We start from the raw sequence: 72,089 nt of genomic DNA on the forward strand, positions 1-72,089 counted from the left end.
ATCCAAAGTTAGTCTCACCAATGACCCACTAGGGGCATAATGTTTCGAAATAGAAACAAACAACGCAATTCTTTAAATTTGGGTGAAAACGTTGTAATATATATGTATATATATATACCTATTAATGTTTATTAACAACTGAATGATATTGTTGTCTGATAATTTTATATTTGTTCATCATGTAATAATATTATTTTCGCTTGTAAGTAGGTGAGGCCCGCAAACTATCTCTCTTTACATTCTCTTGAGTATTATACACTAGTTCCATTTATTATTTCCAATAAATTGTTCAGACGGAACATGTCAACTAAGTATAGGAACTGAGGACTTAAAGACCAGTTTTCACAAACCTTTGATCAAGATTTGCAGATGAAAACTATTTTTTAATTTGTACCCAAACCAACATTGTTTTAAAACTTCAGAAAAGCGAGTTAAAGTCAAACCCTCTCTAAGAACTAGTAAAACTAACTAACTCTGTTTTGTTTATGTTCTTTACCGTTACTGTAAACACACACACATATTATTAAATTTATCAGAGATACATTTATTAATAGCGAATCAAAGAAACCACAAAAGGGAAAAGAATGTGTTGGAAATGTTTGTTGTTCAGTGCAAAAGTGTGTAACTGGCTATCTGTAATATGCCTAACACTGGCAATGTGACCCCGAACTTTACTGTCATAGAGGTGTACGCTTACCGCTGAGTTATAACACTTAGTGTTGTTGTTGTTCAATACAGAGCTACAAAATGAGCTATATTTCTGCGTTCAATACATGGATCAAATCCAGAATTTTAGTATTATTAGTCCATTAATTTACTGCTGATTCACCAGGGCGCAATGTTGGGACTATTCAATACAGGTTGTATACTTCTACAGTTTTAGAGATGTCCCTTCCTCCGTCAATATGATTCTTGATTCTCAGATAAACAATAACCTTGCAGCTCAAAGCTTCTGCCTCCACACGTATCCTAATGATGTCTCAAAGAAACAACAACATTAACTCTTCCATAGTTAATCACTATGGCACAATAGGGCAATATCCGAGATGTTTATCTTCTAAAAGGAATATGTTTCTAACTTTTATTTATTATTTTTTAAAATCTACTTAAAAATGTTTTCACTCATTAAATAAAGTAGATCACATTTTACGAGAGTTTTAGTAAATAAATGTACAAAAACCTTCGGCAAACTATTAAATATAACACCTTTGGTGCTTTGTGTCACAACTAACACGTAACGACACCTAATCTATACTATTGGTGCCTTGTGTGAAAATATAATGTGTAACGAAAGCTAATGTACACCATTAGTGCATTGTGTCACACTAACTTGTAACGACAGCTAATCTATACTATTGGTGCCTTGTGTCACAAACGACATGAAACTACAGCTAATATACATCATTGGTGTATTGTGTCAGAAATTAGGATGTAACGACAGCTTATACAACTGATGCCTTGTGCCACAAATTCAGTTTTATAACTGAAATGTAACGACAACTGACGTACATCATTAGTACCTCAATGTCAGTTCTGAAACATTTATAAGTTACATGTAACAACAACTACACATCATCAATACTTTCGTACAGATTGTTATGTGGTTATGTAACGTCATTTATAATCAAAATAAGGCATTTTATATGTCTTGTTCTTTAATACAACACCAGGTGGACACGCTTTGAAGACTACAGTTTTATTTTCTGTTAGCTACATTAGAGTAAGCGCCCACCGTGGCTAACTAGAAGTGTCTAATTTGTATTTTGATAATTCACACATGATATAAACGTCTGTGTACGACGACAGGATACGAATCTCTATTTCTGCCAGGCAGTGAGAAACTGCAAAGAATAGTTAAGAGAGAAGTAGGTAGGTGGTGTTCCAAGACTGAATGATTGTTAGAAAGTAATTGTCCAGCCCGGCATTACCAGATGATTAGGGCATTTGACTCCCACTCTGAGGGTTTTTTGTTCTAATCCACATTCCACCAAACGTGCTCACATTTACAGCCGTGGAGTGTTATAATGTGACGGCCAATGACACTATTCATTGATAAATGAGTAGCCCAAGATTTGGCGGTGGGTAATGATGGCTAGCTGCTTTCCCTCTTTTCTCACGCTGCTAAATTAGGGACAGTTAACGCAGATAGCCTTCTTGTATGTTTGTGCAAAATTCAAAACAAACTAAAGAAGTAAATATCCCACCGAAATTTCATTTTACTCACGTTTCCTCTCTTAAGTGCTTTTAGAGTTTACTGTTGCTAATAACCTTAAAAGGACGTTTCTATTAACACCCTAATAGGAATTAGCAACACATAGGATATGTGGAAAAAATCAATGACATCTATATCTTTAAAATATGAAACAAGGATCGAGGAATGTTCCTTTAGCAACTGAAAAGAAAATCTCGTTATGAGCTCATTCTGTATAGATCGTTCTGGTTACTTTGGTCGTGTTGATATATTGGAAAGGACTAACAAAGCTGTTGAGTTCTAAGTGAAATCAGTTGAATTTCAAACCGAAACAATATCTCAGTGGATCAGTAATACGTTTATCAATTTACAGCTCTCTAAACCGGGATTCAATTCTCCACGGTGAACAGAGAGAAATGGTTTATTGTGTAACTGAAGACGTCACTTACTGTCCTGAGAGAGTCGCCACCGTCTGGCTGATCAGAAACCAGGTTAAGAAAATCTTGTTGTATGAACCTAGACTTGAGAAGCTAGAAATGGCTGAGAAGAGCTGATCTGTTCTCTCGTGAGGTCCTGTCTAAATGGTTAATCATGGCTGTCACATTATCACCGACAGCCTTCAAAGAGCCTTTGAATCGAGAGTGACTTCCTCAGTATTGAGAAGTTCTGGTTGACCAGAGAAAATGGAGATCAGAAGATTGGGTGCTAGGCCTTAACCAAATTCCTGATAGATATGACAAACGTTATTCAACGTTTAAGGTTATTTTAGTTAGACTGAGATGTAATACGAACATATTCACTGATTTAAACATTGGAATTTTTTCTTATGCAAGATCCATGACTGAAATGAAAATGAATTTATTAACCAACAGGTGCGGAACCAGGGTTCTTATTTTAATTAAGGATGTCACAAATTGTCAAGTTTTATACCGTAATAGTAATAATAAAGCTCCCACTGTCTCAGTGGTAAGTCAGAAGGCTTATATATAAAAAACCAGGTTTTAATACCCATGGTGGGCATAATACAGATAGCCCATTATATAGTTCTGTGCTTAACTACATAAAAATCCATAAACAAGATAACAAATTAGCATATGTTCATATTATATGTTAAATACTTTTAGTTTCAATACTTATTGTGTGATATAATATTGTATTTTTTCATTCTATCACTATTTTTTATAATTATTTATAATTTCTCCTCAAGGTAGTTATCCGTTACATAAAATATAATTTATATATATATATACATATACAGGTACATAACATACATCATAGTGGTTGTGCTTTACTAACTTAATTATAAGTAGATAAGATAATATTAAATATGTTTTTACTCTGATTGCTCACAGAGGGTCAATGTATTCTCACAATAAGCCCAGCATGGCCAGGTGTTTAAGGCACTTGACTCGATATTCGAGTGTCATGGGTTCGAATCCCCGTTACACCAAACATGCTCGCCCTTTCAGTTTTGGGAGCGTTATAATGTGACAGCCAACCTCACGATTGGTTGTTTCTGATGTGCCGTTCTTGTGATAAAGCCCTAAATTTTAGCAATATGAGACCTGAAGCTTACGGCTGAGCTTAGAAGTGTGTGTGTACTGTATGTTGCAACTGGATTTCACTTTGAATTCTATTAACGTATACCTATCAGGGAGTCCCAAGCATCACAGGGAAACACAAAACATTAATATAATGATATTACGTGTATTGACGTAATAAGAGCCATGTGCACGTGAGACATTCATATACCGGTGCGTATCTTATGCTGTAAAATTAAAGCCATTTTGTAACAGACTTTCAAGCCCTGCGGGTCTACTTTATACAAAGAGCGAGGTACCGTAAGTTGATACTTGACTTAAAATCAAAAGCGAAGTACCGTAAGTTGATACCTCAGTTTATACCATGGGAGAAGTACCGTAAGTTAATACCATATGTTGATACTTTACGTTATACTAAAAACAGGTACCATAGGTTGAGACCTCACTTTATACCATGGGAGAAGTACCGTAAGTTGATACCTCAGTTTATACTAAAGACAAGGTACCATAGGTTGATGCCTCACTTTATAATATGAGAGAAGTACCGTAAGTTGATACCATATGTTGATACCTTACTTTATACTAAAGGCAGGTACCAAGTTGAGATCTCACTTTATACCATGGGACAAGTACCGTAAGTTGATATCATATGTTGATACCTTCTTTATACTAAAGGCTGGTACCATAGGTTGAGAACTCACTTTATACCATGGGAGAAGTACCGTAAGTTGATACCTCAGTTTATACTAAAGGCAAAGTACCATAGGTTCATACCTCAATTTATACTGAAAACAAAGTACCATAGGTTGATGCCTCACTTTATAATATCAGAGAAGTACCGTAAGTTGATACCATATGTTGATACCTCAGTTTATAGTAAAGGCAAAGTACCATAGGTTAATATCTCAGTTTATACCATGGGAGAAGTACCGTAAGTTGATACCTCAGTTTATAGTAAAGCCAAAGTACCATAGGTTAAAACCTCAGTTTATACCATGGGAGAAGTACCGTAAGTTGATACCTCAGTTTATAGTAAAGGCAAAGTACCATAGGTTAATACCTCAGTTTATACCATGGGAGAAGTACCGTAAGTTGATACCTCAGTTTATAGTAAAGGCAAAGTACCATAGGTTAACACCTCAGTTTATACCTTGGGAGAAGTACCGTAAGTTGATACCTCAGTTTATAGTAAAGGCAAAGTCCCATAGGTTAATACCTCACTTTATACCATGGGAGAAGTAAGTAAGTTGATATCTTAGTTTATACCATGGGAGAAGTACCGTAAGTTGATACCTCAGTTTATACCATGGGAGAAGTACCGTAAGTTGATACCTCAGTTTATACTAAAGACAAAGTACCATAGGTTGATGCCTCACTTTATAATATGAGAGAAGTACCGTAAGTTGATACCATATGTTGATACCTTACTTTATACTAAAGGCAGGTACCATAGGTTGAGACCTCACTTTATACCATGGGAGAAGTACCGTAAGTTGATACCTTAGTTTATACTAAAGGCAAAGTACCATAGGTTCATACCTCAATTTATACTGAAAACAAAGTACCATAGGTTGATGCCTCACTTTATAATACCAGAGAAGTACCGTAAGTTGATACCATATGTTGATACCTCAGTTTATAGTAAAGGCAAAGTACCATAGGTTAATATCTCAGTTTATACCATGGGAGAAGTACCGTAAGTTGATACCTCAGTTTATAGTAAAGCCAAAGTACCATAGGTTAAAACCTCAGTTTATACCATGGGAGAAGTACCGTAAGTTGATACCTCAGTTTATAGTAAAGGCAAAGTACCATAGGTTAATACCTCAGTTTATACCATGGGAGAAGTACCGTAAGTTGATACCTCAGTTTATAGTAAAGGCAAAGTACCATAGGTTAACACCTCAGTTTATACCTTGGGAGAAGTATCGTAAGTTGATACCTCAGTTTATAGTAAAGGCAAAGTTTCATAGGTTAATACCTCACTTTATAATATGAGAGAAGTACCGTAAGTTGATACCATATGTTGATACCTTACTTTATACTAAAGGCAGGTACCATAGGTTGAGACCTCACTTTATACCATGGGAGAAGTACCGTAAGTTGATACCTCAGTTTATACTAAAGGCAAAGTACCATAGGTTGATACCTCAATTTATACTAAAGACAAAGTACCATAGGTTGATGCCTCACTTTATAATATGAGAGAAGTACCGTAAGTTGATACCATATGTTGATACCTTACTTTATACTAAAGGCAGGTACCATAGGTTGAGACCTCACTTTATACCATGGGAGAAGTACCGTAAGTTGATACCTCAGTTTATACTAAAGCAAAGTACCATAGGTTGATACCTCAATTTATACTAAAGACAAAGTACCATAGGTTGATGCCTCACTTTATAATATGAGAGAAGTACCGTAAGTTGATACCATATGTTGATACCTTACTTTATACTAAATGCAGGTACAATAGGTTGAGATCTAACTTTATACCATGGGAAAAGTACCGTAAGTTGATACCTCAGTTTATACTAAAGGCAAAGTACCATAGGTTGATGCCTCACTTTATAATATGAGAGAAGTACCGTAAGTTGATACCATATGTTGATACCTTACTTTATACTAAAGGCAGGTACCATAGGTTGAGACCTCACTTTATACCATGGAGATTGTTATTGTTATTTTGAAATTTCGCACAAAGCTACTCGAGGGCTATCTGTGCTAGCCATCCCTAATTTAGCAGTGTAAGACTAAAGGGAAGGCAGCTAGTCATCACCACCCACCGCCAACTCTTGGGCTACTCTTTTACCAACGAATAGTGGGATTGACCGACATATTATAACGCCCCCACGGCTGAGAGGGCGAGCATCTTTGGCGCTACGCTGGCGTGAACCCGCGACCCTCGGATTACGAGTCGCACGCCTTACGCACTTGGCCATGCCAGGCCCAACCATGGGCGAAGTACCGTAAGTTGATTCTCCACTTTATACCAAGGGTGAAATACTGTAGGATGATATATGTTAAATGTGACACCTTCTCCTCTTTATTCAGAGTATTTTTGTTTTGTTTTATTCTGTTTTGAACATGTAGCATCTTTGCTTGTTAAAACGTAATAAATTAGAAGATAAACATAAGAAGTTCTTTCCGTAATTTTTTATGCTGCAGAATAATAAATATAATAAATATATGTATATATAAATAATAAATATATCATTAAAATATAAATATAAATGCAATCTAACAGTTTAGCAACTAGTACACATACGAAGAGAAACACTTGTTGAACATAAGGTACGCATTAAGAGAACAGTGGAATAAGCTTTGTTTTCTATCACATGATTCAAATTCATACATCGGTAGAACGTTTTTCAGGCTCTAACTGAATAGTGAGAAATCTCTCCTCTTTATTGGTTGTAAGCATGTTATTCAACTTCAAACTGTCATTTAAAAACACAGCTTTATTTCACTTTGCATGTGGGCACGACCTACCATAAGCTTAGAAATATTTGAATCCAAAACCCATTTAGAATTTATTGAAAAGTTTCCATACGCTACTGAAAGACAGGTGGAACCTCAATTTAACCTTGTATGCCAGCAGTCCTTGTTCTATTATTACAGTATCATACGTAACGGCTCGTAAAGTTTATACTTGTAACAACAAGCGGATCACGTGAATGCGAAACGTGCAGTTTTAAATGTTTCAAATCTTTCCTTTTAAAATTAAGGAACAAAAGTTACGTCATTGTGAAAGATAATTTGTTATAATTATTTTATTTTACACGAACAAAATGTCTTGTACATAAATACATCTTAAACAACGGTTACCCGAATAATTTTATAAAGAATATTATACGAAGTTTCCCAAACAACAAATTTCAAGCATCAGCCAATGTTCACACTGTCCCCAAATGTTCCCTTATCATCTCCCTTCCTTTAATTAAAAAAACAACTCGTCTCTAACAAAACCTTCTACCCTCAAATTCAGTTTAGAGTAAAATACAGAACTAACCTCCGTATCAAACACCTATTCCAGTACAATAATATACAGACTTAATCTCCGTATCAAACATCCATTTCAGTACAATAATATACAGACCTAGCCTCCGTATCAAAAACACCTATTTCAGTACAATAAAATACAGACCTAACCTCCTTATCAAACCTCTATTTCAGTACAATAATATACAGACCTAGCCTCCGTATCAAACATCTATTTCAGTACAATAATATACAGACCTAACCTCCGTATCAAACATCTATTTCAGTATAATAAAATACAGACCTAACCTCCGTATCAAACACCTATTTCAGTACAACAATATACAGACCTAACCTCTGTATCAAACACCTATTTCAGTACAATAATATACAGACTTAACCTCCGTATCAAACACATCTATTAGTACAATAATATACAGACTAACTCCTATCAAACACCTATTTTAGTACAATACTAACCTCCGTATCAAACACATCTATTTCAGTACAATAATATACAGACCTAACCTCCGTATCAAACACCTATTTCAGTACAATACTATACAGAGCTAGACTCTGTATCAAACACCTATTTCAGTACAATATACAATATATAGACCTAACACTCCTTATCAAACACCTATTTCAGTACAATACTATACAAATCTAGCCTCTGTATGAAACACCTATTTCAGTACAAAGATCAAGTACCTAAACCCATACGTTCATGGTTCATGTATAAATGAACGAGTGGCGACTGTACGATCACGTACATTGGCAAAACTAAACGCCACTTAAAAACTAGTGTCTGTGGACATTTTGGAGTATATAACAGAACCAACCATCCACTACATAAACCCACCCACTCAACCATTCGTACACATTCTGAAAACACAGGTCACAATATTTCATTTAACAGTTTATCTATCATCACCATAGGATCTTCAGAACTTAACCTTTACATTAAATAAGTATATTCATATCTAAAGACCGCCTGACCCAAATGATTCACAAAGTTCTTTAGATCCATAATTATTCTCAAATTTCACACGTAACTCAGTCACAGTGTAATATATACATACAATGTTTTATTTATCCATTTTCTATTTTCCTAATAACTAAATAAACTTATGATTATGTTATATAGTATTATAATCATGGTAGCAAACATCACTGTAACACAACTGTCAGTTTTCGCTAATCATGGAATAAGTTGTTCCGAAACGTTAGAACCTTATAAATAAAATGTTTTGTTAAACGTCTTCATTATTAGACTCCGGTTTCTTCACGATGAATCAGTTACTAGTGTTATAACTTACTTGATAATAGTACTTCATTAAAATAAGTTCATATTAAAGTGATTTATTTATATTTGGAGTGTAACTCAATAGACATGTACAGAAGGGGTTTTTAAATGGGGACATTGACATCGCGTTAATTTACAGATACAGAGAACCTGTTCTTGTTGAATAAACTTGTTACGACCCCACAATTAGGGAACTCCTGTTTTGAACTCTCGGTATAAAGCTAAAAATAATGTAGTTTTCTATTATATTTCTATGTTTTTCTATTATGCTTCTCCTCTCTTATGTCCACGATGTTGGCGTAACGTTAAAAAAACCCGTAAGAAGCAGATCAAAAAGTTCTAAGTCTGGCGCATTGAGTGGGTTATTCTCCTGAGTTAAGTTCTTTCTAAAAACGTTATTTGTACATATATTCAAGACACCACAAGACCATTCATTTTAATATTCTTCAGATAGAATAGTTTCTCTGTCTGCACTTTGTTTAATGTTCATTAATGTTTTGAGTTGTTAGTATTGTATAAGTATTTAAATAATCTATGTTTTCTTCTCTGGCCGAATTTCGTGAAGTGATATTTGGATTATGACCAAAAGTGTCGTTTATAGCGAGGACACCCAACTGGGAATCAATACATCCTAAATTATAAGTTTTAATTTTGTGACGTTGCATAATCCAAGTTAGATCAAGTTATCCACATTATATACTTGGCCAAAGTATTAATGCTAGCCTATGTATGTATGTTGCTTTGATATTGAATTATGGGTAATTAATTTAGGGTCTAGTTTTAGTATTTACAGGCCATCGTCGTGTATTTCAAACGTTATGTATATTACGTAAATCACAAAACGTATTTTAGGATTATTTCACATGTTGTTTATGTTTAAGAAACGCACCTAATAGATTAGATTTATTTAAGATACAGTAAAATTGTAGAGGGTGCTGAGCTATGCCATCCACAAACCATAAATTTTCAACATTCTAACCTCTCATTCTTTTCATTTCTTTATAACAGAAATATCAAACAATTTTAAATGAAATAGTTAATCCGAAATAACTGAAGGCACGAAACAGATTCCTCTTACCTCAGTAAACCTAGCCACCATTATTGTTACAAATAACTGAAGGCACGAAACAGATTCCTCTTACCTCAGTAAACCCAGCCACTATTATTGTTACAAATAACTGAAGGCGCGAAACAGATTCCTCTTACTTCAGTAAACCTAGCCACTATTATTGTTACAAATAACTGAAGGCACGAAACAGATTCCTCTTACCTCAGTAAACCTAGCCACCATTATTGTTACAAATAACTGAAGGCACGAAACAGATTACTCTTACCTCAGTAAACCTAGCCACTATTATTGTTACATGAATAACTGAAGGCACGAAACAGACTCCTCTTACCACAGTAAACCTAGCCACCATTATTGTTACAAATAACTGAAGGCACGAAACAGATTCCTCTTACCTCAGTAAACCTAGCCACCATTATTGTTACAAATAACTGAAGGCACGAAACAGATTATTCTTACCTCAGTAAAATTAGCCACCATTATTGTTACAAATAACTGAAGGCACGAAACAGGTTTCTCTTACCTCAGTAAACCTAGCCACTATTATTGTTATAAATAACTGAAGGCACGAAACAGGTTCCTCTAACCTCAGTAAACCTAGCCACTATTATTAATACAAAGTACGTTTAACCTCTGATACTAAATAAATATATATATATATATATATTGCTCTTACGTTTAGATTTATAATTACAAACCACATGTAAAACAGTATTTCTGAGTAATGTAATATAATAATATCTACCACACAGTGTACATAACATCCCGTCACACCTGAGAAGCCTTATACGTACTGTTTGGTAAATACACTAATACATCATGTATTACATACACTTTTTTCTCAGTTTCAGTGAATAATCAACCGATTACTTAAATAATACATCAAACAAAATGTCCCTAGTCATGTGTATTGCAGAACATTGCAAAATTAAAGTGGTCGCCAATCCAAGTTGTATAAAATTCAAAATTCCGTATCATATATCAGTATAAAACAAATAAATTGATCTGGCGTGGCCTAGTGGGCAACAAATCAGATTTCCAATTCGTATTAGACATACGTCATATGGTATTCACTTGGATATATACCTATGTATTACAGTTCCCACGTGTTTCTGTGTAGTTCTATTTTCATCTAAACATATGTATTGAACTATGTTTTGTTTGACGTTAACAAACACTTTTCCTTCTTTCTTTATGTTTTTAAAAAACAGCTATACGTACTGGAAACAGGTCTAGAACAGCTTCTTTATTTTCAGTTTTTCTTCAGCTAGAAACTTGTGGAAGATAATTACTGTAGTAAATGATTCTATTTTAGCAACAGATATTAGTGTGGAAGATAATTACTGTGGTAAATGATTCTATTTTAGCAACAGATATTATTGTGGAAGATAATTACTGTAGTAAATATTTCTATTTTTACAACAAATTTTATTGTGGAAGATATTTACAACCAGTAGAAATGTTTCTATTTTAACAAAGATATATTATTGTGGAAGATAATTACTGTAGTAAATGTTTCTATTTTAACAACAGATTTTATTGTAGAAGATAATTACTGTAGTAAATGTTTCTATTCTAACAACAGATATTATTGTAGAAGATAATTACTGTAGTAAATATTTCTATTTTAACAAGAGATTTTATTGTAGAAGATAATTACTGTAGTAAATGTTTCTATTTTAACAACAGATTTTATTGTTGAAGACTGTAGTAAAATTACTATAGTAAATGTTTCTATTTTAACAACAGATTTTATTGTAGAAGATAATAACTACAGTTATTGTTTCTATTCTAACAACAGTTTTTATTGTAGAAGATAATTACTGTTTTAAATGTTTCTATTTTAACAACAGATTTTATAGTAAAAGATAATTACTGTAGTAAATGTCTCTATCTTAACAACAGATTTTATTGTAAAAGATGATTACTGTAGTAAATGTTTCTATTTTAACAAGAGATTTTATTTTCTATTTTAACAAGAGATTTTATAGTAAAAGATAATTACTGTAGTAAATGTCTCTATTTTAACAACAGATTTTATTGTGGAAGTTTGTTTGTTTGTTTGTTTTGGAATTCAGCACAAAGCTACTCGAGGGCTATCTGTGCTAGCCGTCCCTAATTTAGCAGTGTAAGACTAGAGGGAAGACAGCTAGTCATCACCACCCACCGCAAACTCTTGGGTTACTCTTTTACCAACGAAAAGTGAGATTGACCGTCACATTATAACGCCCCACGGCTTGGAGGGCGAGCATGTTTGGCGCGACTCGAGCGCGAACCCGCGACCCTCAGATGACGAAGCACACGCCTTAACGCGCTAGGCCATGCCAGGCCCCATTTAATTTTTTTTGGGGGAGGGGGGTATTGTGGAAGATAATTACTCTAGTAAACGTTTCTATTTTAACAAGAAATTTTATTGTCCATGCTTGTCATGGCCAAATGGTTAAGTCACTCGATTCGTAATCTGAGAGTTAGGTTTCGAATCCCGACCACACCAAACATTCTCCTCCTTTCAGTCGTAGAGACTTTATAAAGTGACGGTCAATTCCACTATTCTTAGGTAAAAAAGTAATACAATGGTTGACGGTGGTTAGTGATGACTAGCTGTCTTCCCTCTAGTCTTACAGTGCTAAATTTAAAACGTCTAGGGAAGATAGCCTTCGTGTAGCTTTGTGCATAATTGAAACCAACTTTATTTTCCAGAATTATCACGTGTGATAATATTGCGCGGAAGAAAATATTCCCAGAACTTATCAAAGTTAATAAACACAATAAGACGAATAGAGATTCAGGGGCTGACTCGTTTGTCACATTAGGAACAGTAACAAGAATGGAGGAAGAAGAATCTTCACATAATGTTTCCGTGATAAATAAGACCCCAAAGGATGAAGTGGACAATAATTTAAACTCGACAATCAAGAATTCCGCAACTAAGATGTCTTCAGGAGCCGAACTGACAGAGCCTACGTCAGTAGCCATCGAAAATGGTGTTTGGGATGTATGTAAATACCTATTCGGGCAGTCTTCACTCTCAGGGTTTCTCAAATTGCCAAGTCACCGACTGTTTGTCGTCGTTGCATCTGGGTCTTCGTTTTCTGCTTGTGTATTGATTTTGCATCTATCATAGCGTCAGCTTCGTGACGTCATATTTGGAGTATCCCGTCATTGTCAATTTGGACGTGGAAAACAATTTGGAGTTGGAGTTTCCTGCTGTCACTGTGTGCAACCTGAACGGGTAAGTTGAAAAGAAACGATTTATAAGGCTTTGAGATATCTTTAAATGAGCAAATACATATTGTAAAGGTTATAGGCTTAACATTAATGTGTATAGAGAGAGTAGAACTTTTTCGTGTGTAACCTTACGCGAATGTCTGCAATTCTCCCTCCGCTGTTCAACCTGAATATGAAGATAATTATATAAAAAAAAAAACTACAATAGTGTACGAAAAACATTAAAACATACATGACATTTTAATCATTCAGTTTCATTCCTATTTTTTTAACTTTCCCTTCGAGAAGGTGTATAAAAGTAGTTCTTCAGAAAAGACTGAGATAATAATGAACGTATTTGAGTTATATATAACACTGTTTGGCAATATAATTCTTTAAAACAGGGTTTGTGTCTTTAAAAAAGTCACTTTGGGTCATCTGCGCTAATCGAACGTAGAGCTCACTAAATTATCTAATTGGTTATCTGTGCTGTGCCTGCTGCGAGTATCGGAACCCGGTTTTCAGTCCTCAGACAAACATCTAACCTAATGAAGAGTTCAGATACGAACGACCGTAAATTTACCACTAACAGACTAGGTCAGAAAAATAAAAAACAACTCATCGACTAAGGTTTTATTAACTTTTTGTATACAAATATACCCCCAAAAATATAATGGAAAAATATCAGACTAACAAAACTTGTACATAGAAAGCATCTGTCAGGTTATTAAAACATGTAACTAATGTATATCAGTCAAACAATTAGAACATGCACTTAATGAGCGCCGGTCAAACTATTGGAACATGCTTTTATTTTCACAAGTGAAAACATTAGAAGCGATTTTCTTTTCAAGTTGTCACTCAACTGGAATGTACTTAGTGAGAGATGAGTTCGTATTTTGTTTTTTAATTGTATTCTGATTACCTGATGGGAATCAATTCGTATCTTATTTGTGTAATGGGGGAATTAACTGTATTCTATTTCTTCTGATAAAGGTCAACAAGTGATCATAAGTTTAATTCAACAGTTAACAGATATCTTCGCCACCAGTTAAACTTAAGTTTATGTTTGATCCCAGACTCCGTAAGTCAGCTCTGATGCTACAGCAACACGTCGACCCAAATGAAGACATTTACAATCTCCTGTTGGTAGCTGGAATTCTTTCAGTGCGTTATTCGAAGTCGATTATTTTTTTCCAGTAAGTCTGTTAAGATAAATATACATGTATTTGAAGTGATATCTAGGCAGAAGGAAAGGTTTACCAAGGTGTGTATTCATGAAATACGTATGAATTGTTAACTTACTGGTCTCGGTAGTAAGTTGTAATACCATTGTTAACTTATTAGTCATTGTGGTAAGTAGTAACACTTTTGAAAACATTAAAATATAAATCACCTGCAATTTCACCAACAAAGTTTATTTATTTTAACTTCTGTATTTATGAAAATATAAAACTTAGGTTTAATCAATAAAAATATTTAATACATTATTATTAGAGATGCTGTTAATTCTGTTTATTGTATTAGACTGTCGTAATACCGGATTAATAAAGCACCCATTACATATGGAGAGGGTGAGTACGTTATATTATAACTAATTTTGGTGTCGATATCACAACATCCGGTCATGTTCTATCTGTTGACCATGCATTTGGGCAACATTCCTGCAGCATGACTCTGTTTTAAAGCTGTCATGTCCAAAGCACAATATTGGTCCTTCATACGTTTTGTGTCCCATTGAGAGTACGGTGACAGTAGTTTTGCAGTGCGTTTTTATAATAGTATATTATATATTTGTATAGAATAGCATGAGTACTAGATTCATTCTACAGTCTCTTGAGGGCATTATTTACAAGCAATTTGTGTTACTTAGGCTATTGTTACTTTTGCTACTCGTCTTCATGTCTGTGAATTTTCACTTGTTACAAGACTGTACGCTTTGCTTACCATTGTTGGAATATTTCAGGTTTCTTTCTGGATGGTTCTGGTATCCCACGGTGATCCTTATATTATTGTTCTCCAATAGTATCAGGTAGAAGTGATATTCATATCTTGGAAATTATATATCCCTGATCTTAACACGTCCTTATGATGTGAGAGTATGACTAATTTGAAACAGAAAGAGCTGTTACATATTATTCCCAAAGGCGATCAGTTTACAGTGACGTCACAGTACCACAAAACTACAAACCATGTTAGAACCTCGTTCTGATACATCCAGTGTCACTGCTTCTTCATAAGGCGTTGGATGCCATGGAATTAACAGATGTAGATATTCAAAATTGTTATAAAATAACATATTCAGTTACCAATATAAATCTAGTACGAGTGAATAGAATTTTACTGAAATGTTAAGAATGTGACTTTTTACCTCCTTTGTAGCTTTACCTTTATCTCTTCTCTTTTCAGTCTCGTTCAGCTGTTTCTTCCTGTAAAAGAAACGACCAAGATAAAGTCAGTCATACAGTGACATTCGAAGATTCTTCAACATCTTGCACAAATTAAATACAACTTTACGTCAGAAACTTGGACATCAGGCACAGGATTTCATTAAAAAATGCACTTGGATGGATGAGGATTGTAGCTACAGGTATACTTCCTTAGTGTTACGTGTAATAACGAATAACAAAAGTTAGGCTTAGGGAAAATGAAATCAAGCAAACAAACAAGAAGACTTGTAATACGCTCTTTAACAATCTAATTAAAAATACAAAGTTGGGTGAAAGTCGCAGATCATTTTCCAAACAAGTTTTCTGTTTAAAAAAGAACTAACAAATAGACTCACTAGTCATCGTTTGATTGGGCGTTTAACAAACGTTAGATCTTTAAACTGGATTGTTAGGTCTTTGATTTGGACGTTTGTAATTCTTGACCACTTTCACAGCTCGTCCTGTTTTTATTTCATGTTAGTCCGGTTTGTTCATTTTTACCATCTACTTGAAGAGTAAATATTTCTTTGTGGAAATGGTGGCTTCATTGTCTCCGAGAGGCGGGTTTGATAAAAATTCACTCAATATATTTTACCAGTACCGTTTCAACCATAACTTGTTTTCCTTCTTCACAGATTTTGTCTGATTGGGCCACACCAATTTTTAACATTAATACATCAAATGTTAGTTTGAAATTTTTCCCGAAACGGATACGAAATACACACTGCTGGTTGAAGTAAGTCAGTGTACCATTACATACTATTTTAGCTCTTAATGATATAATTCCCTGCTAAGAGATGACCAATATGGTTTCATACTGTTGAATTATTACCTAGTAACAGATTACCATCATGGTTTTGTAGTGGTAATAAATATCCAACATACTTTTGTAGTGTTGAATCATACCCTGGTAACAGATATCCAACATACTATTGTAGTGTTGGATCGTCACCTGGTAGTAGATGTCCAATATGGTTTTATACTGTTGAATTATTACCTAGTTATAGATTACCATCATGGTTTTGTAGTGTTGGATCGTCACCTGGTAGTAGATGACCAATATGGTTTTATACTGTTGAATTATTACCTAGTAATAGATTACCATCATGGTTTTGTAGGGTTTGTAGTATTGGATCATACCCTTGTAACAGATGGCCAACATGGCTTTGTAGTGTTGGATCATACCCTGGTAACAGATATCCAATATGGTTTAGTAGTGATAGATCGTCACCTGGTAGTAGATATCCAATATGGTTTTGTAGGGTTTGTAGTGTTGGATTATACCCTTGTAACAGATGGCCAACATGGCTTTGTAGTGTTGGATTATACCCTTGTAACAGATGGCCAACATGGTTTTGTAGTGTTGGATCTTTTTATGGTAACAGATATCCAACATACTTTTGTAGTGTTGGATAGTCACCTAGTAGTAGATGTCCAATATGGTTTAGTAGCGTTGGATCGTTACCAAAGTCCAATGTCCGTAACTGGTTTTGGGTCATCCTTGCTCGTGGCTTGACTTCTTCAGACCCTAACATTCTAATACTAGTTCTTCCAAGAACTTGATGATAACAGGGAATGTAGTTACTTTATACGTGACAGAAATGACTGTTGTTTACTTCAACCATTACTTAGTCGGCTCCTGTTCTCAAGACCTCTTGTAGATTGCGTACCAACTGTAAGAAAATGGCCAATTAGGTTGCAGAAATTAGCATTTCTATATTTAATCTAATCCTTCAGGCACTCCTAGCAGTTAAATTTTAACGATAGTGTTTCTTAATTGGAGGAAAAAACGACTTTCAACAAATTTTCAAAGAGTTATTCTTGTTTGTTTTCGTTTTTGTTATTTACCAATTCTTCTTTGTTTAATTGTTGGATAGAAAAAACACAGAATCGGGTAAATCAGTTTGTAATGACTCCAGTGACACAGAAGTACAGATTAAAATATGCAGGATCAGATAGATCAGTTTCTAATGGCCCCAGTAACACAAAAGTACAGGTAAGAAAAATACGGAATCACGTAGATCAGTTTGCAGTGACTCCAGTAACACAGAAGTACAGGAGAAAAAATACAGAATCAGTTAAATCAGTTTGTTGTGACTCCAGTGACACAGAAGTATAGGATAGAAATACAGAACCAGGCTGATCAGTTTGTAATGAGTTTAGTCCAGACTTGCAAGATTAAAATTATTATTTACGTACACTAGTGAAATATGTGAAAGTATTTGAAAATCTAAAATCTGTTTTGTTTAAGTTAAACAGAGAGATTATCGTTACTGTTTCATGAAACATTCCTTATCCTGTGAACGTATTTTGTTGTGTGAAAGCTTTAGTTAGTCTTTCTTCTATAGGAATTTCACAATCTTTACATCGTATCTGTATGGAAACTGCTTTACATTTAACGCAAACTGGTCAAATACGTCAGTGACAAAAAAAGTGAAATCTGTCGGAGCCTTGAGTGGTAATATGTGATTATTATTTTTATTATTTATTTATATTTTTATAAATTATATTCTTATAGAAAAAATACAAATTTCAAGTATTCCAATTGCTTTCCCTTGCAGGAGAAAAATATATCTCCTGTGGAATAAGTTCCTTCAGAGATTTTTTTAAGATAGCCAATACGTAAAACAATATATTTTGTATTTAAAAGTTTTGATATTCAAAGTGATAAGTCTGTGATTTTCAAAATCAGCAGAACGAAGTACGACTACTAAGTGAATATTGTATTAAATATCATTTTTCAATACCAGTATCTTCGGTTTGTGACCAATATGGTACTGTGGTAAAAAATGTTTTTTGTGTTTTTTTATGTCGTGAATACTAGAAATGATTAAGGTTTTTGTAGATAACTTAAAAAATCAAGAGGGATTACTGAACATTTTACACTTCGTATAATTTGTTAAAGAAATGTGTGCATGTTTTACCCACGTTCCAAATTGATTTCGCTAGAAACAGTGTAAATTACGAAAGATATTTGCGTAGCCTTCGTTTAATACGATTACTATACAATGTTCCTTTATCTGAGTTTTTGCTAGGTCTAACGTTGGAGTTGAACTTAGAACGAGATGAATATCTTGATGAAATAACATCTACAGTTGGTGCTCGTGTTGTCGTCCATGATTCTCGTATTGTTCCACAGCCTGAGAACGAGGGTATCGACATTAGTCCTGGATTGCAAACGTCAGTAATGGTTTCCAAGGTAAGTTTTAAAGTCCTCTATGAATCAAAAATCCTTAACTTAAGAATCACATTTTTCTGCAATTTATCAAACTATTTTTTTCATATTTTTAGATCGTAGATTAAAAGTAGAAAATTCTGCGATGTATGTTCTTATTATTTAGTTTTAAAACTAAAATTATTTTCACCTAAACCTTGCCCGTGTGCTTATATTAATGAAGTGCAGAATAATTATTCATACATTTTAAATGTTCAGAAATAATCTCTTCAAATGAAAGATTCTTAAACACTAAAACAATAAAAAACAACAGCTATAAAATCAGGAATATTAAATATTAACTCTTTTAAAAACTTTAATTGGCTGACTTTATAAATGTTATTTTAGTGCCTAGAGGACTAATATGTCTGTTTCAGCTTGCTTGACACTACACCGTTGTTAGGCCTAATTATTTCATAGATTCGCTATTTTTTAGCTACTAAGAAATTATTGTTACATTACAGGATTTGTGCTGCATATAAAGTAGAATTGTAAATTGAGTTTTGTCTGCTGATATTTTTATTCCAACTGATGAATTATGGTGATGTAGGAAAAGACTCTTGGGCATCGACATGTTGCAGAAAAAAAGAAGATAGATTTAAAATATGTGTTTTTCTTTTGTCGCAACTACATGCTGATTTAAAATTCGTTAAGGGAACGAATTAAGGGGAATATAAAAACAACAACGAATCCCTTACCTCTAATGTGATTTTTCTATCATTATTATTAGGCCTATTCCATTCATGGGTGGAAAGTGCATATTCATAATAGAATATGGAACCGGCCTTAGTAAGATGAAAGCCTATCAGGAGGGTAATCAGAACACACAAGTTTCAAAGTAGAGTAGATATATAGCTCCCTCCGAAAGTTCTACAGTTAAGAATTATATTTGGCAGCTAACTGTTATGTTAAATAATTACGTAAACGAAATAAGAAAATCTTATTTTAGGGGATAGCGACACACCAAAGCAGCCGCTCGTTTTATATGACTTCTGCCCACGGATGACTGCGCAGAGGAGACATTTGACTTTGATATCGCGCTATTTGACCTCTAATTATAAAACAACAAAGTGAAAGAGTATAAACCAATTCTGTATATTTACTATTCCAGGTAACTTTCGAACGTCTGCCTCCTCCTTATAAAGACGGGTGTCGTAACTACCATAAAGATGAGTCGCACGGACCGGCCACTCGACATTTGGTATTGAAAAATTTGATGCTTTTGTGGTGGAACAAAGAGCTTTTGCACATCGTGTTGATAGTATATAACAATCTAAACTAGGGGGCTCGATCTCTCACGGTGAACACAGTTGATAGTATATAACAATCTAAACCAAGGGGCTCGATCCCTCACGGTGGACACAAAATATTCCGTAATGTAGATTTCCTCTAAAAAACAAAGAAACTAACAAATAATAATATATTATGATTATCAGAACCTGTTTATCGGTATATAATATCTTATCATAATTAATTATTAGGACCAGTTTATCAGCATATCAAACTACATTATAATTATCAGGACCAGTTTATCAGTATATAATATTACATTATAATTAATTATCAGGACAAATTTTCAGAATAAAATACCGCATTATAACTGTCAAGACCAATTTATCAATATATCATTCTACATTATAATTATCAGAACCAGTTTATCAGTATATAGTACTACATTATAATTAATTGTTAGAACCATACATTTGACTAACATTTATATTTACGTTTTAATAGGATTGTTTCTTCGATTGTTTACAAGACCTTAGTTTAAGACTATGTAACTGTACTGATCCATCAATGAAACTAAGAGAAGGTTTTGAAATATGTTCACTAGAATCGGATGCCCACGGTAAGTGTTGAACTACTGCCTATTTTAGAATTTTTGTCTAAAGTTACACAAAGGGCTGTAGTACCAACAGTATGACAACTGGTGAACAATATAATAGCTTGTCAACAGTGTCACAACTTATCAATAGTACATAAGCTTGGCAATTGTATGATGGCTCGAAAACCATATCCACCTATAACGTACGGGATAACGTAGTTTGAAAGAAGGTATGTTTTATTATATATCTACTCACTGCAACTAAAGAAATCCTCTTTTGGGTGTCAGCGGAAAGCTAAAAGACTTACAATGCTAAAATCGAGAGTTTCATTCCCTGCTGTGGTGGAAGTGCAGATAGCTCATTGTTCAAGAACCGTATGTTATATGAACATTAATACAGGCAGTATTTAAACAATAAACACAACTGTAATACAATAATGTAAAGTTTGATACCTCAGAAGTAAAATATCAGAACATTAAAGTCTAATAGAGAAAACTCTTTTGTACACCAACTGGGTAAAGTAAAAAAAACTGAACACTACATCTATGTTTTATTAGCCCAGTTAGATGATGTGTTATTTAACCCAATTGAACTTACATCTGTGTTTAATTATATCAGCCTAGTTAGATGATGTGTTATTGAAACCGACTGACACTACATCTATGTTTTATTAACCTAGTTAGATAATATTTTATTGATCCTGACTGAACACTACACCTGTGTTTTATTAACCTAGTTAGATAATGTTTTATTGATCCTGACTGAACACTACATCTGTGGTTTATTAACCTAGTTAGATAATGTTTTATTGATCCTGACTGAACACTACATCTGTGGTTTATTAACCTAGTTAGATAATGTTTTATTGATCCAGACTGAACACTACATCTGTGTTTTATTAATCTAGTTAGATAATGTTTTATTGATCATGACTGAACACTATATCTGTGTTTTATTAACCTAGTTAGATAATGTTTTATTGATCCTGACTGAACACTACACCTGTGTTTTATTAACCTAGTTAGATAATGTTTTATTGATCCTGACTGAACACTACATCTGTGGTTTATTAACCTAGTTAGATAATGTTTTTTTTATCCTGACTGAACACTACATCTGTGTTTTATTAACCTAGTTAGATAATGTTTTATTGATCCTGACTGAACACTACATCTGTGTTTTATTAACCTAGTTAGATAATGTTTTATTGATCCTGACTGAACACTACATCTGTGTTTTATTAACCTAGTTAGATAATGTTTTATTGATCCTGACTGAACACTACATCTGTGTTTTATTAACCTAGTTAGATAATGTTTTATTGATCCTGACTGAACACTACATCTGTGTTTTATTAACCTAGTTAGATAATGTTTTATTGATCCTGACTGAACACTACATCTGTGTTTTATTAACCTAGTTAGATGATGTTTTATTAAACCCGACTGAACACTACATCTGTGTTTCATTTACATGATAGAATAAACTATTATGTAGTAATTAATTTTGATATCAATCAATGCTAATTTATATTTTACTTTCCTTTTCTACAACAAAAAACAACACATTTTACAATTTGGGCTTTAGATGCATTATAAGAGTTACAGTCATACAGTAATTGAATCCGAAGTTTATGAACGGGTGCTGTTGACTAGTCATTTTCACCTTTAATCTACCAGTTTAAAATTAAGGGTTGCCAGTTCAGACACCTCTTGTGTAGCTTTGCAAGAACATTTATAATATAACGTGTAAAATGCACATGAATTAACTTGTTGCTGGTAAGAAGGTACAGACTTACCTGATTGTGACATGTCTCTTTCTTTCCTTTGCTGGAAAGTAAAATAGATGTGTACCATATTAGAATAAATAAAAGAAATAGTATAAACTATTATTAATCTTAGAACAAGTTGAAAAGCTAGAAATGGTGTAAATATGTAATAAGAGTTTGAGGTTTGTCACACGAGCTAATGTTATCATTTTAACGTAAAACCTTTGTTTGATGTGTTTGAGTTGAATAATTAATGAGTATAGATATTTCTGAATAACGTAAACTAAAACTTACCTAAATGGAATGTTGAAAAATAAGTTAATCAGGAAAACTTAATTAAATATACGATTAAAATATTTTTGTTAATTGTTTGTTTGTTTAAAATTAAGCACAAAACTTCATAATGGGGTATGTGTGCTCTGCCCACCACGGGCATCAAAACCCGGTTTTTTAGCACTGTGACTTCGCAGACATGGTGCAGTTGGGATTATAATATTAAAGTTACATTACAAAAAACAAGGTTGAAATAGCTTAGTCTGACTGAACAGTACAAACATTAAGGCGTCCTCTATTAGTATACTAATTCACACTATTGTTATCGTGATTATAACGTTTGTACCACTGCGTGATGTGTTTTTTGTTTGTTTTTTACTGTAGTTTGCTGTTTGGACGACGTTTTGGGGGGTCTGAAGAACAGGACACTAAAATGTGACTGTCCACTTTCTTGCAGGTAAAGTACAAAAATGGTTTCACAGATTTTGTTATTAAAATATTATTATTATTTTACAGAAACTAAAACGTGTTAATTGATATATTAAATGTGTTTGATGGAAGTAGAGAACGATTAATGTGAAAACGTGCCATATTATGACTTATAGCACAATATTACTCCTGAGTTTACGACTCTTGGGAACGTAATACATTTACATCTGGACGAGTTATTGTAACGTATGAACTTTAAGAAGTATTGTCGTGTGATATTGACGAGTTATTGTCCCGTATGAGCTTTAAGAAGTATTGTCGTGTGATATTGACGAGTTATTGTCACGTATGAGCTTTATGAAGTATTGTCGTGTGATATTGACGAGTTATTGTTACATATGTACTTTATGAAGTATTGTCGTGTGATATTGATAAGTTATTGTTACATATGTACTTTATGAGGTATTGTCGTGTGATATTGATAAGTTATTGTAACGTATGAGCTTTAAGAAGTATTGTCGTGTGATATTGACGAGTTATTGTCCCGTATGAGCTTTAAGAAGTATTGTCGTGTGATATTGATGAGTTATTGTCACGTATGAGCTTTATGAAGTATTGTCGTGTGATATTGACGAGTTATTGTTACATATGTACTTTATGAAGTATTGTCGTGTGATATTGATAAGTTATTGTTACATATGTACTTTATGAGGTATTGTCGTGTGATATTGATAAGTTATTGTTACATATGTACTTTATGAAGTATTGTCGTGTGATATTGACGAGTTATTTTCGTATGAGCTTTATGAAGTATTGTCGTGTGATATTGGTTAAGTATTGTCACATGTATGTGTAACAATCTAGACGAGATACTGCTTTGTGTAGTATTGATAAATTAAGTTTTGTTGCGTGCGATCTGGGTAAGGTATATGTGGTACATACTGAAACACTTGCTTTGTGTAATTAAAATAACACGAGGGATTATCTGCTCTAGCGGTCCCTAATTTAGCTTTGTGCGAATATCAAAACAAAACTAAAGAAAAGTGTTTCGGGTGAAAAATTCACACCTACAAACAACAAAAACCGTGTTTTTTTTCATCCATTCAATGAGAACTCAGAGTTGTATTTTAGAATTAATTTGTAAGTCCATTCACTTGCTTCTGTTCTGTGGACTTTGTACACGTGGTGTAAATCTTTTAATGATATTTTTATTAAAATACGGAATGTTCTAAAATAAGCTTATCTGACATTTCTGGATCTATTTTAAAAGTTTTATTTAAATTTTGTGTTAAAGGTATGTTAAAGATTTAACTGTCCCGTGAAATACACTTATTATTGTTACAGCGACACCTACACTAAACATTTTATCACTATTTACCATTAATGATAATATTGCAGTCCTCAAGGTAATTTAAATATAATTTTAAAATATATAATTTTAGTTGATTTGACATATTAATAGGTAACACACAAAATACGTATGTTACGCATCTAATCAATCACATCTTTGTAACTACAAAATACTAAGGTTACGTCTTTAGACAATACACATCTATGCAACTAAAAATATGTAAGTTACGTCTCTAATCAATATACATCTGTGTAACTACAAAATACGAAAGTTACGTCTTTAGACAATACACATGTGTGTTTTTCTGAGGAATATCTTTTTACGGGTCCACTATAAAATGTTACATCTGTAAACAATACTTTTACACAATTAAAATAATTTCTCAACTCTCGAATTGTACTTTGCTGCGTTATACCAGTTAATACTAGTTAATATCTATGCCTTCCATTCACTCACACAAAACTGAGAGGTAAAATAAATAAATGAAAACAGATTTATCTGTCGTTCGTCTGTTCCTGTTCTTATTGTAATGAATCTTTATATGAGTTGAGCCAAAGAATCACAGAGTCAGTTTCCATTATAGAGCACTAGATGTTATACAATCCATAAACCCGTAGCATAGTGAACGGAGCCAACAAAACTGTATTAGTAACCAGCAGTACAGTGAACGTAACTGACAAACCTGTATTAGCAACCAGTAATACAGTGAATGTAGCCAGTAAACCTGTATTAGTTTAATGTGGCACATAATCAGTGATGACGAGAAAACCCACTTGTAGAGAATAATATATATAGTTAAAACGGCTGGTTTGGATTGAGAAAATTTTTATGTTGAGGAGCGAACAACGTTTCGACCTTCTTCAGTTATCGTCAGAAGAAGGTCGAAACGTTGTTCGCTCCTCTACATAAAGATTTTCCCAATCCAAACCAGCCGTTTTTACATATATAATGTAGCATATAGATTGTTGAAGGAACTCTAATTTATTAATTGTACTGTTTGTTGGTAGTTAACTAGATAGGCTGTTGGTCAAAAATATTTCTTTGTTTAAGAGTAAAGGTTCAAAATGGGCTATTTACTGTAGGGATCGAACCCAGGATTTTAACATTATTATATGGAACATGTACATTAATCACTATATATATTTTTTCAGAAAGTCAACATTTGATATGACCTTGTCGTCATCAATGTTGTTTAACATGGAGGAAGAGTCAGAGTTTCCAGAACCTTCACAGGAAACAGTCCAGAGCAACTCAGGTTCGAGACGTGTAAGTGAATACACATGTTTTGGTATCTATCTTTGTCTGTGTTAATTACAAATGTAATTTTTATTGGTCAGTTTTTTTTAACTTTACGTAATCGAAAACATCCCAGTGTCTTTTGAAATTCCAGAAAGGTCAAATGTCTACTGTACAGATCTAGGTAAACATCCTTGTAGATGGTATGTATAATCACAGTTTGTGTGTGTTTTAAGGACGTTTGTAAGATACGCTGTGGAACGTTAAGTAAGCTCAATTTTATACTTATTAATACGGGACGACCATTCGTGGTTTCTGTCTCGTTGTCCCGCTATACTGTAACCAGTAGAGGAATGGTGGTCAAATACAATTGTTCAGTCAGACAAGAATATTTTATGGTTTAAAGTTACTGATGGCCTTGTGAACATTGAAAGGATGTTCTGAAACAAACAGACTAACATTCCTTTCTCATCATCTGTACCTCATACGTTCAGGTGTTTTGACGATGAACTGAAATTTTAATCTACAACTTGAAAGACACTTTGTAAGCACATGGGTTAAATGACCAAATTAGAAAACCCACTGGTGTCTGGATAGTGAGGAAAGCTAGCAATAAACAAGCAACATACGCCGCCACAAGTTTTATCCAGTTCATTTAACTGAGTAACAAGACTAGCTGCCTACACTTTTATAACGCATTCATATTTAAAATTGTGTGATCTTACCATGTTTCGAACCCCAGGTCCTTGTATCATTGTATGTTGACCATTGAGCCACGACAGACTTTTAACGGAGAATCTCGTTCACGTGCTTTTGTTCGACCAATATCACAGGCCTGCGAATTTAAACTTCATAAAAGTTGTTTTTGTTTTAATAACGGATTTTCCTTTATTCACCTACGTAGATTTTTTAAAATAATATTCTCATTTTTTTCTATCATGTAAGGATTTTTTTCTACAAATGGAGAAGAAATAAAACTTACTTGAAACAAATTATTATTTAGTTTACCACAATGAACATTTGTTATTATTTTGTTTATTAACAAAAATACAAACAAACTAAAGAAAAGGGAAAAAACATTGATGTCAAACAAATATGTTTTTCATTTATTCTGAATTGTGTACGAATTCTACATCTTCTGGTCTCAGGAGTACGCGTTGTGGTTTTTCTTTTATATATTGTGTCCGGACCGTCTCGTTTAAATGACCAATAGTAATTAGCCATCATGCTGATTCTCCACCTTTCCGGTTACCTCCTCTCCATTTCCCTGATGCTTTCATGAAACCTTTCTCTTTGTTCTTCACTCATGGCACTAAAGAAAAATTAATGTCAAAGTGCATCCCTAAACTAATTCTGCGACCGGTTAACCGTTTATATACTTAGGGTGTGTTTCTGTTGGGTTGTAAAACGACCGATGAGATTTTCACTTGGCGATTTATTTAAAGAAACATGTTTGGTTTGTTTTGAATTTCACGCAAAGCTACACGAGGGCTATCTGCGCTAGTCGTCCTTAATTTAGCAGTGTAAGGCTAGAGGGAAGGCAGCTTGTCATCACCACTCACCGCCAATTCCTAGGCTACTCTTTTACTAACGAATAGTGGGATTGACCGTCACATATAACACCCCCACGGCTGAAAGGGCGAACATATTTGGTGCGAAGAGGATTCGAACCTGCAATCCTCGGGTTACGAGTCGATTGTCTTAACCACCTCGCCAAAGAAATGTGTATGTAGCCAGTGGTTGTCAATATTTTAAGCATAAGCAAAATATGACCCGATTTCAATGAAAATGATTCACTTACGAAAAAAATACATGTTATGATTGTTACATGTTATGATTGTAAAATATATAAGTGTCGAAGAAAAATGGATATGGTTTTTGGATTCAGCGTTCAGGAAATATCATAGTACGTATAAACCTGTCAAGAGAATAAAACCATCACAAGCCTGTGTATTTAATAAAAATACACATTATTTAAGCATTTCTAATATATTTAGAGACAGTTTCAATAAAAGTTTAGGTGATTAATCTATTGTAAGTAGCAATTAACGTAAGTGAGAAAAACAATGCCACTCATATTTATCCATTGTTAGTGGAGTCATTACCATGATATTATTTACTGAAAATATTACAAACGTGCATTTATTTTACAGGGTTTGCGTCAAAGTTGGACCTCTTCAAAGTAAGTTAATTGAAACGTGCTTGAAACGTTTGTGATTTTTCTAATATGAACAGATTTGTATATAATTAATTACTTTTAATATTTTAGATATTAAAAACGCTACGTGTACACTATGCTTCTTTATTTAATATTTATCATCATGGTTGCATGATGGTTCGTAGCGCCATCTATGTCATACTTCTGTCATAACTCAATATTTCTGTTTTGGTGAGTTCATCTCATAACGTGCGCTTCTTGTCGAATCTGTAATTTCACTAAATTTCAGACTATTGAGTAATTTTATGATAAGCATGAACCTTTTGATGTTTCTTGTCAATAAAACTCGAGTGTTCGTGGAAAATCAATGAGTTGAAAGTTCCTACTTTTACTACGGAAACAGCTCGATGTGTTATTCAATGAAAAAAAAACAACACAAGAGGGCTTTCTGCAAAGAAAATGGCTGTACATATATCTGTCTAATATATAGTAAGAATGCATATTATATTTCTATTTCAACTAATACCTAAAGGTTGTGACGATTTGGAAAAAACTATGAAAAAAAATCCATCTATATGTATGGCAACATAAATATAAGTAAATTATTTAGGTAGACAATTAATTTTCATATACATTAACCTGTTAACTGCTAAGTATTTCAGCTGCTACAATACAACTGTAATGCTTCTTCATTTTGTAACTTTTTTCTGACGCCATTGTGGATCGAAAGTGAAACAATTTGTAAGTAGGTCAAATGCATGTATGGTGCTGACATCTAGCGTTGAAGTTAGGCGTTATTGAGAACGAATTAACTTGTCCGTGGCACTGTGTTACCGATCGGCTTGGACGAGTTATCTCGTCTACGGCACTGAACAGGTTAATGTGAAATAATTGAAATGCCCATTTTAGCTTTTTCTCCTTACTTTTTGTTACCTTCGGACTCTAAGTTTAACAGGTTGTTACGTTAAATTACTGTCTCAACTAAAATTTGTTTGAGAAATTATATTAAAAAGATGCAACGAACTACAAGACCCGTTAGTAATTACATATGTATATACATATTTACGTTTTGGTTGTAGTTAACTAAAATTATGGACGCTAATATTTGGTTATTGTACTGAAATAAATGTTGATTGTTTTTTAGTGAGAACTTCGCCAAACTTCGTGTGTTCTACAAAACGTTAGATCACATAATCTATAGGCAGCAGCCTAAGTATCAGGTAAGAACTATTTGTTCTAATTTTTTGATTTTTTTTTCTAATGAAAACAACCAGAATGTTTTTGTAACTCATTAGTTTCGGGTGTTTAATAATAAGTGAAACATGAAACATGAAATTATATTTATACGACTTGGTCTTACGCTACACATGATGAATTACAAATGTCAATATTGTACGTGATATATTGATTAATTATAAATATCAATATTGCATGTGACATTTGATCAGTTACATATGTCAATATTGTATGTGATATATTGATGAATTACAAATGTCAATAAAGCAGACATTTTGTTTCAGAGTAATGAAATCTTTAGTAACCTTGGTGGACAACTGGGACTGTGGCTAGGGATCTCCTTAGTGGCCTGGTTCGAGGCTATAGAGACCATCTACCTGCTGATTGGATATGTATTTTATAAACGACAAATCCAGAAAGAAAAAGCACAAGATGTTAATAAGTGAAAGTAACTTTTAACCTTTCATTAATAGTTTTCACGAAAATCCTGTTTGCAGATTATGTGATTAAGGTTTTCAATTATCGTTATTATAAATATGGTTTATCCTCATTTTTAAATAATGATTTATTAATTTTCGTATTTAAAATATATATATATATATATAACTTATAAAACCAAATAGCTGCCTGAAATAGTGTTACTTCCTATTAAACACAATTCACAACACCTGTCCATAATTTGACCTCTTCCATGAAAAACAACAACACAATAATGGTACTTTCTCTTAATGTCGCTTTAAAATACCATCAGAGCTAAAACTAATTTTAGAAGCTAGCACTATATGTCCAATATCATAGGAACATTCGTAGATTGTTCTAGACATAATTTTTCGCTAGAGAGCGCTATCAGCAGTAATTGTCAAAAACAAAAACATTTGGCACTGTTGTGTAACTTAACAGAAACTCTGAACACTGTACAGTTACTGTACCTTTATCAGATTATATGAAATATAAAAGAAAAGTAGTTTTGGAATTAACCTAATAAATGTAGCTGTTACTTATTTTTATAAACATGTTCGTCAGGAGATATTCATATCAGAAAAGTTTTATTTAAGTAAAAATATTGACTCCTCTATGCAGTACGTCTGTGGATTATTGAATCAATCCTATGACTAACTCTATGGAATACGTCTGTGGATTACTGAATCAATCCGATGACTAACTCTATGGAATACGTCTGTGGATTACTGAATTAATCCGATGACTAACTCTATGGAATACGTCTGTGGATTATGAATTAATCCGATGACTAACTCTATGGAATACGTCTGTGGATTACTGAATTAATCCTATGAGTAGCTCATTTATAATCACCAGTTTTTATTAAACTCGTGACATAGTTCTAAAATAGTTTGTATCTCGCTTTCATCCATGTGCAAACATAATCGTGGCTAGAGGTGAATGTGTTTTTTCATATAGCAAAGTCACATCATGTTATCTGCTATACCAGGCGAGGGGAATCGAACCTTTGATTTTAGCATTTTAAATCTGTAAACTTACCGCTGTATTAGAGGTGGGCATCGTACCTAGTGCCTGGTAATAAATTCCGTTCCTATGTGATAGCGCACCTACACACATAAATAATATGTTTCTTTTCATAAACTGACGTTTTTAGAAACAAATTTCTATTCCCTACGTTGCTGGTAAGTAACAAAGAATTGGGATAAATTTCTTTCCCAAACAGTAAAAAGTTAAAAAGTGTAAAAGGAGAAACAGTAGTTCTCGATTTATAGAAAAGAAAAATTAAAACGAAATGCAAACGAAAAAATTCTTTTAAAAATAATAAGTTAAAAATTACAGAAAAGGAATGTTAATCCTTTTATTCCAGAAATTGAAAATTTAAATAATTGTAAAGAGAGAACACAGAATATATATACCCCTCTTCGTGGAAAATAACAACTTTTACACATTAATATAATCTACCTTGTCTCAGTGGTAAGTTTCAAAAGATATTACGTTAAAATTTGGGGTTTAATTCTTGCGACAGACTTGATAGAAAATTGGCAAACGTCTTTCAGAAAATAGAGTTTAAAAAAATGTAAAGGTGGCGGTGGTAATCGTAATCGGCTATAGGCTTAGGATGACCAGCCTTACTTGAGGTAACAGTGCTCTAAAATAAAATAACTTTTACTGCTTCCAAAACTTGACGAGATACCCGATTCACTGAAGTAAGTTGGATTGATAGCAAAATACTGTATTGGCGAGTTATCTGATTCAGTGAAATTAATTTGATTGCTAACGAAAAGAGAAACAGAAAGCCGTTTTTTTTTCAAACGTAATTCACATGTATTAATTTTAAATTAAAAATAAGAACTTGGTTTTTGTTTCTTTTGAAGTGGAGAAAATACTGTAAATTTATTTAGTTAAAATGTATTCAACAATTGTTATTTTTATTATATATATATTTCAAATACTTAAACGAAATATGTTACATCGAAGTACTATTTTGTTTTCAATTTCTCAGTCAATTTTATTTTTGTCAATGAAAAACCAAAGGAAAAGAAAGACAGGTCTGTTGTTTCAGTTTAGTGTGCTTAGAAAATATGCATATATTTCATTAAATATCTGAATATTTTAACAATTACTGATTTGACGCAAAATTTACATTTATTAAAGATAAACTAATTTTTATTTCGTGTTTTTCTACTGTATTTCGCTCAGTTTACGTGTGGTATACTTATTTGTTTGTTCGCTGAATTTCGGGGAAAGCTACTGGAAGAACATCTGTGTTAACCGTTCCTCATTATAAAATGATACACTAGAAGGAAGGTATATTGTCAACACTACCCAACGCTAACATTTAAGCTACTCTTTTACCAAAGAAGAGTGGGATTTAACTTCACATTTTAATGTTTTCGGTGACAGGATTAGAACCCGTGATTCAAATTCCCTAACCACCAGACAAAGCCGATCGCAACGTAAATTCTTTGCATTTTCTATCTGCTAAGAAATACCACAATTAATTTAATTATTTTCAAATTTTACACTTTGTTATTTAAATAAGAACGTTTCATTTACCTCTTACACTATATCTTATTTACTTTATTAAGTTTTTCTTTTCAACTCACTATTTTACCTCATTCAGTACTCTTGTCTTGAATTCTGCGTTCAGTTTCAATATCTTTAAAGTTTTGGAAACAGGAATAATATAAATTTATTTATTTTTTGAAATGGTATTATATTAAGTTTCATCTAAACAATTCTGAGACATATACAGCATCACTGTAGACTAAAAGTCACGGTTTATCGAACAAATAGTGTTGTTTTATATACAAAGCATCTTTAGTAATTATGGATTTTGTTTTCAATGTTTCTCACGATTTGATTTACGAAAAATTTCTAACAGTGCCCTCTTTTGACAAATATATTAACTTTTAATTCTTAATAAATCATGAGTGTTACTGTTGAAAGATTTAAACAATAATTAAATCCTTATTTTCAAACATATATTGTTTCAAACAGTGTCCTTTTTTGACAAATATATTAACTTTTAATTCTTAATAATTGGCCACTGAATTGCGGTAGAGCTGTGTAGAACGGTTTATTTTCACTCGAAAAAAGCCGGATTTCTATTGAATAAATCATCCCGTAAATAAACGAAATTTGTTACTGCTAATTGCTACACGTCGGCCACACCACTCATAATGTTAATAAAGCACCAAAAAGAAAAACAAAACACGTCAATAAAGGTTCGTTACACAGCGCATAGTAATCTCACTAAAACCGATGATTAGAGGTTTCTCTCATAGTGCTATTAAGAACATTATAAAAGTTTTTCTCAACTGATATAACAAAAGAACAACTTATTCAGTAAAATCCAGCACTGTGCACCTTCCTTCGTTGTCTTAGTTTTACTATCCAGAAAATATTTAGTATAATGTGTTAAAATAACGCTTTGCATAGAAACAATATATGTTTGAAAATAAGGATTTAATTATTGTTTAAATCTTTCAATAGTTACACTCATGATTTATTTATTGTTTAAATCCTCCTTTAGTAACACTGCTGTGACTTATTTATTATTTAAATTCTCCTTTACTGACACTATCGTAACTTAATTATTGTTTAAATCCTTATTTGGTAATACTGTCATGACGTAATGACTTATGTATTGTTTAAATCCTCCTTTAATGACACTATCATAACCTAGTTATTGTTTAAATCCTCATTTAGTAATACTGTCATGACTTATTTATTGTTTAAATCCTCCTTTATTAACACTATCATAATTTATTTATTGTTTAAATCTTAACAAGGAACAAGTACCATTATTGTACTCATGACACCTGGTACAGAACAGAACTTTTATCTACATCACGTGTATTGTTTCAGTTCTTCCTGATACTTGGAGGCTACTATTATCTTGTTACTGAACTTTTTAAACAGTGTTTACCACACAAAAACTAATACCTTCATACCTATTTTAGATTAAGTAAAACAAACCATAGTACAGAATTTTTTTAGTATTTCTTCTTTAACTACAGCCACAACTCAACGTACTGACTACTAGATGACCACGCTCCTTCTGTTTGTTTCTTTCAATTAACCATATTTTTGCTGTGTATTTTAACAACTTCACTCCTACAATATTTTACTGAGTATGTTATCTTGCTATTCAACCATGTTTTACTTCGCTTTGTCTATATTTATGAATCTGTCATATTCAGACCTACTGTTATTTTATTTTGTTTTGACAGAAATGTGATGTATGGTCAAAATGTCCAATTTCTTATCCCACTTCTTTCTTATTGATAGAACTATTAAATCAGTTTCATGATAAACAGTTGTTTAATATTAGAAAGGATCTAATAATAATATAACATTAGTTTCTTGATAAGCAGCTGTTTACTGTTAGAAAGGACCTAATAATAATAACATAACACCAGCTTCATGATACACAGTTGTTTACTGTTAGAAAGGACCTAATAATAATAACATTAGGTTCATGATAAACAATTGTTTAATATTAGAAAGGGTTTAATAATAATATAACATTAGTTTCTTGATAAGCAGCTGTTTACTGTTAGAAAGGACCTAATAATAATAACATAACACCAGCTTCATGATACACAGTTGTTTACTGTTAGAAAGGACCTAATAATAATAACATTAGGTTCATGATAAACAATTGTTTAATATTAGAAAGGATCTAATAATAACATAACATAATTTTCATGATAAGCAGCTGTTTACTGTTAGAAAGGGCCTAATAATGATAATATAACACCAGCTTCATGATAAGCAGTTTTCCCTGTTAGAAAGGATCTCATAATAATAATATAACATCAGTTTCGTCACATGCAGTATTCACTGTTAGAAAGGTTCTAATAATAATAATATAACATCAATTTCATGAATAACAGTTGCTTCCTGCTAGAAAGGACCTGATAACAATAACATAACATCAGATACATGATAAACAGCTGTTTACTGAAAGAAGGGATATAATAACAATAATAATAATTCAAATATCAAATCAGTTTCTCCGAGGATAAATTGGAGATGAAAATGTTCCTTGTAACAAATTTACCTGGAGATTTGGTGTGTAATCTCAAAACGCAAGTTTCATATCCAAATACTGAATATTTTCCTTGACGCCCTTTAAGTTTATAACAAATCCTGAACACTGTGACAGAAAATAAAAATAAAAGTATTTCTTTTCAGATTTTCCTTTTTTTTCCAATTTCACTTACCTTGAATGAACAAACGTTATTATGATTTCATATAAACCATTAGACCCACGATTTACGTTAAAAATACAGGTAAATTAGCCATTTATTCTGTTTCGTTGAACAAATAAACAATGGGTTCGTTTCATAACTAGTTATCTTCTATAAAGTTTATGTCAGTGTTGTATTAATTAATTAATAATTAATTAAAAAAATAATTAATTATTTTTAACTAAGTAAAAGTTGTGGGTGTGGCATGTGATAAAGAGGCGATTGTGGATCCAATTGCTGAAGAATCAGACCCGAGATATTCTCATGAAAACGATTTGTACGTTCGGTTGTAATCCATGGCCAGTAGGGGGTTAGGGTGCTCGACTTATAATATGTGAGTCGCTGATTCGAATCCCCATTGCAAGCATTTTTAATGCAAGACATCTGGTCATCACCACCCACTGTCAACGCTTGGGCTACTCTTTTATTAACGAACAGTGAGATTAACCGTAGGGACGTTATAAAGTCACGATTAATCCCACTATTCGTTGATAAAAGACTAGCCCAAGAGTTGGCGGTGGGTGGTGATGACTAGCTGCCTTTCCTCTTGTCTTACACTGTTATATGAGGGACGGCTAGTGCAGATAGCCCTCGGGTAGTTTCGAGCGAAATTCTAAGGAGATAAAGATAAGCCTTTCATTTTATAGGATTCTCCAAATGAGTGAGTGCTTTGTCTGAATATTGAGGTGTTTGATCTCCCTAACAGTGGAGGAAAACGCGAATAAATACGAGATGGCTCATCATTCCACGTGTGGAATGTCTGACAATTTTAATGACGTAAACTATTGTGTCGTTTTATCTCGTCCTACACGTGACTTGGTGTTATTATGATTCGGACGTTAAGTTAATATAACATTTTATCTCGTACTACACGTGAGTTGGTGTTGTTATGTTTCATAATTTAGTTTTCTTTCTTAAAAATTAACTTCAATGCAGATAAAGCTACAGGAGATAAACATGTGTTGATAAAATAAAAGTAAAAATAATCGTTACATTGACTATAATGTAAAACCTGGGAATTATTAGGGAGAGTTTGTAATGTAATCTGCGGGCTGACAAAAAAGTGTTCTTAGAAACTCGTGTGAAGAGAATAAAAAGAAATATATTAATAAACAGACCGACATTCAAACTGTGAAATTTGTCACAGGTATTAGAAATATCGACATTCAAAATGTGAAACCGATTATGGACAGTAGAAATTTCGACTGCCAAGCGGTGAAATTGATCACAGGTGGAAATTGTTGTCTGGTGAATTAAATATCGCTATTTAGTAGGCTTGAAAAGAAAATAATATGTCTATATCTAACAATATATCTAACAGTGTATCTATATCTAACAATATATCTAACAGTGTATCTATATCTAACAATATATCTAACAGTGTATCTATATCTAACACTATATCTAAAAATGTATCTATATCTAACAGTGTATCTATATCTAGCAATATATCTAACAATGTATCTATATCTATATCTAACAGTGTATCTATATCTATATCTAACAGTGTATCTATATCTAACAATATATTTAACAATGTATCTATATCTAACAATATATCTAACAATGTATCTATATCTAACAGTGTATCTGTATCTAACAGTGTATCTATATTTAACAATATATCTATATCTAACAATATATCTAACAATGTATCTATATCTAACAATATATCTAACAATGTATCTATATCTAACAGTATATCTAACAATGTATCTATATCTTAGAATGTATCTACATCTAACAATATATCTATTTCTAAGAATGTATCTTTATTTAACAATATATGTATATTTAACGGTGCATCGATATCTAATAATATATCTATATCTAACAATGTATCTATATCTAGCAACGTATCTATATTGATATACATCTGCAGAACTTTAATATCAAGTTAATTGAGCACTTAAATTATTTAAATAAATATGCAGCATGTCTGAGGGCTCACAATGTTTAATTCCAAACAAACAATCTTCAGTCAAAAGTAAAAATAAAGTATTTCATAGGTAACTTCATTAAAGAAAAAGAATTTCCCTGGAGGAGAATTCAAACCTGTTTTACTGCTGCTACAGAGAATCTTATAATTTCTACACGATCACAACACGTTAAAAAGGTTTGTCTTGTTTATATTTAATAAATATATTTATGCAACTTTATTTACATTTTTGTTTTTAAGGTGTTATATCTCTTTTTATATTGAAATATTTAGTCTTAGTATTATCCTAATAAATTACACGTATGTGTAAGTTTCTGGTCATTATTTTACTCAATATATTATGCGCCTCAATTAACACAGAAATCACATCTTTGTTACTACATAACGAATTGGATTACTCTACTACGTAAATAAATGGATCACTATACCACATATATTGATGGATTACCACATATACTACATCAATGTCCCCTCTTGGGACAGTGGTATTTAAGTAACTGTTATATTAATTTATGTTACATTACCATTACTTTCAAGCTGAACTTCTATATCGTGATGACGAGAAAAAGCACTTGTAGAGAAAATTATATATGTAAAGCCAGCTGGTATGGGTAGAGAAAGCACTTTGTGAACCTGAGGACGACCGAAGAAAATCGAAACTTTGTTCGCTCCTCCACATAGTGCTTTCTCTATCCATACCAGCCGTTTTTACATACATGAACTTCTATTACTTCACAAGGTGCTTGGTTCTCATGGTTCAACCACATATACATCAAGTATAAACCAAACTTCTGCGAACTAATCTCTGTGTGTGTGTTTTTTTTTATAGCAAAGCCATATCGGACTACCTGCTGAACCCACCGAGGGGATTCGAACCCCTGATTTTAGCGTTGTAAATCAGTAGACATACCACTGTACTAGCGGGGCGGCCAACTAATTTTCTGTGAAATTCGAGCTGGTCAGTCACACATACTTCAAGTATAAACCAATCTTTAACTAACTGACCCGAGTCAAGTTCTGGCGAGTCAGCCACGTTTCAGAAAATATTTTTATCTTTGTTATTTTGTTACAAGTAATAAAGTAAAATATAAGGTGGGTGGGACTAACCTCAGTAGCAGCGAAATGATGTTCTGATAAAAAAAGGTGGGTATAACATTTTACATCATCAAATGTTGCTACATAGAAACAATTATAATATTTATCTAAAAGATTCGCAATCGTTTAGTGGTTAAGAAATTACGTTATGGAGGTTCATGAGCGTAATTTTGATTATCATTTAAGTCAGCGGAAAATTTACATTGATACAAATGGATGGTTTCTTGAGACATCCTGTTGTCACACGCTTCGATGTGGTTGTGTTATATAAACCAAGATGAATTACTTTATTTATGTAAAGAGAGCGTAGTTTGAATACTTAGAAACTAATGTTTCAACATATGATATACATTGTTTTGTTTGAAGATATCTTAACGTAAGTTTGAATGTTATTGTAACACGTAAAACGTTTCTGGCTATTACTTGAAATTAATGAACACGAAATTTTTAGTTTTATTAAATTTATTAAAACGCTGTTGTCTCCAGTTATGAGATCGTGTGATTTAGCACGAAACAGGTTTTATGATTTGATATAACATTTAATATTGTATTTATTGCTCAGAGGTAAGCTAAAACTAGAAGTTCGATCGTAAGAGCTTTATGTATCTTTACACTTAAACAAGCAAAGAAAACATTATATTTATTTCAGCTACCTTGTCTAATGTTAGTTCAAATATTATCCTAACAGTGGAAAACTCGGTGCACATTACTTCTTTATCTGATTTGTTTTTAGAAATAAGTCTACTACGTTGTGGTACAGCGGCATGTCTGCTGAATTACAACGCTTGAAACCGGGTTTCAGTATCCGTTTTGACAAAGCACAGATAGCCCTGGAAGTAGCTTTGTGCTTAACATTTATAAATTTATCATAAGTAACTGCATGAATATTCCACTAAATCAAATAAGTTAAAACACGTGAATTAATAGAAAATTAATCTAATTTTTAGTTTAAGTTTGATACGTATTTTAAAAAGATGCTTACGGTGTTCTTACGTATGCAGATGACTTTTAAAAGGTATAACAAGGAAAAGTAATTGTTGAATGTCATGCAGTGTTTTAATCAACGAGGCCTTGAATGTAATTCATTGTTGAAAATGAGGTATTGAATGTAATTCATTGTTGAAAATAAGGTCTTGAATGTAATTCATTGTTGAAAATAAGGTCTTAAATGTAATTCATTGTTGAAAATAAGGTATTGAATGTAACTCATTGTTGAAAATAAGGTGCTTAATGTAATTCGTTGTAAGAAATAAGGAGGTGTTCAGTGTCATGTATTGTTAGAATTGAGAAGGTGTCAATGGTTATGCATTGTTAGAATTAAAATGTCAAATGTCATCCATTGTTAGGAACATCAAAATAAAATAAAGCTTTGAAAACCGGCTTTTCTTACCGTTCCACCGTTCTGATACCCAGAGAAATCAGGAGGGACATCCGTTGTAACCAATATAACGAAGTCGAGTTCTGAATTTGAAACCATACCTTGCTGAGACGTAAAGTTTCAGGATTCGGTTGCATCGTGGTGTATGAAGCAAACCCTGAAAACAGACAGCTACAAAATATCATTGTACACGTATAGTGTACAACAGGTAAAACTAGTTTCAAAATGAGAGTTTTAGTGAGCTAATAAGTATCCATTATCTTTTAGTGAGCTGGTAATTACACATTATTGTATACTGAGCTAATAAGTGTCTATCGTCGATGCTAGTGGAAAATGAACGTATTTAATTCAAGCCTATTTTACATCAATAATGACATGAAGAAGTTGGTTGAAAGAAAAGTAGATAAAGTGTACGAGATTCTTTTCAAATGTTTATTTAGTTTGTCCGTTTGTAGTTAAAGACAACACTACTCTACGAGCTATCTGTGGTACGTCCACCGGGAGTATCGAAAACCAGATTTTAGCATTATAAGCTAACCGACTTATTACGGATCCACATGGAACGGGGGCGCTACAGAAATTAAACATTAATCAAAGAGGGCGTGATTGTGCCTGAATTAATGAAAGAAAACTGACATTTTTTAACTGTAGAATTTTTATCTTGTTCGTTCGTTACGCGCTCCTACTGAAACATTTAATAGAAACAGAAGGAGAGTGGTCATCTAGTGGTCATTACGTTGCGTTATGGCTGTAATTAAAAAAGAAATACTAAAAAAACAACAACAAGAACTGTACCATGGTGCGTTTTACTTAATCTAAAATAGATATGAAGATGTTGGTTTAGATGTGATATACATTCGTCTAGATAAGTTCAGTAACACGATAATTGTGGCCTCCTTGCATCAGGAAGAACTGTGGCAAGGCACGTGATGTAGATAAATATTCAGTTCTGTACCAGGAGTCATGATTACAGTAGTATTACATCGTCAAAGTTACTTGTGTTACGTCACAACAAAATCTATAGAGGAAAGAGAAAACCGTAAAGTATATTACATGTGCCGCGATCGTCTGGTGGATAGGACATTACGTTATGCCAGCTATAACCTAAGTTAGAATCCTGGTCATGACAAAAACATGTACTTCACCGAAATAAACCTTAAGCCTAAAGTTATATATTGACATCTCCGACTAATATATATACACATTCTTACATCATTTGTCGTTTTAAAACTAACATCAAGGTTTAGGTAATTTGTTACGTGATGCTATCTTTAATAATAATTAAACTTTAAAAACTCCACCTGTTGGTTAGTGTTCGCCAAAGGAAAGTATTTATAAAATTAACAGTTTCATACATTATTTCCATATAAAACAGAAATAATAAACAATTTGGTGAATAAGATAATACCTGAATCCAATACATTCTAGTTTTTATTTCACTGTACAAAATAAAAACTGATAAATAATTAATAGAAATTCTTCTTTTCAATTCTGAATATAAAATTTTTTGTAGCACATTTTTTTCACAACATTACACAGTCGGGGTCTGTGCGCTATGTTTGGTTAAAGTGAAGCAAGAAATCTACAAAGAAAGATGTTCACAAATGAAATGTTTTTAACAATTTGAAAATATTTATCTCATTTCCGTGTCTTTTGTTGGTTCAGAAGCTAGACGATAGGTGAGATCGCTTATAATATATGTTACTTCTATTGTTATCTTGATTTTCATTTGTTCGTTTGTTTTAGAATTTCGCGCATAGCTACACCAGGTTTATCTGTGATAGCCATCCCTAATTTAGATGGAAGAAGGGTGGTCATCACCAACAACACTTACGCTATTCTTTTATCAACGAATAGTGGGATTTGCCGTCACATAATTATGCCCTCACGGCTGTTTTGTGTCATGGGGATTTGAACCCGAGAGCCTAAAATTATTGGCAGAGTGCCCTATTCACCTGGCCATGCCGTGGGTCCCCGATTGTTGTAACAAACAATTAATATAATTTCAATTCCTTTTTAATTGTGATAATTTCAGGAATATGCACTTAATATCCCATGTAGATAGTACTAAAGAAACGACTTTAATAGAATATTAGTTTTATAACGTAGGTTTCAATTCAAAATGATACGTCGTTATTATTGGTTTTAATTCTAAATGCTTTAATATATCATTACAACATAAAAAATAACAGTTATAAAACTGTAACACGTAAAATAACTTTCAATTAATTAATTTAGGTATTAATGGAATGTGTTTTTATCGATGACCGAAAACGTAGAGATCGGAAGAAGTACCAGTTACTATACATCAAGTAATCATTTCATTTTGTTAAAAGTAAAGCTACATCTTACGTGGTTAATAACAATACGAACTACGACTCGAACGATTGATAAACTTATGGACCTCACTGGTTTCTTAAAACGTATCTGTCTACGCTATTTACTAGATAGTGACAGGGTCTCTGATGTCTCGTAACGAAAAATAACTAAATAAACAACTGTTACTGAGTGTTTTGAGGGTCAATCTTAAAGTTACTGAGTATTGTATTAATCTTTAGGATAGTGGAAAGTAGAGGGAGCTTATACAGTGACGTTGCTGAAGTGTTGCAAAGCCACATTGGGCTATTTGGAGTGTGTATAGAGGAAAATTAAACCCCTGATTTTAGTGTTATAAATCCGTCGATTTATCACTGAGGAGGAAAAGACAAGTTAAAGTTAATTTATTAATTCATGGTTAACAAATTACTCGATTAGGAATCACGAAAAAAAAAACACACTGCACAATGAGATGTTTATGCAATCAAATACTTATTGACCCGAATGTCAATGAATATCTCAACAAATCTGTATTAAACTCACAGTGAACGATGTGTATCAAGGAACAACTCAACAATTCTGTATTAACTCACTGTGAACGATCTGTATCACAGTACAACTCAACAAATCTGTATTAAACTCACAGCGAACATTCCGTATGCAAGAACAACTCAATAAATGTGTGTTAAAGTCAGAATGAACGATGTTTATCAAGGAACAACTCATCAAATATGTATTAAAGTTACTGTGAGCGATCCGTATCAAGGAACAACTCAATAAATATGTATTAAACACACAGTCCACGATCTGTATCAAGGATCATCTCAGTAAATCTATATTAACTCACAGGGAACGATACGTGTCTAGGAACATCTCAACAAATCTGTATCAAACTTACAGTGAACGATCTGTATCAAAGATCAACTCAACCATTCTGTATTAAACTCGCAGTGAACGATATTTATGAAGGAACAACTCATCAAATCTGTATCAAACTTATAGTGAACTATCAGTGTCTAGGAAAACTCAATAAATCTGTATTAAAGTCACAGTGAACGATTCCTACAATGGATCAACTAAAAAAATCTTTATTAAAGTGACAGTGAACGATCTGTATCAAGGAGCAATTGAATACACGTAAATCTGTTTTAACTCACAGGGAATTATCTGTCTCAAGGAACAACTTCATATATCTGTATTAAACTTAAAGTGAACTATCTTTATCGCAGTACATCTCAACAAATCTGTGTTAAACCCACAGTGAACGATCCGTATCAAGGAACAACTCAACAAATCTGTATTAAACTCACAGTGAATGATCCGTATCAAGGAACAACACAACAAATCTGTGTTAAACCCACAGTGAACGATCAAAATCAACATTAACATAGATTTATTGAATTCTAAAACTCAAAATGTAAGATTTATATAAACGAACAACTCAACATATCTCTACTGATCTTACAGTGAACGATCTGTATCAAGAAACAACTCAACAAATCTGTATTAAACTCACGGTGAATGATCCGTATCAAGGAACAACTCAACATATCTCTACTGAACTCACAGTGAACGATCTGTATCAAGGAACAACACAATAAATCTGTATTAAACTCACAGTAAACGATTCGTATTAAAGCAACAAGTGTGTATTAAAACCATACTTGTTTATTTTTTAAATACATAAAAATACATACAGTTGTTCTTATAACTTTATTTCTAGCTCAAAACAGCATTGTTTTAAAATTCAGAAACTTAAGAGTAAAGACATTGAAACAGTTCTTGTAGGCTCTCTATATACACTAAATATAAATATTTCACCTTCTTCGGCCGAAATCTTTCTGGAAAACACACTGTATTTGAAGAGACGTGAGTGTTTCGGATGATTCAGATTTACAGTTTTAAAAGACGAATCTCGGTTGATTTGTACAACACATGGAATGAGATAATTCTTAAATGTATTGTCTGTTCTAATAAATATCGTGTATAACTTAAAATGGATAATTCGAAAATAAACCAAAAGAAACAAACATTATTCAGGCATGTGTGCTTTATGTTTATCTGTTTTAGAATTTCACCTAAAGCTGTTTAATGAAATTTTCACCCTAGTTTTGAACCAGCACACTTGGTGGAAGACAGCAATGAGCAAACCAACATAAAGCACAGTGAGCTTTTGAGCTGTTCTTGCCAGCAGTAAGTCTACGTGACTATCTTGCTAAAAATCTAGTTTCGATATCAGTGGGTGGCAGAGCAGAAATAGCTCATTTTTTATCTTAACAGCCAGCTTGACTGCTACTCTTTTAACGCACCGATTGCTGTGAACTCTAGTCACTTAGCCACTCCCATCCTTAGAGACAAGCAATTGAAAAACAACAAAAAACAATACTATTTAACATGTGTTATAACCATACTCTTCAAAAAAAGAAACGCAAAAGGCAAAATATGAGACACATTGTTAACAAGTTTATTCCGGGTAGTTCTGTATGACATGTGTAAAACTTTGCACATTCACTGCTGAACATCCCAATTCTGCAAAGGCGAAGTCCACGCTCACTAGGTGAAGTTTAACGTCACTCAACGTCAATAACGAGTATGCCCCCCGAGAGCATCAATAACTGCTTGGCATCTTCTGCCCATGGAAGCGATGAGATGACGAATCACATCCTGTGGAATGGCTGTCCACTCAGCCTGCAAAGCTGCTGCAAGCTGAGGTAGAGTCTGCGGTTGAGGTTGTCGCTGTCGCAGACGTCGGTCCTACTCGTCCCAAAGATGTTCGATGGGGTTTAAATCTGGTGATCTGGAGGGCCAGGGAAGAACGTTGATGTTGTGGTGTCTCAAGAAGACGGTGGTGAGTCAGGCTGTGTGAGGACGGGCGTTGTCATGTTGAAAAACGTCGTTGACGTTCACCATGATGGGTTGCACATGGGGCATAAGAATCTCGTCGACGGTTGCGTACGGTCTGATCGGAAATCCTACGCAGCTCTGGTATGGTTGAGGCAGTAGACGTCGCAGTGGTGGTCCTATCCCGAAAGTGACGTAACCGGATGTAGCGATCTTGTGCGGGCGTGGTCACACGAGGTCTGCCAGATCGTGGACGGTCACAAGTTGATCCATGTTGTTGGTGACTATTCCATAACCTTGTGATGGTGCTTGGGTGGACATTCACAGCTCTGACAACATCTGATCGAGATTCGCCTTCTTCCATGCGACCAATGGCGTTGTTGCGTTGTGCTTCAGTCAGTCTTGGCGCAACTGTATTTCGTGTCGGTGGCTTAACACTGAGCTATGGAAACCGAGAACCCGTCACTTTTATAGGGATTTTGCACATGTTGCACTTGCAGAACTTGCAGGTCTCTCAAACAAATTTATTGGACACGCATGCGTTTTGGCGAAAAATCCGATGTTTTCCTCCGTTTTCAAAGTGCACAACTTTTATTGTCATTTTGGTCTGACAATCAGTGCCTTAACACGTGTAACATCACACACTCTGAGCTTGTAACGTTATTACATATATTTCTCTTTAAAATAACAAAAATATACCTATTGCGTTTCTTTTTTTGAAGAGTATATTACCACAGTTATATCTTTTATGTACTGTACACACATTTTTGACACAAACTAAATCTGACACCAACTACTATAGATTATGATAGGCCAGTTCTCAAGAGTAACTGATCCGGTTTACGTGAAGTCAGTATTTATACCTATATATTTCATTTCACGCATTAAATATAACCCTTTATTTTCATTAAAAGGAGCAGTTAACTGTTCGAATGTTTTCGAGATTCTGATCTCTCTTGAAGTTACTAGAAAACGTGTGAATGTTGCAGTAGCACGTATATATTTATTTATAGATGTTTTTCATAGCAGAAAAGTGTTGGATTATTTATATTTCTGAAATATATATATAGATAAAGGAACATACCTTCAGTTTGTTTTAAAAATCCAAATATAGCATATAGTCGTGACAGAGCACGTGTTTTAATACTTGATGTTGAGAATCGAAACATTTTGTTTAAGTATGTTTCATGCTTAAATGGATGAAACTATTTAGAGTAGCTTAACTAATAAATTATCACATGTTAATTTTGAATAAAAATACATTTTACACATCCTAAATGTACCCTTATTTTTATTTTCTATTTTTTAATTCACCGGTACTGGATGTTAAATAACAAGCACTGAACATTCATTTGAAGAAAGATAAATGTTATAACGTCATTGACTTAATACACTAACTCATTTCTCATGTAGTTAGTGTATGGAGCTAAAGAAACTTATCTCAAAGTGTTGATGCACGGAACTGGAGAGACTTATCTCACGTGGTTGATGTACGGAACTGAAGAGACTTATCTCATGTAGTTAGTGTATGGAGCTAAAGAAACTTATCTCACGTGGTTGATGCACGGAACTGAAGAGACTTATCTCACGTGGTTGATGCACACAACTGAAGAGACTTATCTCACGTGGTTGATGCACAGAACTGAAGAGACTTATCTCACGTGGTGATGCACGGAACTGAAGAGACTTATCTCACGTGGTTGATGCACGGAACTGAAGAGACTTATCTCACGTGGTTGATGCACGTAACTGAAGAGACTTTTCTCACGTGGTTGATGCACGGAACTGAAGAGACTTATCTCACGTGGTTGATGCACGGAACTGGAGAGACTTATCTCACGTGGTTGATGCACGGAACTGAAGAGACTTATCTCACGTGGTTGATGTACGAAAGTGAAAAGACTTATCTCACGTGGTTGATGTACGGAACTGAAGAGAGTTATCTCATGTGGTTGATGCACAGAACTGGAGAGACTTATCTCACGTGGTTGATGTGCGGAACTGAAGAGACTTATCTCACGTGATTGATGCACGAAACTGGAGAGACTTATCTCACGTGGTTGATGTACGGAACTGGAGAGACTTATTTCACGTGGTTGATGTACGGAACTGGAGAGACTTATCTCACGTGGTTGATGTACGGAACTGAATAGATTACCTTGCATGGAAAGGTTTTTTTTATTCTGTCCACTGCACATTCCCCAAATACTTTATATGTTAAAACACTACTGTACACCTGACCTGAGATGTATTACTTGTCGTCTGGATGTTTCAAGGTTCCACAAGTTAATAATAAACAAAAACTACTCCCTTCCTTCTGCAGCCTCCAGTGGCATAGTGGTATATTTGTAAACCTACAATCATAGAAACCAGGTTTCGATACCCGTGGTGGGTAAAGCATAGATAGTCCATTGTGTAGTTTTGTGCTCAATTTCATAAAAATAAACAAACCTCCTGTTTTACAACCCTCCGCTAGTACAGCGGTATGTCTCCGGATTTACAACGCTAAACTCAGGGGTTCGATTCCCCTTGGTGGGCTCAGCAGATAGCCTGATGTGGCTTTGCTATAAGAAAACACATTACAGCGGTAAGTCTACGGATTTACTTCGCGAAAATCGAAGGTTAGATTTCCCTCGGTGGGCTCAGCAGATAGTCCGATGTGGCTTTGCTAAAAAAACAAAAAATACACACACACACGCATCCTTCTGTAGTTCATCGGTAAGCTTGAAGGCTGCAGAACTCTATAACTCGAGGTTCTATTCCTGCGGTGGAGATAGACCATTGTACACTTAATAACAGACATTGAACTGGTTTGAAAAATAATTTGACGTTACTTTTCCCACTCGCGCCAATTGATACAAGGTGGTAAAATATTTAAGCAAAAAAAAATCTGTATTAGTCTTGAAAAGAATAGTTAGGACAAAAAAATCCTTAATCAATCAATGAACTCAATCCAAAACAGACTGAGTCCTTCTTAAAAAAAAAAACACACACACACGCGCACCCTTCTATAGTTCTCAAGACAAAACAGACTGAGTCATTTAAAAAAAAAAACACCCACACGCACCCTTCCATAGTTCTCAAGCCAAAACACACTGAGTCATTTTAAAAAAAAAACACACACACACGTACCCTTCTATAGTTCTCCAGCCAAAACAGACTGAGTCATTCTTAAAAAAACAAAACCACACACACACGTACCCTTCTATAGTTCTCAAGCCAAAACAGACTGAGTCATTCTTAAAAAAACAAAAACACACACACACGCACCCTTGTTTTGTTCTCAACTCAAAACAGACTGAGTCAATCTTAAAAAACAAAAACACACACACACGTACCCTTCTATAGTTCTCAAGCCAAAACAGACTGTGTCATTCTTTAAAAAACCAAAACACACATGCACCCTTGTTTTGTTCTCAATCCAAAACAGACTGAGTCAATCTTAAAAAAACAAAAACACACACACACGCACCCTTGTTTTGTTCTCAACCCAAAACAGACTGAGTCAATCTTAAAAAAAAAACACACACACACGTACCCTTCTATAGTTCTCAAGCCAAAACAGACTGTGTCATTCTTTAAAAAACCAAAACACACATGCACCCTTGTTTTGTTCTCAATCCAAAACAGACTGAGTCAATCTTAAAAAAACAAAAACACACACACACGTACCCTTCTATAGTTCTCAAGCCAAAACAGACTGAGTCATTCTTAAAAAAAATATTTTATTATTATTTCGTGCACTTAATGAAAATGATCCGGTTGGTGTGTTCTAAAAAACAACAACAACACTTGTTTGTATAAAATAAACTATTTAAAAAATCGCTTGTGGTTGTTAGATTCTATGTAATTATATAGTTTATGGTACCTGTAATGTTACAGTGAGGAATAGATTGGGGTCGATACAGAATATTAAGGCCTTTTATTAGTAACAGGCTGTTTCGGGTGGTATTTTCTTATTTGGGCGAGACACAATTTCTATTATAATTAAAACTTTTAGAACAAAGCCACATTGGACCATTCGTTGTGTCCGTTGCGGAGACATGAGCCCCTGATTTTAGCGTTGCAAGCTAGGAGATTCGTCGCTGTCCCAGCAGGAGACTTAAGTCTTATGAAAAATGTAACAGTTTATTGATGATATTGTTTTACTCTTACTTTCAAAACGTGTAGATTGTAACTAAATATTATCCATTTTTTATTTACTAAAGTTCACCACGGTTCTTAAGCCTATTATTTTTTGAGTGTATTGTTGTACATTTCATACTTCAATTTTTTTTAAAAACACACTGACATACAAAACTGTTGGACATGCTTATTTTTAGTAATTATAGTGGGTCAATATGTCATAAAAAAGCATAATATTGTACGAACAACATTCTCGTGTTGCAGCCACTTTCAACTGTACTTAGTGCAATGACACTTTTTTTACATGTGCAAAACCGCGATATAGGCCAAAATTGTTTATTGTCCATTTGAATATCTGGGTTTCGTTCATTTTCTTCAGCAAGGAAGTACAATTTTGGAAACAAAACATGTACTACTCTTGTGTAGGCCAAGTTACTTGGGCTTTGGTAAAAAGATACGTCCTGCCAGATCCTAAATATTGATATAGTTAGTTTAAAGTGTTCCAAATTGTTCATGTCAATATTGTCTGGTGAAGACATGCTGCATGAGGCCACAAAAATTTACTTTTGAATTGTTTAGTTTTGCAAGTACATATTTTCTCATGATTATTTTTCTTATCGTCATGACGAAGATTTGAAAGAATTTTCAGTAAATTATTTGGGAAAATTTATGTGTGAGAAAAATGTCCATTTTTCTATTTCATTTTCTCCCCATATTTTTGTGCGTGCAACGAGGATCTACTTTTATATTATGCATTTGATTTTATATAATCACCCTAAAAAACACCTAATCTGATAACTGTCGTCAAGATTACGAAATAGTCACACGTATTATACGCTTAACCTCATGTCCTTTGTGATAGTATTATAAAATATTTCTCATGATAACCATTTACGTATTACTAGAAATTATGAAATAGTAATATAAAAACTGAATTGTAAGGGAGTTACTTTGATACGTTTTAAGAAATATAAGCTTTCTTTGCAACAGTTTTTTTCACAATATGGAAATTATTGGAGTGTGTATGAAGATTTTTCAAGATCATTACGAGGTAATGTAATGAAAACACGTACTACGAAACAATTTTATATTCAGAATTGGAAAGAAGAATTACGATTAAATAATTATCTTTCTTTATTCTGTACAATGAAATAAAAGCTAGAATGTATTGGAGTCAGGTGTTATCTAATTTACCAAGTTCTTTATTTCTGTTTTATAATGTAAAAAGTGTTAATTTTGATAAATATTTTCCTTTGGCGAACACGAGCCAACAGGTGGATTTTTAAAAGTAAATAAATTGTGTAAGATAACATCACGTGATAATTTACTAACACCCTGATATTCGTTTTTAAACGACAAATGTTGTAAGAGATTACGTATCTGTAATGTCACCCTTAAGGTTTATTTTGGAAAAAGTAAACGTGTTTGTTGTGACCAGGATTCGAACCTGGGTTATTGCGGCCACAACGCAATGTCCTGACCACTAGACGATCACGGCAAGTATAAATATTTTTGCGTTTTCTTCTTTTTTTCATAAAATTTGTAGCGAGGTAACACAAGTGACAACCACGAGGCGAATGTCTTTCACTCAAGACTCCTGATTCAGAACAAATTTTTCAACTACATCACGTGTATTGTCTCAGTTTTATTGACGTTTGGAGGCTACTATTATCTTGTTAATGGACTTATTTAAACAGTTCATTTCACACAAAAATCACCATATACATACCTATTTTAGATTAAGAAAATAAATTGTGAACCGGTGGTTTAAGTATGGTTTCATTTTGAATATTTTTTCTTCTTATCTATAGAAAATGGGAGAGTTACAATTAAGATCTTATAATGATCTGAAGTGATTATTACCTCACGTTTTACCTGTGTTATACGTGTGATGATCAAAACAAAGTATTTCAACGTACATATTCTTTAGTGCATTTCATTGCCACTAGAGATTTAAATTGGATCAGAATTGAGAGAAGAAAATGACCTTCACGTTTGGAATTTAATCGAAAGTCTAAAGTGATTGATGTTCGAAACGTACTAATCTGTAGTGCGGTGTGTGATTTGCAATCTCACTTTAGTCTGAAGTTTTTCTTTTCTTCTTCAGATTTAAAAATTATAGAGCATACGAAATATATGTAAAGTGAAGAAAAAAAGAGTCATATAAATGTATTTGTGTGTAAAAAGAATAAGAAAGTTTTATTTAGTTCAACATCTTGATGAAGACGTTTCGCAGAACTGGTATAGGTGAATTAGTTACAGAGAAACATGAAATGGAAACAAAGATCTAAGTTACATAATGAGGAAAACTTGGCTTATTTTCTTCATAATCACATTTATGCTTTATAGATTCACATTAATAACGGGGCCAAGTAATTCACTTCTTCTTAAATTTTCTCTTACTTAAATTTGTTACATAGTTTCAGTATTTTCTTAATGTGATTTATTTAGTTTTTTATATAAAAAGAATGGATTGTCAATACTGTAGAATTTTAAATGATGTAGATGACTAGACGCTATCGAATCCAAATTGTGGAATGATAACTCATCTTCACATAAAGGTTTAGGTGTTGTACGGACGTGACATTCAACTCCTTAGTATCGGTTGTAAGTTATTGTTCACTGGCTTCTTCATATTAGGTCAGTAAATCAAATATAGAGACAGCTGAAAATTTAACTAATAGGTTCGTAGTAAATACAATATTCTAATCAAAGTTTCATAACACTCTTACGAGTACAGAAGATGTGCTACGCCTAAATATGCATTTGTCTCTTTAGGGTCTCGAATTTGCGTTATTACTTTCATAACCAAATATCTTAACCAAGAGATGCTACGGGAAACAAAATTTGAGGAATAATTGAGAATTACATCGCCGAATTTTGGCCAGTTTTCGTGGATTAGCTGCAAAGATATTTTTCCGCAGGAAAAAATCATTGACATACAAAACTCTTGGACATGCTCATTTTTAGTAAGTATAGTGGGTCAAGATGTCATAAAAAAGCATAATATTCTACGAAGTACATACTCGTGTTGCAGCCACTTTCAATTGTACTTCCTGCAATGACACTTTATTTACATGTGCAAAACCGCGATTAGGCCAAAATTGTCTATATTTTCCATTTGAATATCTGGGTTTCGTTCATTTTCTTCAGCAAGGAAGTACAATTTTGGAAACAAAACATGTACTACTCTTGTGTAGGCCAAGTTACTTGGGCTTTGGTAAAAAGATACGTCCTGCCAGATCCTAAATATTGATATAGTTAGTTTAAAGTGTTCCAAATTGTTCATGTCAATATTCTCTGGTGAAGACATGCTGTATGAGGCCACAAAAGTTTACTTTTGAATTGTTTAGTTTTGCGAGTACATATTTTCTCATCATTATTTTTATTATCGTCATGACGAAGATTTGAAAGAATTTTCAGTAAATTATTTGGGAAAATTTATGTGTGAGAAAAATGTCCATTTTTCTATTTCATTTTCTCCCCATATTTTTATGCGTGCAACGAGGACCTACTTTTGTATTATGCAGTTGATTTTATATAATCACCCTAAAAACACCTAATCTGATAACTGTCGTCAAGATTATGAAATAGTCACACTTATTATAACGTTAACCTCATGTCCTTTGTGATAGTATTATAAAACATTTCTCATGATAACCATTTACGTATTACTAGAAATTATGAAATAATAATATAAAAACTGAATTGTAAGGGAGTTACTTTGATACGTTTTAAGAAATATAAGCTTTCTTTGCAACAGTTTTTTTTCACAATATGGAAATTATTGCAGTGTGTTTAAAGATTTTTCAAGATCATGACGAGGTAATGTTATGAAAACACGTGCTACAAAACAATTTTATATTCAGAATTGGAAAGAAGAATTTCGATTAAATATTTATCTTTCTTTATACTGTACAATGAAATAAAAGCTAGAATGTATTGGAGTCAGGTGTTATCTAATTTACCAAATTCTTTATTTCTGTTTTATAATGTAAAAAGTGTTAATTTTGATAAATATTTTCCTTTGGCGAACACGAGCCAACAGGTGGATTTTTAAAAGTAAATAAATTACGTAAGATAACATCACGTGATAATTTACTCAAACCTTGATATTTGTTTTTAAACGACAAATGTTGTAAGGGATTAAGTACCTGTAATGTCACCCTTAAGGTTTATTTTGGAAATAGTAAACGTTTTTTGCCGTGACCAGGATTCGAACCTGGGTTATTGCGTCCACAACGCAATGTCCTGACCACTAGACGATCATGCCACGTATAAATACTTTTGCGTTTTCTTCTTTTTTTCATAAAATTTGTAGCGAGGTAACACAAGTGACAACCACGAGGCGAATGTCTTTCACTCAAGACTCCTGATTCAGAACAAATTTTTTAACTACATCACGTGTATTGTCTCAGTTTTATTGACGTTTGGAGGCTACTATTATCTTGTTAATGGACTTATTTAAACAGTTCATTTCACACAAAAATCACCATATACATACCTATTTTAGATTAAGAAAATAAATTGTGAACCGGTGGTTTAAGTATGGTTTCATTTTGAATATTTTTTCTTCTTATCTATAGAAAATGGGAGAGTTACAATTAAGATCTTATAATGATCTGAAATGATTATTACCTCACGTTTTACCTGTGTTATACGTGTGATGATCAAAACAAAGTATTTCAACGTACATATTCTTTAGTGCATTTCATTGCCACTAGAGATTTAAATTGGATCAGAATTGAGAGAAGAAAATGACCTTCACGTTTGGAATTTAATCGAAAGTCTAAAGTGATTGATGTTCGAAACGTACTAATCTGTAGTGCGGTGTGTGATTTGCAATCTCACTTTAGTCTGAAGTTTTTCTTTTCTTCTCCAGATTTAAAAATTATAGAGCATACGAAATGTATGAAAAGTGAAGAAAAAAACGTCATATAAATGTATGTGTGGGTAAAAAGAATAAGAAAGTTTTATTTAGTTCAACATCTTGATGAAGACGTTTCGCAAAACTGGTATAGGTGAATTAGTTACAGAGAAACGTGAAATGGAAACAAAGATCTAAGTTACATAATGCGGAAAACTTGGCTTATTTTCTTCATAATCACATTTATGCTTTATAGATTCACAATAATAACGGGGCCAAGTATTTCACTTCTTTTTAAATTTTCTCTTACTTAAATTTGTTACATAGTTTCAGTATTTTCTTAAAGTGATTTATTTAGTTTTTTATATAAAAAGAATGGATTGTCAATACTGTAGAATTTTGAATGATGTAGGTGACAAGATGCTATCGAATCCAAATTGTGGAATGATAACTCATCTTCACATAAAGGTTTAGGTGTTGTACGGACGTTGACAATCAACTCCTTAGTATCGGTTGAAAGTTATTGTTGACTGGCTTCTTCCTATTAGGTCAGTAAATCAAATATAGAGACAGCTGAAAATTTAACTAATAGGTTTGTAGTAAATACAATATTCTAATCAAAGTTTCATGACACTCTTACGAGTACAGAAGATGTGCTACGCCTAAATATGTATTTGTCTTTTTCAGGTATCGAATTTGAGTTATTACTTTCATAACCAAATATCTTTACCACGAGATGCTACGAGAAACAAAATTTGAGGTAATATTGAGAATTACTTCGCCGAATTTTGGCCAGTTTTTGTGGATTAGCCGCAAAGATATTTTTCCACAGGAAAAACACATTGACATACAAAACTCTTGGGCATGCTTATTGTTAGTAATTTTAGTGGGTCAATATGTCATAAAAAAGCCTAATATTGTACGAACAACATTCTCGTTTTGCAGCCAATTTCAACTGTACTTAGTGCAATGACACTTTTTTTACATGTTCATAATCGCGATATAGGCCAAAATTGTCTATATTGTCCATTTGAATATCAGGGTTTCGTTCATTTTCTTCAGCAAGGAAGTACGATTTTGGAAACAAAACATGTACTACTCTTGTGTAGGCCAAGTTACATGGGCTTTGGTAAAAAGATATGTCCTTCCAGATCCTAAATATTGATATAGTTAGTTTAAAGTGTTCCAAATTGTCCATGTCAGTATTGTCTGGTGAATACATGCTGTATGAGGCCACAAAAGTTTACTTTTGAATTGTCTAGTTTTACGAGTACATATTTTCTCATCATTATTTTTCTTATCGTCATGACGAAGATTCGAAAGAATTTTCAGGAAATTATTTGGGAAAATTTATATGTGAGAAAAATGTCCATTTTTGTATTTTATTTTCTCCCCATTTTTCTCTGCATGCAACGAGGACCTACTTTTATATTATACAGTTGGGTTTATATAATCACCCTAAAAAACACCTAATCTGATAACTGTCGTCAAGATTATGAAATAGTCACACGTATTATACGCTTAACCTCATGTCCTTTGTGATAGTATTATAAAATATTTCTCATGATAACCATTTACGTATTACTAGAAATTATGAAATAGTAATATAAAAACTGAATTGTAAGGGAGTTACTTTGATACGTTTTAAGAAATATAAGCTTTCTTTGCAACAGTTTTTTTCACAATATGGAAATTATTGGAGTGTGTATGAAGATTTTTTAAGATCATGACGAGGTAATGTTATGAAAACACGTGCTACAAAACAATTTTATATTCAGAATTGGAAAGAAGAATTTCGATTAAATATTTATCTTTCTTTATTCTGTACATTGAAATAAAAGCTAGAATTTATTGGATTGAGGTGTTATCTAATTTACGAAGTTCTTTATTTCTGTTTTATAATGTAAAAAGTGTTAATTTTGATAAATATTTTCCTTTGGCGAACACAAGCCAACAGGTGGATTTTTAAAGGTAAATAAATTGTGTAAGATAACATCACGTGATAATTTACTCAAACCTTGATATTCGTTTTTAAACGACAAATGTTGTAAGAGATTACGTATCTGTAATGTCACTCTTAAGGTTTATTTTGGAAAAAGTAAACGTTTTTGCCGTGACCAGGATTCGAACCTGGGTTATTGCGGCCACAACGCAATGTCCTAACCACTAGACGATCACGGCAGGTGTCAAAATGTGTTGCGTTTTCTTCTTTTTCTCATAGAATTTGTAGCGAGGTAACACAAGCGACAACCACGATGCAAATGTGTTTCAGTCAAGACTCCTGATTCAGAACAAATGTTTAATTACATCACGTGTATTGTCTCAGATTTACTGACGTTTGGAGGCTACTATTATTTTGTTAATGGACTTATTTAAACAGTTCATTACACACAAAAATCACCATATACATACCTGTTTTATATTAAGAAAATAAATTGTGAACCGATGGTTTAAGTATCGTTTGATTTTTGATATTTTTAATTCTCCTTACCTATAGATATTGGGAGATTTACAATTAAAGTCTTATAATGATCCGTACATATTTCTTAGTGCATTTCATTGCCACTAGAGATATAAATGTGAGCAGAATTGAAAGGAGAAAATGACCTTCACGTTTGAAATTTAATCGAAAGTCTAAAGTGAGTGAGTTATCTGATGTTCGAAACGTACTAATACGTGGTGCGGTGTGTGGTTTAAAATTTCACTTTAGTCAGAATAGAACATACAAAATGCATGAAAAATGAAGAGAAAAAACGTCATATAAATGTATGTGTGTGTAAAAAGAATAATAAAGTTTTATTTATTTCAACATCTTGATGACGACGTTTCGCCGAGCTAGAACAGATGAAGTAGTTACAGAGAAACGTGAAATGGAAACAATGATCTAAGTTAAAAAATGAGGATATCTTGGCTTATTTTCTTCATAATCAAATTTATGCTTTATAGATTTAGAATAAAAACGGGGCCAAGTATTTCACTTCTTTTTATATTTTCTCTTACTTAAATTTGTTACATAGTTTCAGGATTTATTAGTGTGATTTATTTAGTTTTTTCTATAAAAAGAATCGATTGGCTATACTGTAGAATTTTGAATGATGTAGGTGACAAGACGCTATTGAATCCATTCATTGGAATGATATCTCACCTTCACATTGAAGTTTAGGTGCTTTATGGACGTGACAATCAATTCCTTTGTATCGGTTGAATGTCATTGTTGACTGGTTTCTTCCTACTTGGTCAGTAAATCAAATTTAGAGACAGCTGCTAACGTGCTAACAGGTTTGTAGTAAATGCAGTATTCTAACGAAAGGTTCATAACATTCTTTCGAGTATAGATGATGTGTTATGCCTAAATAAGTATTTGTCTCTTTTAGGCCTCGAATTTGCGTTATTACTTTCATAACCAAATATCTTTACCACGAGATGCTACGAGAAACAAAATTTGAGAAATTATTGAGAATTACTTCGCCGGATTTTTGCCAGTTTACATGGATTAGTTATGGATATATTTTTTGCAGGCAAAACATCTTGAAAAGAAAACTATTGTACATCATCATTTTTAATATGAATATATCGAATTAGATTTTCGTAATGTTTAAAGTTGACAAAGATGTTTGATCGTTAACTTCCGTTTGTATAATATTTGTCGTTTAATTACCTGGAAAGTTTTTAATTCATCAGAACATATGTGTTTCATTTTAGATTTGGGTGTTTTATAAGACCCAAATGTGCACTGAGGTAATAACATGCTTTTTAGTAGCTCTCTTCCCTGTGAACAGTATCTCAAAATTATGGATGACAATAAATATACCTTAATAGTTTTAATAACCTTAATAATTGTTAAGTAACAATATTTTTTGTTTCTGGTATGTAGTTTATGTATTTTTTGAATGAAGGATAGTTAAGCAGATTGTAAATGCTCTTGTGTTTACAGATTAAATAAAATAAAATTGTTAAATTCGAGATGTTATTGTATTTCCACACTTTCCACGTCCATTACGGATACGAAATTATAGATGTGTGAAAGTAGTATTTCAGATGTATGCGTATCTTTTATTTCCACATGTACTTCCAAACGGGCCTTTTTTATAATACCAAAACTCGTCGCTTGATCTGAACGATAAAAGGTAAAGGATTATTTTCAACGCTATTAATATATATGCAGCTTAGTATTTCGGTTGGTTTTGGTTTTTGGAATTTCCAACAAAGCTATTCGAGGGCTATCTGTGCTAGCCGTCCATAATTAAGCAGTGTAAGACTAGAGGGAAGGAAGCTAGTCATCACCACCCACCGCTAACTCTTGGGCTACTCTTTTACCAAAAAAAAGTGGGATTGACCGTCACATAACTCCCCCATGGTTTGGAGGGCGAGCATGTCTGGCGCGATTCGGGCGCAAACCGCGACCCTCATAATACGAAGCGCACGCCTTAACGCTCTAGGCCATGCCAGGCTTAGCTTAGTATTTCAAAACTTACTATTTAAATGACATATTTTGATACTTAAACAGCAAAATATTCAATTTCTTTCTTTTAATAAGAGCTTAGTTTAAAATGAAATGTTTCCTGTTAAAAGAATGAATGTGTCAAATCGCTATAATTAAGTTTTTAGAAATTTTATTGTGCTATTTGTCAGCTGGTGTGCTTATTAGTGACATCTGCTTGCCTCTAGAATAATGTCGGCGTGTTACTGAGTTGTTGAAATACTAATGGTTATAGTTTGAAGAACAAATATTTTGAAGTAAGTTATTCTAAAAAGTTTTGAGAATGTTCTAATGCATGCTCTTATCGACTCCTTATCTTTAATGTAAACACCTCGAGTTGATTTGTATGCCACACTTCAACACTCTTTCACATTGATGTATAGATTAAAATGTTTCAGTTTCTATGCACGCGCGATTGAGCAAACTTCGAGCTGTATCGATGAACGTGGGTAGTAAGTTTGTAAATCTGTTGTGGTGCTTTAAAAATCGTATAGGAAAAAAAACAACCGAGAATGATTTAGTTGAAATATTTGGCTCTTGCATTCAAGAAAGTATGCTTTAGGTTAGGTTGGAGAAAAATACAACTTTTTGTCTGTCATCTGGAGAAAAAGCTGATGGAGACCTGAAGATCAAAATGATAAATATTTAATATAAGGTATTAATCTACAAATAAATGTTGAAACTTCAAAAAATGCGAACTTTGTTGCAAACAAATGGTTAAAAAATGTTATGAAAAACAATAGGAACACGGGTGTCAGATGTAGCATTATGTCGGTGAAAATATGATACATCTCGACTGAGCTTGAAGACGAACACAAAGGCTCAAAGGTAGATCGAAGTGATGAAACAGTTGTAAAGAGACCAAAAGGAAAACGAGAAAAATTACCTGGACGAAGGAATCAGAGAATGAAGAAATAGAAAATTAAAAGATCAGAAAGAACGAAGCAGGAAATTAGCAGAGGAATCACAAGAATGCAACATTAACAGAAACATTACAAAATCGAGTGTAAAATCGAAGAAGCTATTAAAGATTAGGACCTAAAGATTGATGTTCCAAAAGATCTATGTGATGTATAAAAAGATTATAATAATATTAAATAAATAAAAAAAAACATCAAAAATAAAACGATATTTTACCAAATCAAGAACATCAAAGAATCGGATGGAAAGTACAGAAGTCTTAGAAAAAAGATCAAAGGAATACTACAGAACATTGAAAAGGAATAAATAACTTCAACAGCAGGATGAAACATCTTTAAACTGAATTAGTAAAATCATCCATATCTCTCTCTACAATGACTTTAGACACAAACATCTAGACACAAAATGGAACTCTATGACTTTAGACACTAACATCTAGACACAAAATGGAACTCAACACGTACTTCTAAACATAAAATAAAAATAATTTGGTTTACGCCCATCACCGCATTATGTTTCCACCTATGAGTGCAGAACCTTCTTAAACTACTACAGGTGCATGAATAAATCGCGAAGCTACAGAAATTAGCAGACCGTATCAAGAAAGTTATCCAATCAACATACTATGACGGAAAGATGACATAGAAGAACGTTAGCCACACTTTGGAATAACTTTGCTTGAAGTTGTGAACAGGGGCTATTAATTTTGCTGCAGACATAAAAGGACCAGATTTAACAATATTAATCAACCTTGCTAAAGAAGGTCATAATAACGTTTTGTAACGATTTTAAAGCTCATAATCTGGTCCTTTGTTTTACATATTCAGGTCCCTACTTTGTAAGTGAGACACTCTTATAATGCATCTACAGTCCCAACCAAGAAAACCTGATTTGTGACAGAAGGATACAAATAATGAACTCTCGGATAGTTCAGTGGTATCACATCTCAAGCTTTGGACTTTCTGATACGCAGCCCGGACAAGTGACTACTAAAAATAAAACTGTGGTGTAAAATATTAAACAAAATCTAAAGTCTTTTTATTTTTTATATTTAAATGTTCACATCGAAAGCTGTTAGGATTCTCCAATTATTTTATAGAAAAGTTTTATTATTTGATACAAACTCAAATAACTATAATGTGCTATTTTTATCAAGGTCATAATTAATCTTGTAATACATTCTAAAGGCATCTTATGATCTATTAACGTGTTTCATTGTTTAAGAGTTGGTTAATAAGAATGGGCCCAGTATGACAAGGTTGTTAAGGCGCTGAACTCGTAATCTGAAGGTGGCGGGCTCAAATCTCCATCATACCAAACATGCTCGCCCTTTCAGCTAGGGAAGCATTATAATGTGATGGCCAATGCCACTATCGATGGTAAAAGTGTACCCCAATAGTTAGCTGTGGGTGGTGATGACCAGCTTTTTTCCCTTTAGTCTTACACTGCTAAGGTACGGACGTTTAGCGCAGATAGCCCTCGTGTAGCTTTGCGGGAAATTAAAAATACACTTAAAAGTACTGATAAATATTAGTTGATTTTCTGTGTTTTTCTTGGATTCTCATCCATAATAAATCATATTACTCATCAACTTGTTACATCAGAGTTTTTGGAGTGAGTATTGAATAAAATATCTTAGTTGTTACCCATTTATTAACGATATCTTAGTTGTTACCCATTTATTAACAATATCTTAGTTGTTACCCATTTATTAACGATAGCTCAGTTGTTACCTATTTATCAACGATATCTTAGTTGTTACCCATTTATTAACGATATCTTTGTTGTTACCCATTTATTAACGATATCTTTGTGTTTCTCATTTATTAACGATAACTTAGGTGTTACCCATTTGTTAACGATATCTTTGTTGTTACCCATTGATTAACAATATCTCAGTTGTTACTCATTTATTAACGATATCTTAGTTGCTACCCATTTACTAACGACATCTTAGTTGTTACCCATTTATTAACAATACCTTAGTTGTTACCCACTTATTAACGATATCTTAGTTGTTACCCATTTATTAACGATATCTTAGTTGTTACCTATTTATTAACGATATCTTAGTTGTTACCTATTTATTGACGATATCTTAGTTGTTATCTATTTATTAACGATATCTTTGTTGTTACACATTTATTAACGATATCTTTGTTGTTTCTCATTTATTAACGATATCTTTGTTGTTACCCATATATTTACAATATCTTAGTTGTTATCCATTTATTTACGATATCTTAGTTGTTACCCATTTATTAATGATATCTTTGTTGTTACACATTTATTAACGATATCTTTGTTGTTACCCATTTATTAACGATATTCTAGTTGTTACCCATTTATTAATGAGTAGCATTGTTGTTTGATAAAGTATTTTAGTACCTTATCTATTCCAGAGCTGTGAGTTTTCGTGTGGTTTTACTATCTCAACTATTAAAACTGTGGGTTTTCGTTCGGTTTTTGTATCCTAACAATGAACTCTGACGAGTAATTACAAACACATTTTAATAAACTTTACATAGTGGCAAGAAATGTTGTAAAAATGGTATCCTGCTATCGTAGCTGTAAAATAACCACTTGTTAAGTGGCCCAAGTGTAGAATCAGTATACTTACGACGTGATAATGTTTGTTTGTTTGTTTTTTGAATTTCGCGCAAAGCTACTCGAGGGCTCTTTGTGTTAGCCGTCCCTAATTTACCAGTGTGAGACTAGAAGGAAAGCAGTTAGTCATCACCACCCACGGCTGACTCATGGGTCACTCTTTTACCAACGACCGTCACGTTATAACGCCCCCACGGCTGAAAGGGCGAGCATGTTTGATGCGACGGAGATTTAAACCTAAGACCCTCAGATTATGAGTCGAACGCCTTAACCCACCTGCCCATGCCGGGCTGCCGTGAAAATGTCTTTATTACCTACAATAACTGTAAATTAGGTAAGTACGTTCGTTAATAACCTAATATCAAAGTGACACTCATGTCGACAGATGGCACTACAAACAAAGCAAAAATAACACGATATCCAGAAATGTTTCTGTCATAGTTATTGAGTGTAACATTATAAACACTAAATCAAATATCATTCAAAGTAATACGTTATAGTAAAACGTATATCCAATACGTTTTTTTTGCAGTTCAACCAGTAGTATTTGGTTTATCAACAACATCAGTTTGCAAAGAACATCTGCTTCTTTTTTATCTCTCGTATTAGTGTTCGTCATCTTTTCATATCATACAAGTATTGGTTATCTTTAACGAGTATACAGCCGTTGGTTACCATACTATTGTTGGTTATTGTTAACTAACATATCCATTCCACATGGTCCAACTGTGCGCTTGGGTATTTATAAAATTAAAGATTGGGTTTCGGTACCTGCAATGAGCATAGCCAAGATAGACTTGTGTGTAACTTTAATTTAAATACAAAACAAATAAAAATGAATTTAAGTATATTGAAGGACATTCTAAAATATATAACAAAGTATTGCTTACTTATGTAGTTTTAACGTAATTATTTATACATTTTACAGTTCCGTTTAGATTGTTTTTTTTAATTTTTAATTTGTAACAAGTGCAGAGGAAATGTTATGAAAACATCTGTTTACCGCAAACCTACACTTTTGAAGTCCGTTTCTACCTCGTAAAATTGGGTTTCGATACATGTGCCGCTCAAACTATATATACACTGCTGGCCAAAATCTTAAGGCCAATGAACATAAAGAAAAATATGCACTTTGCGTTGTTAGAATCAACCATTTATTTTAGTCGAGCTTTGAAAGATGAAAATAATAAATGGGAAAGTAAAAATAAAAAAACTTTAGCATTTAATAGGGAAAATTTGAACACTATGGAATTAGCCCAAATACTAGCTGGTCAAAAGTTTAAGACCATATTGAAACGAAGCGTTAATCAGTAAACACGTAACAAAATTTAGTCATTTATATTCAAGCATAAGCGTTGTCAACATCTCCCACTGACATTTCCTTGGGTAAAAACATGGCAAAGACTAAAAAGTTGACAGAGTTTGAACATGGTAGAATTGTCGAGCTGCAAAAGCAAGGTCTTTCTCAACGTGCCATCGCTGGTGAGATTGAGCGTAGTAAACCTGCTGTTGTAAATTTCTTAAAAAACCTTGAGGGATATGGAATGAGAATTTTAAATGGTCAGCCCAAGAAAATTTCGCCGGCGTTGAGCAGGAGGATTCGACGGGTTGTGGAGCAGACACCACCCGATCGTCGAACCAGATTAAGGCTCTTATGGACGCAGAATGCAGCTCAAGAACAATAAGAAGACATCTACGAGAGAAAGGCTTTAAAAACCGTAAACGTCTTTAAAGGCCACGCCTCCTGACACACCACGAAACAGCTCGGTTAAACTTTGCTGAGAAGCACCACACATGGGACGTAGACAAGTGGAAGAAGGTTTTGTCCTCTGATGAGAAAAACCTAACTTGGGTGGTACTGATGGCTTCCAACGTTGCTGACACGATAAGGATATCCCACTGGAGACATTTTTTACACGATACAGTGGAGGAGCTTCCATCATGATCTGGGGTGCTTTCTTCTTCCATGGAACAATGGAGTTTTTGGTTATACAGGGGCGTCTGACACCAGCTGGCTATATTGGCATGTTGGGGAGAGCATTCTTATTGACTGAATGCCCTCGTTTGTGTGTAATTGATTGGATCTTTCAGCAGGACAACGCTGCAAGCTACTATGTCAGCAGGACAAAGGACTTTTTCATGGTGAATAACGTGATTCTTTTGGACCATCCAGTGTGTTCGCCCGAACTGAACCTCATTGAAAATGTTGAGGAATGGATGGCAAGGGAAGTTTATAGAAATGGACGTCAATTACAAACAGTGCATGATCCTCGTAAAGCCATCTTCACTATTTGGATCAACATTCTGCAAATGTTTATATCGGCCATGCCAAAGCAAATATTTGCAGTTATTCGCAATGACTGCCATGCAACTCACTACTGAGACCTCTTGTTGGGCATTTTCTACCCTGTTTAGGACTTCTTTTTGGTATGGTTTTAAACTTTTGACCAGCTAGTATTTGGGCTAATATCATAGTGTTCACATTTTCCCAATTAAATGCTAAAAACGTTTTTTTTTTTTTTTTTTTCATCTTTCAAAGCTCTACTCAAATAAGTGGTTGAGTCTAACAACGCAAAGTGCATATTTTTCTTTATGTTCATTGGCCTTAAGATTTTGGCCAGCAGCGTATAATTTATTGCGTAACGATGAACAAACAAACTCTATTCTTTGAATGTGTTGGTATAATACGACCAGCTTCGATGACATCTTTGAAAAGAAATTAACCATATACTTAAAAATAAATAACATATCATGCTCTTTACAGTGAAGTACAAAGCAACACAATTGACAATGTTATCAGTGCCCGCCACTGGTACCAAAATCCAGTTTTTAGCGTTACAGGTTTTCAGACTTGTTGCTATGTCACTGGAAACTGGAGTTAAGAATAAGAGTTATATTAGGAAACCGAGTATCAAATATGCCGTACATGCTTTCAAAGTGTAGAAAAAATTAAAGTTTTTGCTTTTATTAACATATTAGTTTTCGAAATGTTTGACATATTCGAAATCTGCGATTTATGAATTAAAACTCAAAGTTCCTCAGCTAATTTGTACTCTGATTGTTTCTCCCTCTTTTGGAAAATATCGCACTTATAGCTTTTATTTTATTCGCTAATTCAATACTTGCAATATCAAATTAAAAATTATATTTATATAGCTTCTATTAAATTGGCACAAGAACCAAAGAGTTTACAATGGGTGCCTTTACTTTAATTGCATAGTATATTTTTGTTGTTTTTTTGCTATTAAACAGAAAGCCATTCAATGGTCTATTTAAGTCGTACCTTCAGAATCACCAACTGCGAAGCGCAATCTTTTTAGTCAACCAACTAGCATCAGTGTTGCTTCAAACTTGGAGAGTAAAATCGAAGCAGTTGCGATCAAGTAACTTTAATACGTTTTTCTGGTATTCATGGAAATTACAATTTTCATAAGTATCATAACAAAGCCTCTCCAAGTGGCACAGCTGTATGTCTGCGGACTTAAACGCTAGAATCCAGGTTTTGATACCCGTGGTGGGCAAAGCACAGATAACTCATCGTGTAGCTTTGTGCTTAATTACAAACATTCCACCAGACCCTAACAGGATGGTTTCGTAGTTACGTGATCCAGTAAGGGATGTTATGAAAATAATATTCCAATTTCTTGAGGTTATTAATATGACATTCTACGTTTGGTCTGATCTAATTCCTTTATTCTACTTTCAACATCACCCTCAATCGGATTTAGCTATGACCGCGTTATAAGAGTAACAGTCAACCTCTTTTCAGAGTCAAATAACTTAAAAAGCTTTGTTGCGTAGTTTCTGAAAGTGGGCTATTTATACTATGCTCACCACAAGTATTAAAATCTAGTTTTTAATGGGGTGAGACCTCATCACCCTTTCCACTGGAGTTATCTGAAAAAACAAGACAAAATGATATAAGCCTATATAGAAACTGCTAGTTGGTGTATAAGGTAATGGTGCCGAAGGCACTGTTTTGGTGTATAAGATAAATTTCCTGAACTAATTTGGACGAAATTTGATTAAAATTTAAAGAAATTTGTCGTCACACAAAAAGAGTTTGACAGCAAGTAATAATTAAAACTCCTACGAAAAGTGGGGCCTAATAGGCCCCAGAGCAACTTGAAAGGTTATTACTATAAGAGACATATCGTAGGAGTGTTAAACTTTTTCCTTTATTCACTTTCGGTAAACCTTGAAAACCATCTATTTTCGGGTGTTTACTATAAGAGACATATCGTACAGGTCGCAGGAAAGGAAAGATTGGTTTGTTTTTAATTTTGTGCAAAGCTACACGAGTGCTATCTGCGCGAGCTGTCCCTAATTTAACAGTTTAAGACTAGAGGAAAGGCAGCTAGTCATCACCACCACCCGCTAACTCTTGGGCTACTCTTTTACTGAAGAATAGTAGGATTGATTGTCACATTATAACGCCGCCACTCCTGAGAGGGCGAGCATATTTGGTGTGACGAGGATTCGAACCACCAACCCTCAAATTACGACTCGAGCGCCTTAACCACGTGGCCATGCCGGGCAAGTAATATAGAAGTATACTTATATTCATTCGTTTTAACGAATGTGTATGTTCGCCAACAGAGAGCAATGCGTGCTAGTTACGTGTTTTAAATGTTCTGACGTAAAGCGCAAAGATGCCCAATGAGTTGTTTGTGATACGCCCTCTACCTGACGCAATAATCGAACTATAAACTTCAGAAGTATAAGTTTTCAAACATACTGCTTAGCCACTAGAGATTATTATTCGATTAGAATCCAAAGTTAGTCTCACCAATGACCCACTAGGGGGACATAATGTTTCGAAATAGAAACAAACAACGCAATTCTTTAAATTTGGGTGAAAACGTTTTAATATATATGTATATATATATACCTATTAATGTTTATTAACAACTGAATGATATTAAGTTGTCCCATAATTTGATATTTGTTCATCATGTAATAGCATTTTTTTTTCGCTTGTAAGTAGGTGAGGCCCGCCTACTCTCTCTTTACATTCTCTTGAGTATTATACACTAGTTCCATTTATTATTTCCAATAAATTGTTCAGACCGAACATGTCAACTAAGTATAGGAACTGAGGACTTAAAGACCAGTTTTCACAAACCTTTTGATCAAGATTTGCAGATGGAAACTACTTTTTAATTTGTACCCAAACCAACATTGTTTTAAAACTTCATAAAGCGAGTTAAAGTCAAACCCTCTCTAAAAACTACTATAAAACTAACTCGTTTTGTTATGTTTATGTTCTTTACCGTTACTGTAAACACACACACATATTATTAAATTTATCAAAATACACATTTATTAATAGCGAATCAAAGAAACCACAAAAGGGAAATGAATGTGTTGGAATGTTTGTTGTTCAGAGCAAAAGTGTGTAACTGGCTACCTGTGATATGCCTAACACTGGCAATGACCCCCGAACTTTACCGTCATAGAGGTGTACGCTTACCGCTGAGTTATAACAGTTAGTGTTGTTGTTGTTCAATACAGAGCTACAAAATGAGCTATATTTCTGCGTTCAATACATGGATCAAATCCCGAATTTTAGTATTATTAGTCCATTAACTTACTGCTGATTCACCAGGTCGCAGTGTTGGGACTATTCAATACAGGTTGTATACTTCTACAGTTTTAGAGATGTCCTCTCCTCCGTCAATATGATTCTTGATTCTCAGATAAACAATACCTTTGCAGCTCAAAGCTTGTCTTCTAGACGTATCCTATGATGTCTCAAAGAAACAACAATGTTTTTAAGGTTATCGCCGATAGGTGTTAAGAACAGAATTCTCGAGTCTTGAAGAAATAACCGCTATTTTTGCTTTATATTCACTTGTGTACTCGTTTTCGCGTAACAACAACAGGTAAAACTCCTTGTGTTTTACGACTGGGGACGTAAAGAAGGCCGAAGTCAACCCAACTATGGATTAACTTCCATAGATAATCACTATGGGAAGGTTTGGCTTGGATTTTTAGACCTTCGAGTCTGTATACTCACTGGGGACTTTTGTCAAAGGAACTTGATAATATCCCAGATATTTATCTTCTCAAAGGAATATGTTTCTAACTTTTATTTATTATTTTTAAAAATCTACTTGAAAATGTTTTCACTCATTAAATAAAGTAGATCACATTTTACGAGTTTTAGAAAATAAATGTACAAAACCTTCCGCAAACTATTAAATATAGCACCTTTGGTGCCTTGTGTCATAAACTAACACGTAACGACACCTAATCTATACTATTGGTGCCTTGTGTGAAAATATAATGTGTAACGAAAGCTAATGTACACCATTAGTGCATTGTGTCACACACAAACTTGTAACGACAGCTAATCTATACTATTGGTGCCTTGTGTCACAAACTACATGAAACTATAGCTAATATACATCATTGGTGCATTGTGTCAGAAATTAGGATGTAACGACAGCTTATACAACTGATGCCTTGTGCCACAAATTCACTTTTATAACTGACATGTAACGACAACTGACGTACATCATTAGTACCTCAGTGTCAGTTCTAAAACATTTATAAGTTACATGTAACAACAACTACACATCATCAATACTTTCGTACAGATTGTTATGTGGTTATGTAACGTCATTTATAATCAATATAATGCATTTTATATGTCTTGTTCTTTAATACAACACCAGGTGGACACGCTTTGAAGACTACAGTTTTATTTTCTGTTAGCTACATTAGAGTAACGCCCACCGTGGCTAACTAGAAGTGTCTAATTTGTATTTTGATAATTCACACGTGATATAAACGTCTGTGTACGACGACAGGATACGAATCTCTATTTCTGCCAGGCAGTGAGAAACTGCAAAGAATAGTTAAGAGAGAAGTAGGTAGGTGGTGTTCCAAGACTGAATGATTGTTAGCAAGTAATTGTTCAGCCCGGCATTACCAGATGATTAGGGCATTTGACTCCCACTCTGAGGGTTTTGTGTTCTAATCCACATTCCACCAAACGTGCTCACATTTACAGCCGTGGGAGTGTTATAATGTGACGGCCAATGACACTATTCATTGATAAATGAGTAGCCCAAGATTTGGCGGTGGGTAATGATGGCTAGCTGCTTTCCCTCTTTTCTCACGCTGCTAAATTAGGGACAGTTAACGCAGATAGCCTTCTTGTATGTTTGTGCAAAATTCAAAACAAACTAAAGAAGTAAATATCCCACCAAAAATTTAATTTTACTCACGTTTTCTCTCTTAAGTGCTTTTAGAGTTTACTCTTGCTAATAACCTTAAAAGAACGTTTCTATTAACACCCTAATAGGAATTAGCAACACATAGGATATGTGGAAAAAATCAATGACATCTATATCTTTAAAATATAAAACAAGGATCGAGGAATGTTCCTTTAGCAACTGAAAAGAAAATCTCGTTATGAGCTCATTTGTATAGATCGTTCTGGTTACTTTGGTCGTGTTGATATATTGGAAAGGACTAACAAAGCTGTTGAGTTCTAAGTGAAATCAGTTGAATTTCAAAGCGAAACAATATCTCAGTGGGTCAGTAATACGTTTATCAATTTACAGCTCTCTAAACCGGGATTCAATTCTCCACGGTGAACAGAAAGAAATGGTTTATTCTGTAACTGAAGACGTCACTTACTGTCCTGAGAGAGTCGCCACCGTCTGGCTGATCAGAAACCAGGTTAAGAAAATCTTGTTGTCTGAACCTAGTCTTGAGAAGCTAGAAATGGCTGAGAACAGCTGATCTGTTCTCTCGTGAGGTCCTGTCTAAATGGTTAATCATGGCTGTCACATTACCACCGACAACCTTCAAAGAGCCTTTGAATCGAGAGTGACTTCCTCAGTATTGAGAAGTTCTGGTTGACCAAAGAAAATGGAGATCAGAAGGTTGGGTGCTAGGCCTTAACCAAATTCCTGATAGATATGACAAACGTTATTTAACTTTTAAAGTTATTTTAGTTAGACTGAGATGTAATACGAACATATTCACTGATTTAAACATTGGAATTTTTTCTTATGTAAGATCCATGACTGAAATGAAAACGAATTTATTAACCAACAGGTGCGGAACCAGGGTTCTTATTTTAATTAAGGATGTCACAAATTGTCAAGTTTTATACCGTAATAGTAATAATAAAGCCCCCACTGTCTCAGTGGTAAGTCAGAAGGCTTATATATAAAAAACCAGGTTTTAATACCCATGGTGGGCATAATACAGATAGCCCATTAAATAGTTCTGTGCTTAACTACATAAAAATCCATAAACAAGATAACAAATTAGCATATGTTCATATTATATGTTAAATACTTTTAGTTTCAATACTTATTGTGTGATATAATATTGTATTTTTTCATTCTATCACTATTTTTAATGATTATTTATAATTTCTCCTCAAGGTAGTTATCCGTTACATAAAATATAAGTTATATATATATATATACACAGGTACATAACATACATCATAGTGGTTGTGCTTTACTAACTTAATCATAAGTAGATAAGATAATATTAAATATGTTTTTACTCTGATTACTCACAGAGGGTCAATGTATTCTCACAATAAGCCCAGCATGGCCAGGTGTTTAAGGCACTTGACTCGAAATCCGAGTGTCATGTGGTCGAATCCCCGTTACAACAAACATGCTCGCCCTTTCAGTTTTGGGAGCGTTATAATGTGACGGCCAACCTCACTGTTCGTTGGTAGGTTCGTAGAGTAGCCCAAGAGTTAGCAGTGGATGGTGATGACTAGCTACCTTCCCTCTAGTCTTACACTGCAAAATTAGGGACGGCTCAGGTTTTACCTCCTGGTTGGGGGTTGTGCACAGGCTAACAATCTACTCACTTAAAAAACCAGCCTGTTAATGAATCCGCAAGCGATTGCGGCCCTATGTTCCTTCATGTAATCGAGAGGCATAATAAATAAATAATAATGTATACGTTTATATGTATATATTTTTCTCTACAAGTGGGTTTTCTCGTCATCACTGATATTAAAGCCCTGTTTCTAGTAGTACAACTCTGCAGATATAACGGGGTGGGGGCAACATTCAAGTGAACTTTTCATACGCTAAATTAACGTCCTCTGCTTGTAGATCGGTAAAATTACGGATTTACAACGCTACAATCACCGGTTTGATTCTCGTCAGTGGAGTCAGCAGATAGCCCGATGTGGCTTTACTATGAGATAGCACACGCTAAATTAGCACACCAAGGGAACTTTGGGGATCGAGGTCTTTCTTTAGTCATAAATTTAAAACAAAATGCGTTAATATAATATATGGAACGAAAATTTCACCGACCAATAGGGGGATTGACCATGAGTTTATAACGCCCCTACAAATACATGGGCGAGCATGTTTGAGTGATAGGAATTAGAACTCGATACTCTCAGATTGCGAATCGAGTGCCTTATCCACCTGCCCGGCCACCACTGAGAAAGGAAGTGCTTCGTTCATGCAGACTATTAAGTAAATAATATTAATATAAGGTAGTGGAAAATATAGATTTAAGGAAAATTTGTTTTACTGCGCGTTGAAAAAGAAGAAAAAAACTGCATAGTAACAACATTTGTATTGTTTTGATCGTTTCGGATTACGTTCTTTTCAGGAGATTGTTAAGTGAACAATTAATCTGTGTCAAAAAGTATGAAAGAAATGATGTTATGATTAATTTAAAGAACAGAGAAGAAGAAAGTTACTAACGCATTTTATTCTAGACTGGATTTGTTCTCATAAACAGAAGCGTAACATCGATCATTTCGCGTAACAACAACCGTTTCTATTGTATTCAACGTTGAGTTAAGAGAGTTTTGTGATAAATGTATGTGTTTTACTTTCATTACTGTGCCAACAACGTAGTGTTTCATTCTATAGATTATTATAATAATTGAAACGATCGCCCGTTTTGTTTGTTGTGAAACACGAAGCCTCACGATTGGTTGTTTCTGATGTGCCGTTCTAGTGATAAAGCCCTAAATTTTAGTAATATGAGACCTGAAGCTTACGGCTGAGCTAGGGGTGTGTGTGTACTGTATGTTGCACCGGATTTCACTTGAAATCTATTAACGTATACCTATCAGGGAGTCCCAAGCATCACAGGGAAACACAAAACATTAATATAATGATATTACGTGTATTGACGTAATAAGAGCCATGTGCACGTGAGACATTCATATACCGGTGCGTATCTTATACTGTAAAATTAAAGCCATTTTCTAACAGACTTTCAAGCCCTGCGGGTCTACTTTATACTAAGAGCGAGGTACCGTAAGTTGATACTTGACTTTATATCAAGGGCAAAGTACCGTAAGTTGATACCTCAGTTTATACCATGAGAGAAGTACCGTAAGTTGATACTTGACTTTATATCAAGGGCAAAGTACCGTAAGTTGATACCTCAGTTTATACCATGAGAGAAGTACCGTAAGTTGATACCATATGTTGATACCTTACTTTATACTAAAGACAGGTACCATAGGTTGAGTGAGACCTCACTTTATACCATGGGAGAAGTATCGTAAGTTGATACCTCAGTTTATACTAAAGGCAAAGTACCATAGGTTGATACCTTAATT

General features: G+C 33.6%; 1 protein-coding gene and 3 non-coding genes across 4 annotated transcripts; 1 reads left to right on the forward strand and 3 right to left on the reverse strand.

Annotated features, from left to right (window-relative positions):
• Positions 1–15,755: 15,755 nt before the first annotated feature.
• Positions 15,756–29,681, forward strand: LOC143238570 (epithelial sodium channel subunit gamma-like). The gene is made up of 10 exons (XM_076478920.1): positions 15,756–15,885; positions 18,073–18,182; positions 18,760–18,923; positions 20,050–20,139; positions 20,673–20,787; positions 23,190–23,262; positions 25,737–25,851; positions 27,975–28,003; positions 29,124–29,199; positions 29,500–29,681. The coding sequence occupies exons 1-10, from the start codon at positions 15,863–15,865 to the stop codon at positions 29,659–29,661; spliced, it is 957 nt and encodes a 318-aa protein (XP_076335035.1). The 5' UTR covers positions 15,756–15,862; the 3' UTR covers positions 29,662–29,681.
• A 20,374-nt stretch (positions 29,682–50,055) lies between these two features.
• Positions 50,056–50,127, reverse strand: TRNAH-GUG (transfer RNA histidin (anticodon GUG)). Its single transcript has one exon. It is a non-coding gene; the product is annotated as a tRNA-His (tRNA).
• Positions 50,128–52,830: 2,703 nt separating this feature from the next.
• On the reverse strand, positions 52,831–52,902 carry TRNAH-GUG (transfer RNA histidin (anticodon GUG)). Its single transcript has one exon. It is a non-coding gene; the product is annotated as a tRNA-His (tRNA).
• Positions 52,903–55,605: 2,703 nt separating this feature from the next.
• TRNAH-GUG (transfer RNA histidin (anticodon GUG)) lies at positions 55,606–55,677 on the reverse strand. The gene has a single exon. It is a non-coding gene; the product is annotated as a tRNA-His (tRNA).
• Positions 55,678–72,089: the final 16,412 nt, after the last annotated feature.

This window comes from Tachypleus tridentatus, chromosome 13, assembly GCF_004210375.1.
Source record: "Tachypleus tridentatus isolate NWPU-2018 chromosome 13, ASM421037v1, whole genome shotgun sequence".
Classification (NCBI taxonomy): domain Eukaryota; kingdom Metazoa; phylum Arthropoda; class Merostomata; order Xiphosura; family Limulidae; genus Tachypleus; species Tachypleus tridentatus.

What these genes read in the sequence shown, in the direction of transcription:
- LOC143238570 (XM_076478920.1), top strand. Translation starts at nt 15,863, where the DNA reads ATGGATGAGGATTGTAGCTACAG. An exon ending in ATCTGTCGGAGCCTTGAGTG is followed by an intron (nt 18,183 to 18,759) that starts GTAATATGTGAT and finishes AGTTTTTGCTAG; the next exon opens with GTCTAACGTTGGAGTTGAAC. An exon ending in GACCGGCCACTCGACATTTG is followed by an intron (nt 20,140 to 20,672) that starts GTATTGAAAAAT and finishes ACGTTTTAATAG; the next exon opens with GATTGTTTCTTCGATTGTTT.